Below are 72089 nucleotides of genomic sequence, written 5' to 3'. Positions count from 1 at the left end.
AGTAATGTATGTGTAGAACCTATATAAGATTGTACACTATCTCAGGGAGGGAGTGGGAAGGAATAGGGGAATAAGGGGGAGGGAGTTAAAAAAAATCTAAGATATATGGAAGTGATTGTCGAGCATTGAAAACAAATAAAATAATTCAATTAAAAAAAAAAAACATGAATCATCTCCAATCACAGGCCTCAAGATGTTTCCAGTCTGTTAGGGGGACAAGAAATACATGCAAATAATTATACAACTGAGTAGAATGGGATAAATGCCTTGGAGGAGATCAAAGAGCTCAGAGAGATGTGAGATAGCTTATTCCTGACTTTGAAGAAAAAGGGACAACTTCATCCTTTACAGAGTTTGGTTTCCGTGAATGTTCTTGGGGTTGGGTATGATTTCAAGAGGCATAAATATTGACATCAGAAGAGGAGATATTCCATGTACGTTATGAGGATTAACACGAAAGCCGTGATGAGCAGGACAAAGAAGAGGGATTGTCTTTTTTTTAATATAAAGTCATTTTGTAATTCATATATGGATTTCAAGAGGTGTAATTTCAGTCAGAGTTCTTGTACTTTTACTCCTTTTCCCATGCATTATTTTTCTTAAGCTTATTCTTTATTTTTATTTGGCTCTCCAGTTCCTGTACCACTCAACCATCTGTCTGGCAATCATTCTTGATCTGATTTTACTTTCTTCCCTTCCTATACTTAACCAATTTAGCTGGATTATTTAATTTTCCTCTTGAGTCACTTGCTGCTTGATCCTATTACAGATTATACTTCACCAAACTCCAACCCTTGGTTACTTTAGCCTTCTATCTCTTGGACAAAGTCACAAAACTCTATTGACTGGGTTCACTAATAATTTATGCCATAAAATTACATCTGGTGCTCAGTTTAGCCAGGTACTTGTTTTGTTCCTTTCATGTTGATTTTTCATCCCACTCCTTACCTTGGCTGCTCCTCATCTTATACTGTCCCCTTATATCTCATCTACCTTCTGCCCCAAATATCTGTACCAGAGAAGACTTCATATCACACTTCATTTAGAATATAGAGAAACTTTTTGGTGAGATATTTATTTCCTCTCTTTTCTCAAACCCCAACTTTTTGTCATTGTTCCCCACTCTCTTCTGCTTTATTCCAGTTTCTAATGATGTTTCAAAATGGCCCTGTTGCTGACCAAAGTGAAATCCTCCATGAATATATCTTTGATTCTATTCCCCTTTCTAAGGTTTTTCCTCTATTGTTAGCCTCTTCTCTTTCTCTAACATTCAGTCATATCTATTCAGTCTTTTTCTGCTACCTAAAATTTCCCTTATCCTTAGAAACCCCCAAACAGGTAATATACTTCCTTTCAAAGCTGTTTTTCTGTATCGTTTTCTTTTCTCAGTAAAAGTCCCAGAAAGTTATATCTTTCTGTCTTTCTATCTATTTATCTATCATCTTTTGATTTCCACTGCCTTTCCTTTCCCTCTTTATAAACCCTCTAATATCTGATCTCTGAACTCATGAATTAACTAAATTTTCCCTTTCCAAAGTAACCATTAACTTATTAATGTGCAGATCTGATTTCTTTTTTGCATGACTTATTCTTCTTTTGCCTTCTGTACAGTGTTTTACAGTTGAACACTCTCTTTACCTTTATAGTTTTTTGTCTCTAGATTTTTGTTTCTCTGCTATCTCTTGGTTGTACCAATTCCTATTTGACAACTAATTCTTAATTTCTTTTGCTAGATGATCATCATACTCTTGTGACCTCTATGAGGGTTTATGCCAAGGTTCTGTTTTAGGCTTTTTCCCATACTCTATACGTTCTCTATCTTAATGATCTTATTATTTCACGTGTCTTTGTTCATGTTCCCTATGATACTGAGTCGTACAGCTATATTACCTGCACTAGTCTCTCTGTTGCCATTTACCATTGCTTTATGTATTAGATATTTCAAAATGTATGTCCTTTATCTATTTCAAACTTAAAATATCCAAAACCCACCCCATTAATTTCCCCATTCTTGACAGACCCTGTGTTTCCTTAATTTTCTTATTTCTTTGTGAGTACCACACTCCTTTCTGTCACTAGACTCATTACTTCTTTCCTATCCTTTCCATCTCACTCTTGCCTCTGTCTCCATATCCTTTCTTCAATACCTCTGTTATGGATCTGCCAAATCAATTTTTCTATAACGCCAAATTGAGCATGTCCCTCTTCTATTCATTGAACCCCAGAGGGCTCACTGATCCTTACAGAATGAAATAGAAACTCTGTGTAGTTTTTAAATCCTTTCTGAAAGATGACCCAAACTTTATTTCCAGCTGTGTACATGCACATAACATACACATTCCAGGCATGTTAGTCCTTTCTATTTCAATTGAAATTCATGTTAACCAAATTGACCTTCTTGCTTTCCTCATATACAGCACTCCATCTCCCATCTCTTTGCCTTTGCCATGCCTGTTCAAAAGTCTAAAATCAAATCCTGTTTTCTCTTTTATCATTGAATGCCTAGCCCCTAGTACAGTGATTGACCCATATTATAACTTTAGTAAATTATAGTTGATTGATTTTACCTGGTTAGACCTTTAGTCATCACTTAGTCTATAAAGAATAAGAAGCATGGCAAAGATCATTGTACTCCCAAATATATCCTTAAATAGTCTGAAATGCTCAACTTCACTCTTTTGTGCTTCCTGAATTTTACCATTCAATATGTAGTTTTGTTGGTCCCACTCTTTTTTTTTTTTTTTAACATTTAGTTGAGATCAGGTACTGGAAAGAGTGTTTTGACCAAATGTTATGGGGAGTAGGTATGTAATTTTGGAACTGACTACAATATAAAGAAAATTAGTGATGAATGAGTAGGGTGATAATTGAGGAGGCAAGGGGAGTCTAAACTGGAAGTTCACTGGGTAGCAAGGGAGCAGTATGAGGGATCTGGGCTCCTAAAGAACAGAAAAGAGAGGGTTCTCTAAAGTTTTGTAAAAAATATAAAGATATAGAGGATTACCTAAAGCTGTTTTCACATTCCCTTTAATTTTTGTCCCACTTGGCTTTGATTTTCATAAAATTTCAGATAAACGTTGTCATACTTTGCTTTTGCCAACACATTTTTTAATATTTCCAGAAATTATGATGGGGTTTGTCATGGTTGTTTCTAAAATTGGGCACAAAATCACTGATGCATCTACATTTGGATTAAAAACAAATGGAAATTTATACCTTTTATTCTGTTCAATTCTTTAATCCCTTGCTTGAGATAAGACTATCTCTTCTCCATTCAGGCACCAAACGCTTATATAGAGATGGAGTAAGTGTTCCAAAGTGAAGAATATTCATATATCCAATGGTAAAATGTGCTGTTAACACTTTTCATTTCCTTATAATTTTTGGTACTACTAGTATCTCACCGTATTCTTAGTCATTATGGGATACTGAAGTGGGAAGCACTGATGTCCTCTTAGCTGTGCTTACCACTTTTCTTCTTCAACTGTAGCATTCAAAGTGTTCTGAAGGAATCCAGCTTCTTAGTATGTGGTTCAGTTCTTTCTCTGAGGTTGATATATTTGCTGTATTCTGAAATCATTTTATTTTTCTTCTGAGATTCAAGCTCTGTAAATTTTCTGGGATTCTCTGAGGATGATAGAACTAAAGATCTCCTGAGTGTTTGTTTAGTTACTCAGTGTTAAGGGTCCCATAGTCTTTGAGAAACTCAAAACCCAGAACCTATGTCAGCTTGTTAGCATGACCCTTGGGAGTTAGGGGCACTTGAGAACTTTTTGATACTTAGATCCTATGACTTATCTCGATGACACCTTAAACATCCCAGTAATCATTGTATCTAATATAAAATTATTTTTTCATTCAGAAAAAATTTTCATATGTCACAAAGGAATATAAAGTAATATTCTACTGCTTCCCCAAATAAGAGAGCAACTCCAAAACAAAAGATATTCTCTTTAGCTCTTAAGAAAAATAGCATACCTTAATAATCATTATCTTTCATCATTTTCATTTGTTACAAGAAGGGTTTCATTTAAAAATTTGTTGCAAATTTTGTTCCTGTTTCTAGTGCCCAGCACATTTAAGGACACATAATTGACATTTCTTTAGATTTCAAAATGTATGAGGGAGTTAATCACTTCTGCCACACACACCCTCACTCACACACACCTATAAAAAAATAAATAAACATACATATAAAGAGAAACAGAAGAGAGGGACAGAGAGAGACAGATACAGCCAGCCAGACAAATGGAGGTGGAGGGAGGGAGAAAAAATAAATCGATGAAGATGATATAAATCTGCCCAGTTATAAAAAAGTAGACTATTCTTGTTACAATCAGTCAAAGGAGGCTGCTCCCACCCATTTGGTATGAGTCAGAAGTGATCCCATATTAGACAATCTGGATAAACCCAGGTAAGCCTCGTTACATTAAACCATGGGTTCACCCCTGAAACTCCAATGGCTCCCTATAACTTCTAGGATAAAATATAAACTCTTTCTTTAGATGCACTTTAATTTGAACCCTAGTGGTCTACTTACTATTTTTATACATGACACTTCCTAATACATCTATATCTTTGCATTGGCTGTCTTCATATTTGGAGTACTCTCCCTCTCCCCTGTCCCCTTCCTTTCTTAGAATGCCTAGCTGTTTTTTGAGAGAAAGCTTAAGGGTCACATTCTATATGAGTTCTATCTGAGTCCCCCTAACTGCTAGTGCCTCCCCATCCAATGTCATCTTCTAACCGTTACATATATATCATGTTTGTACCAGTGTGTGTACACATGATGCCTCCCCAATAAGGATGTAAGCTCTTTGAGACCTCACTATTTTTGCTTTTTTCCTCATACCTTCAGTACTTTGTACTGTACTTAGAACATAGCAAGTGCTTAATAAATGCTTGTAGATTAACTGATTTCCAAAATATATACACTGATGGCCCAGTTCTAGGAATATGCACCCAAGTGAATATTTTATTTAATACTGAGGATTTAAAAAAGATGTATGTGAAGGAAGGCAGCTGGCATCATTGACCTTATACTCAAAGATGGGAGACAACAGGGAAAGAGAAGTGTGGCCATCATGAATTGTGTGTGTTCATCCTTTGTTGCAAGAGAAGACCGTGCCATCAGAGATATGATGATATGACTTGCACTTGAGTATGATGGCTAGTGAAAACTTCTCTATAACTTAAATCTGAAGTAAATCAGACTCTAGGCCTGAGTTTCAGTTTCTCAGAAATCATATGATATGGGGAAACTTGAAGTTGTGAAACTACCTGTGTCACCTCTGTCCCCAGATTTGCTTAACTCATTTCCTAATCATATTGTACAATCTCGACCTTTTGTCAAATAGGGAGATGTTTGTTCAGTCTCTTTCTCAGTTCTTTGTGTCTGGGACAAATTTCTGAAAATAAGTTGCTTGCTCAGGCCCTTGACTTCCATTTCCTTATTTCTTGTGTCTAGAGGAAATTTCTGAAAATAAGTTGCTTTCTCAGCCTCTTGACCAAAAGGGTAAGGGGAGGTGGGTTTGTGGTTTTTATCTATATAACTATGTTTCCACTTCTGTACTGTGCCTCCCTTCTCTAGAGTACCTAGAGAGGGTGATGCCCACTTCTCACGAGAACCAAATAAAGGACTTTCTGTTTGTATCTTGAGATACCTCCAAGTAGTCAATTTGAGTAGGGGTCTTGCCATCCCACACACACTTGACTTTGTTTTGAGTGAGGGAGGGCTGTGCAGGTCACCAAGCTTACTTCTCCTCCAGAGCCATCTGAATTCAGTGACCACATATTCATCAGGATGACTGGACATGACCCAGGATGGGACAATTGGTGTTAAGTGACTTGCCCAAAGTCACCCAGATAGTGAGTGTCAAGTGTCTGAGGTGAGATTTCAACTCAGATCCTTCTGACTCCTGCACTGGTGCTCTATCCACTGCACTACCTAACTGCCCCCCATCAAGAAGTATTTGTGTTTAAAAAGGCATAGGGATTGTGAGTAGAGCTATCAAGGAGTAAATTTACACTCCTTCCCCCAAAATGTAATGGAAGTTTTGATTTGATTATAATTTTAGAATTACAAACTGAGGAGGGGGTAAGAAAGGGCTACACTAAGGGTACAGGTGCATCAGCAAGACAACTGGTGAGGTGTTGTCTGGGGAGTAAAGTTAACCATAGCTAGAGTTAGTTTGTTCTGATATAGTAGGCCCTATGCCTGGCATAGAGCAGTCTTATTCGTCCTTCAACAAATAATGCAGCTATCTACCATCTGACCAGCCAGGGTATAAATCCCAGGAGACACAAATTGGATCAAAATTTCATCACACAGGTTTTGGACATCCCAGTGACTCCCCTGATGTAGATGTTGTAAAACCTGCCTCATACTGGCCTTATTGATCACCTCTCTCCCATCTGGTAGGAGCCACTTCTCTTTGGCATTTTGTATGGTTCCTAAATTCTGAGCCATTTTCTTTTCATCCTCAGATATGTTAGGTGGGCCAAGATTCAGGGGAAGGTCAGGAGTTAAAACTAATATCTAATCCTCCCTTGTTCCATACTCCCCTTCACTTGCCCTCTTTGCTTCCATATCAGCTAATTGATTCCCTCTTGCCTCAAATGAGGGCCCTGGTTCATGTCCCTTTACATGGACCATGGCTATGTTTTCAGGCAGCTGTAAATTTTCAGGAACCTGAGAGAGGAGTGTGACACGTGTCAGTTCTTTCCCCTTACTATTTATCATACCTCTTTCTTCCCAAATTTTTCCAGATATATGTACCACTCCCCAAGCATACTTGGAGTCTGTATATATGTTTCCTCTTTTTCCTCTTAAAAATTTTAAAGCTTGATTCAAGGCATGCAGTTCACAGGTCAGGGCTGACCAAGTTTTTGGCAGCTTAGCTGCCTCTACCAAGGCTGTTCTATCCTATCCACAACAGCATACCCATTCTGACTCTGTCCCTCCAGAACCCTGGAGGAATCATCAATAAATAAATTAACTGCCTCAGGGATGGGAGACTCTTGAAGGTCCTCTCTAGTTTTGGTCTGATAATCTATCATTTCCATACAACAATGTTCTGCCTCTGCCTGCTCCTGGTTAGTTAAGGCTGACAAGAAAGAGACTGGATTCAGGTTAGGGTCTTGTGCTAATAGCAATTCATCCTCGTCTAAGAGAATGGCCTTATACTTACGAATTCGTGAGTCTGTCAACCACCTGCCTGCTCTCTGATTCAGGATAGACCTGACCTGGTGAGGAACACTCACTATCAGACTCCCCTCCCCCAAATTCAACTTTCTACTTTCTTTTACCATAATTGCAATGACAGCAACTGCTTGAATACAAGTGGGCCACCCCTGGGCTACAGGATCTAGGAATTTTGATAGGAAGGCCACTGATCTCCTTTGCTCTCCTCTTACTTGAACTAAAACTCTGAGGGCCACACCCTTTTCACTGTTTACAAATAAATGGAAAGGCTAATCTAATGAAGGCAGGGCAAGCACGGGGGGAAGGGGGGGGGGGGCGCGACACCAAGACTGTCTTTAACTTCTGGAAGTTCTCTTGTCCCTCGGAATCCTATTGGATAGGATCCGGTCCCTGTTCTAATGGACGACTAATGGCTTAGTCAATACTGCATATGAATCAATCCAATTTCTATAATACCCAACCAGACCTAAAAATTTTCTAAGCTCCCTTTTTGCTTGGGGCAAAGGAGCTTGTAGGATTCCCGAGTTCCTATTGGGATCTAACTTCTTGCATCCCTTACTGATTCCATGCTCCAAGTATTTGACTTCCTTTACAACAGCCTGCAATTTACTCTTAGATACTCACAAGCCCATGCTTCTGAGATAATTCAAAAGCTCAATAGTAGCATTACTCTCTGTGCTTCTCCTTTCCCCTGCAATTAATAAATCATCTCCATATTGGAGAAAGGTAGCGAAGGGTAGGATCCTAAATTTTTCCAGGATACTCTCCAAAACTTGACCAAACAGGTTTGGTGACTCTGTGTACCCTTGCAGAAGGATGCTCCACTGGAGTTGTTGTTTTCTCCTTGTGTCTGGATCCTCCCACTCAAAAGTAAACAGATATTGGCTTGTCAAGGGGACAGGTCCAAAAGGCATCTTTCAGATCCACTATACTGGACCATTCACTATCATAATGGATTTTCCCTAGGAGGGTGTAGGGATTCGGTACCACAGGGTATGAAGGGAGAACAATCTTATTAATTTCTCTCAAATCCTGAACCAACCTGTAATAGCCATTTCTTTTCCTCACTGGTGATATTAGAGGAGATAAGGAGAACAACAAGGCTCCAGCATCCTGTCCTCTATCAATCCCTGTATTGCTGTTTTAAGTCCCTTCTTCCCTCCAGGGGTATGGGATATTGTTTGACTCAGACTACCATATTCTGGTCTTTCAGTCTAATAGGAGTCATATTAACCCTGCCCAAATTCCAGGGTTGAGCTCAGACTTGGAATTCAATCTTATTTTCCTCTTCTTTTAATACCAGTATTCTCTTGGGAATAATTTTTATCCCTTGAGGGACCAGCTGGATAGATAGCTTAGTTACAGGGTCTCTCCCTAGCAAATTAACTCCTGACTCAGGAATAGACAGAAGCTTTCCCAGTACCTTTGTTTTATCATATTCAAGTTCTAGGACTTCACTAACAGGTACAGGAAAATTTTTCTCCCTTTATTCCTGAGATCAGTAATGTTTCTACCTCCAGTTTTTTTTTTTTTTTTTTTTGCGTTGGCACTGCTGTTATTGAAGATCTTGTAGCTCCAGTATCAATTAAAAACACAACCTCGTCTTCTAAAGGTCCCACCCTCAAATTTATCAAGTGTTTAGGGTGATCTATGAACGCCTGACAACCCTAATCTTCCATTTCTATGAGGGAGAAGACTTTCTGATCCTTATGCAGTTGGGGGCAGTCTCATTTTAAATGACCCTCCTGGACACATTCCCAACCACTAAGTAGGGTCCTCAGACCAGCCCCTCTCCCTTGTCCCACTCCCAAGTGGGGCCTGGAGCACCATCCAAAAGATAGTCGCTGCCCTGTTCCTCTTCCCTGAAACCCTAAACCTTGGTTTCCTGGGTCCTTTACTGTTCCTGCCACAGCCTGAACTGTCTGTAGCATAAGTTTAGTGTGTTCCTCCTGTTGTTTCAAGGTTTGTAACACAATAAAGGAATGTCTGTCCCTCCCCTGCTTCTCTTCCCCTCCTCTTGCTACTTGACCCCATCAAATCAATCAGATCCTCTTCGTCCCTTCCTCCTGTGGGGGAAGGGGGATAAGGGGAGGGAAGTGGGGCCTGTACCAGGGCGGGGCTGGTGGAGGAAGGTAAGGAGGAGGAAGAGCAAGAAGTAAGTCCCACTGGTACGATTCCTGTCTTTCCTTATCCTCATCCTTAGACTTCTCCTGCACAACAAGTTGACTGGCCAAAGGCAGCCAAAGAGCTGCATAGGGGCTTTCTTCCTCATTAAAAGACTCCTTAGAATTAACATTGAGTTTCAATTTTTGGCAAATTCAGTCCTCAGAGGATCCATACTTTGGCCAGAAGATATTTCCTCCCAGTTGGGTGCCTGCTCAAACAAAACAACAGTACTTAATCATTTTCTTCTTATCCTTACCCCTATAATTTGGAAATTTATCCCAATTACTAAGTCTAGATCCCAAGAGATTATCAGCCTGCACATCTGGTAGCATTTCCTCGTCTCTACCTGATTTTGAATTTGATTTTCCCATCCTCTCCAATGGCTGCTTTACCAACTCAAAAGAGTCTAGGCAGGCTCATAGGGCTTCCCCTCATGAGACATCAGTTCCTTCAGACCACTTACAGACTTCTCTGCTTAGACTCTGGGGAACCTGGTCACCAAGAGGGTTGCTATTCCGGGATTGTGACACCTTATGGGCTTGTCCCACTTAGGTTCCAAGCCCTCCTGCTCTGCTTACATGGGCCTGTGCTCACAAACTTATATGACTGAAAATTTCTTTCATTTTACATGGGTGGCTGCTGTGGTCTTCTGGTATTGGTGCTTTGGAATTTCCATTTTGCTAGTCTGAGATCTTCCTTCGGGTTTTTCTCTCCTCAGAGGTGAGTTCCAAATTAGTTGAATTTGGGTTGGGGGAGTCTCCAAAAAGGGGGAACAAAATCCCAGATGAGCTCCCAAAACTGTGGAGTACAGAGACCCTTACCAATAAATCAGAGACTCAGAGATATTAACAGAAAGAATAATTCATTTATTGACTTTCTCGAGAAAGGGCTCCCTCAGAGCACCCAAAAGATGGCACTGACCAAAGAGAGCTGAGATGTGTTCAACTCAGCAGATTATATATTATATATATTATAACCTCAATCCTCTCCTCCCTAGCTCCTTCATCTGGGCTCATTGGTGCAAGCCCTGAGGGTACAATCTATTTGTGACAATCTACCCCAGCAAGAGAACAAAGACAGTTTTCACAGGCTTTTGCAAGAGTAAACAGTTTCACAAAAAACAAATAAACAAACAAAAAAAAAAAAGAGAAGGACAGGAGGTGTTATTCCTCACCTACTTGGTGCCTAAAAACAAGGGGGGTAAGTTTGGAAAAGTACAGAATATGTTGAAAATATTTCTCTACAAGGTCAATCTACTGCAAATGTTTCAACAGGACAAGAAACAATTAACTCTTTGAAGAGGCTTCACTCCTGAGAGATCCTCAGAGCTCATCTCTCACATGTTGTTCCCATATCAGATTGTAAAACCTCTTAAAAAAACTGTATAGCAAAATAGACACAGGGGAGTATTGATGCTTCACAAGAAGTTTTGGCAACCTGATTCAAATGTTTCATCTGTCTTCAATTCAGATTATGTTTTCTAGCATTCCATGTAGCCAAGTGTTCAGCAAACATTTAATGTAAGATGATAAGAGGACCTTCAAATGCATTGTTGTCAAATATATCCACCTTTATCCCCCAGAAAAGTGGTGATCTGTTGATTTTAGGACTGGAATGGTTATACATACTTTAAAAAGCATATTTTTATGATACTCCATTCCTTTTGAGAGTCACTACATTAAAACTGGTGAGGTTGACACAGGCATATAAAGAAAGAATTCAAGTCACTAAAAACATAAAGAGAAGAGACATATCAATATATAGGAAATATATATACATACATGTATATATATATGTATATCTATGCATACATATAAATATGTATACATATGAAATTGTACAATATGCATGTCTGTATGCATATATGTGTGTATACATAAGTATGACTATATCTCCACAGACATATAATCATAGAAAAAATGTTGATATTAATCCCCTTGAGAAGTATTTCCAGGTTATGAGCTTCCTCAAAGCAGTTTTCATGTCCTCATTCCTCAGGCTGTAGATGACAGGGTTCAGTGTGAGGGGTACCACTGTATAGAACATGGACAGCAAGAGGTCCAGAACTGGGTAAGCTTCCTGGGGTGGCATTAGATAAGCAATGACACATGTTGTGATAAAAAACATAAAAACAATGAGGTGGGGCAGGCAGGTGGAGAATGCTTTTGATCTACTTTCTTTGGCTGGAATCTTCAGCACAGTTGAGATGATGTAACTGTAAGAAATTGTGATGTAAATGGAGCAGAAAATTACTAAACTGAATCCCAAAACCATAATGACATCAACTGCAAGGTGTGAATCTGAGCAGGAGATCCTGAGCAAGGCAGGGACATCACAGAAGAACTGGGGGATCTCTTTGGATCCACAAAAGGGCAATGTGAATGTACTAGCTGTGAATAGGACCCCAAACAAACCTCCAGTGAGCCAGAAAGTGGCTACCATCTTCACATAAGTTTCCCTGTCCATAATGACTTCATAGTGCAGGGCTTGACAGATGGCTACATAGCGGTCATAGGACATCACTATGAGGAGAAAATGCTCTGATCCTACTAATAACATCATTAAAAAGAGCTGTGACACCCCCCCCCCCCAAAAGAGATGTTGTAGCTGTTACTCAGGGAGTTTGCAATTGATTTTGGGACTGTGACTGAAACAAGACAAATATCTAAAAAGGACAAATTCTTTAGGAAGAAGTACATGGGAGTGTAGAGTTTCCCATCCAGAGAGATGAGGGTGAAGATGAGCAGGTTTCCCATCAGAGCCACCAGATAGATCAGCAAGAAGAGGATGGCATGTAAGACTTGCAGCTCCCGGGTGTTGGAAAAGCCCATGAGGAAGAATCCTGTCACTACAGTGAGATTGGCCATGTTGTAGGGGTGGAGTACTCTCTGCACTGTCTGCATGGGGAATAAAACAGATTCCAAATGATGAGAACAGTCATTGTTTTGAGGGTCAGATTCCCTTCTTTCAAGCTTACTGTGTGACTTTAGGCAAATGACATTTCCTCTATATGCCTTAATTTTCTCATTTTTTAGATGAAGTGATGGAGCTAGTTCTGAGGATTTTAACCTAAGGTTCATGTACATAAAATATTTTGATAAATTCATTTCCATTTGAATCTGCTTTCTATATTTAAGGACATGATTCTCAGAAATGAGGCCATAGGCGTAACTAGACTGCCAAAGGGGCCCATGAAATCAAAAAGGGCCATAATACCTGAAGCAGATGACTATTAAGGCTCTTTTATATCTTAGATGATTTAGGAATTTTTGAACAAAATTCTTACCTTGAAAAAATTGATAGCAATAGCTCTAGATCTCAGTGGATAATTTTTATATTTCTGAAGTACTTTTATCATAAGGCCTTTTTGGGTAGACAATTCTAGTAACATTATTGTCAATCTGGACACAGGACATTTGAACTCAGAAAAGGTATGTGACTTTTCAATTGTAATACAAGCAGTGTCAGAACCAAGATGCCAATCCAGCTTTTCTCATTCCAAGGCAGTTTCAAAAGCTCCTCTAGGTTCCTTTGATGAAGTATGTCTTAACATGCTCTTTGTAAACAAATGATTGTCTTCCCGTTCTTCAAGACTGGCAGTGATATTGATTCTCCATTAATTTTATGTGAAATCCACTGCTCTGGATTGGTTCACCTTCCAAGACGTTTTGACACCATAATCAGCCTAATAGACTGGAATTGTCATGTAGATGAAGACAGTGTCACATCTTAGACTTCCACCTGGCCTAATTTTCAACTCTCCCTTGGTCGTCACCAACCTACACCAGTCATGCTGAAATGCAAAATCTATTCTCAAATGAAAAAAACAATAACTCACAAAGTTTCCTTTTGTGTTGGATCTCTTTGGTTTGTTTGTAAAATGCAGGATGTAGAAACTGTTTTTTCTATTCCAAATCTCACTGTGGATTTTTGATTCAACTTGTCCTACTTAAAACACTCCTGGAGCTCGTATCCAGAAACTCACATCCTCATGAATGATTTCCCAAGCTATACCTCTTGGAACCATTGTTCCCATCTGCAAGACCACACATAAACAGAAAACTGCATTTGGCCATGGGGCAAAGGAATTACAAAGGATGGATCAACCATAACATTTGCCAAAACATGTATAGAGTGTTTGCTTTATACAAGCCTCTGAACTAATTCTGGATAGTTTAGAAAACATGTATCATCTCCAGTCACAGGCCTCAAGATGTTTCCAGTCTGTTAGTTGGATAAGAAATAAATGCAAATCATTATAATACAGAGTAGATTGGATAAATGCCTAGGAGGAGATCAGAGAGCTCACAGAGATGTGAGACAAGTTATTTCTGACTGTTTTACAGCGTTTGTGTTTCATGGAAGTTGCATTTCGGTAGGATTTCAAGAGGCATAAATATTGAGGTCACAAAGGGAGATATTTCCTGTATGTTATGAATATGAATACAAAAGCCATGATGATCAGGATAAGGAAGAGGGATTGTCTTTTTTTTTTCAATATAAAGGCCTTTTTGCATTCAAATATTGATTTGGAGAGGTACAATTTCAATGTTCTTGTACTTTTTATACTTTTCCTATGCATTATTCTTCTTCGGCCAAATGTTTATTTTTGTTTGGATCTTCAGTTCCTATATCAGTCAACAATTTGCCTGGCAATCATTCTTGATCTCATTTTGCTTTCTTCCCTTCCTATAGTTATCCAGTTTAACTGGAAATTTAATTCTTCTCTTGAATCACTTGCTACTTGGACCTATTCTAGATTATACCTTATCAAACTCCAACCCTTGGTTATTTTAGCCATGTACCTCTAAAGTCACAAAACTCTGCCGACTGGGTTCAATAATAATTTATGCCATGCAATTACAACTTGTCCTTACTTTAGCTGGGCACTCATTTTATTCCTTTCGTGCGGATTCTTTATCCCATTCCATAACTTGGCTGCTCCTCATCTTCTGTTGTCCCCTTATACCTCCTCTACCTTCTTTCCCAAACATTTGTACAAAAGAAAACTTCATATCACACTTCATTTAGAATATAGAGACCCTTTTTGGTGAGATATTCATTTCCTCTTTCTTTTCAAATCAAAACTTTTTGTCACTGTCCCCCATTATCTCCTGCTTTATTCCAGTTTCTAATGATGATTCAAAGTGGCCCTGCCCCTGACAAAAGTGAAATCCTCTATGTACACCCTTGTTTCTATCCCCCTTTCTAATGTTTTTCCTCTATTGTTAGCCTCTTTTTCTCTAATATTCAGTCTTTATTTATTCAGTCCTTTTCTGCTGCCTAAAATTTCCCTTATACCTCAAAACCCCCAGAGGCCAACTAATTACCCCCAAAGCTGTCTTTCTATACTGTTTTCTTTTCTCAGTGAAAGTTCCAGAAAATATTCTCTCCCCCCTCCCTCTCTTCTTTTGTTTTCCATTGCCTCTCCTTTCCCTCTTTATAAATCCTCTAAAATCTGGTGCATGACCTCATGAATTAACCAAAACTCTCCTTTCCCAAGTAACCAATATTTTGTTAATGTGCAGCTCTGATGACTTTTTCCCAGGACTTATTCTTCTCTTGACTTTTGTGCAGTATTTGACACAGTTAAGCACTCTCTTTACCTTTATCATGTTGTTGTCCAGATTTTTGTCTCTCTGCTCTCTCTTGGTTGTCCCATTGCCTATTTGAGAACTACTTCTTAGTTTCTCTTGCTGGATCATCATCGTCTCATTCTGCCCTATATCTGGGTTGATGTCAAGCTTAGGCTTTCTTCTATACTCTATTCCCATATCTTTGTTCATGTTCCCTGTGATGCTGAGTCCTACACCTATGTTTCCTGCTCTGGTCTCTCCCTTGAGATTTAGCATTGCTTTATACGTTAGATATTTCAAAGTGGATGTCCATTATCTATGTCAAACTCAGTATATCCAAACCCTGCACATTATTTTCTCCATTCTACAAAGACCCTGTGTTTCCTTAACTTTCTTATTTCTTTTTGAGTACCATACCCCTTTCAGTCACTGAATTTATAAATTCTATCCTTTTCACTTCAGTCTTGCCCCTCTCACCACATGCAATCAATTTTCAAAGAGTTTTCTATCACTACAATGTCTTCCACAATTTCAATGAAATTTCTTCTACTTTTACTACTTTTCTCATGCATTATTCTTCTTAAGCTTACTCTTTATTTTTATTTGGATCATCTGTTCCTGTACCACTCAACAAATTGTCTGGCTAATATTCTTGATCTGATTTTACTTTCTTCCCTTCTTATACTTAGCCAGTTTAACTGGATATTTCATTCTGCTCTTACATCACTTGCTGCTTGGTCCTATTGCAGATTATACTTCACCAAACTCCAACCCCTGATTACTGTATTCATCCCTGTTTTATAATTTTATTCATATAGTCCTGAATGAAGCTGGGCAAAGTCACAAAACTCTGCTGACTGGGTTTACAACTAATTTATAGCAAACAATTACAATTGTTCCTTACTGGAGCCAAGCACTCGCTTTGTTCCTTTCATGTTGATCCTTTATACCATTCCTTAATTTGCCTGCTCCTCACCTTCTGTGGTTCCCTTATACCTCTTCTACTGCTTGTCCCAGACATTTTATACAAGAGAACACTTCATATCACATTTCATTTAGAATGAAGAGACACTTTTTGGTCAGATACTTATTTCCTCTTTCTTTTCAAATCAAAACTTTTTGTCATTGTTCTCCATTCTCTCCTGCTTTATTCTTGTTTGTATGATGATTCAAAGTGGCCCTGCTCCTGACAAAAGTGAAATCCTCTATGTATACCTTTGATTCTATCCCCCTTTCTGACATTTTTCCTCTATTATTAGCCAGTTCTCTTTCTCTAATACTTAGTCTTTATCTATTCAGTCCTTTTCTGCTGCCTAAAATTTCCCTTTTTCTTGGCAACCCACAAATAGGTCCTATACTTCCTTTCAAAGCTATCTTTCTATATTATTTTCTTTTCTCAGTGAAAGCCCCAGAAAGACTATATCTGTCTATCTATCTATCTATCATCTTTTGATTTCCACTGCCTTTCCTTTTCCTCTTTATAAATCCTCTAAAATCTGACCTATGACCTCATGTATTAATTAAATGTATCCTTTCCAAAATAACCAATAACTTATTAATGAATAGCCTTGATTTCTTTTTCCCAAGATTAATTTTTCTCCTGACTTCTGCACAGTATTTGACACTGTTAAGCAATCTCTTTACCTTTATAGTTTTTCTCTCTAGATTTTTGTTTCTATGCTCTGTCTTGGTTGTACCAATTACTATCTGACAAATAATTATTAATTTCTCTTGCCAAATCATCACCACCCCATTGTGACTTCTAAGTGGGTTTATGCCAAGGTTCTATTTTAGGCTTTCTTCCATACACTACATGTGATCTGTCTTATTGATCTTATTAGTTCATGTCTTTGTTCGTGTTCCCTATGATGCTCAGTCCTACAGCTACATTTTCTGCCCTTGAGTTTTATCATTGCTTTATGTATTGGATATTTCAAAATCAATCTCCTTTATCTATCTCAAACTCAATATATTCAAAACCCACCCCATTATTTTTCCCATTCTCCAAAGATGCTCTGTTTCCCGAACTTTCTTATTTCTTTGTGAGTACTACAGTCCTTTCAATCACTGAATTCATAACTTCTCTGCTATCTTTTTCACCACATTGTTTTCCCTCTCACAATATCCAATCAGTTTTCAAAGAGTTTTCTATCACTACAATGTCTCCCACATTTTCCCCTTTTACTTCATTTACTTAAGACACCACTGTACTTCAGACCACTGTCACTTATTATCTAGAATATTGCATTATCATTCCAATTGGTGTCTCTGTGCCATCTGTCCTCTCTTCAATACCTCCATCATGGATCTGCCAAATTAGTTTTCCTAAAACACAAATGGATCATTGTCCCTCTTTTACTCAGTAACTCCAGAGGACTCAATAGTCCTTATAGAATCAAATTTAAATTCCTCTGAGTTGTTTTTAAAGCATTTCTGAAAGATGACTCAATCTTTATTTCCAGCCATAGTGCATGGTAACCCTCTGTATCTCAATTGAACCTAATGTTCAGCCAAAGTGATCTTACTTTCCTCATTTACAGCACTCCATCTCCATGTTTTTCTGTGAGTATTCAAAGGTTAAAATGAAAGACTGTTGTCCCTTTCATCTTTGAATCCAGAGTCCCTAGTACAGTGATTGACCTACATTATCACTTTAATAAATTGTTGTCGATTATTTTTTTCTGTGGTGATCACTTAGTCTATAAACTGTAAGCACCACTGGAAAGATCATTGTACTCCCAAATATAGCCTTACATTGCCTATAATGCTCAACTTCACTCTTTTGTGGTTCTTGAATTTTACCGTTAAAGATAGTTTTATTGGTCAGGCTCTTTTTAAAACACTTAAGATCAAGTACTGGGAAGAATGTTTTTACTGAATGTTATGGGGAATAGGTACATAATTTAGAAACTGGCTATGCCATAAAGAAAATTAGTCATACATTAGTAGGGTGATAATTTTGGGGTGTGGGGGTAAGGGGAGAGTAAACTGAATATTCACTGGGTAGCAAGGGAGCAGTATGAAGGATCTGGGCTTCTAAAGGGTAGAGAAAAGGAGATTCTTAAGCTTAGTAAAGAATATAAAGAAGTAGAGGCTTACCTCAAGCAGTCTTCACATTTTCTTTAAGTTTTGCCCCACTTACCTTTGATTTTCTTAAAATTTAAGATAAAAGTTGTTACACTTTGCTTTTGCTCACATTGTTTTAAATATTTCTCTTAATTTTTGTCATGGTTATTTCTAATCTTGGGTACAAAATCACTGATGCATCTACATTTTGAGTATGAAAAAGTAGAAATTTATACCTTTTATTCTGCTCACTTCTTGAATCCCTTGCTTGAGAGACTATCTCTTCTCCATTCAAGTACCTACAAGCTTATGTATAGGTGGAGTAAGTGTTCAGAAGTGAAGGATATTCATATATCCAATTTTAAAATGTGCAGTTAAGAAGCCCTTTCAATTTCTTTCTAATTTCTGGTTCTAGTGGTATCTCACCATAGTTTTGGTCATTATAGGACACTGAAGTGGAAAGGACTGATGTCTTCTTAGCTTTGCTTTCCAGTTTTTTGCTTCAACTGTATCATTTAAAGTGTTTTGAAGGAATCAAGCTTCTTAGTGTGTGGTTCAGTTCTTTTTCTGAGGTTGATGAATTTATTGTATTCTTACATCATTTTATTTTCCTGCTGAGATTCAAGCTCTGTAAATTTGCTGGGATTCTCTGAGGATGATAGAACTACAGATCTCCTGAGTTTTTGTATAGTTATTCAGTGTTAAGGGTTCCACAGTCCTTGAGAAGCTCAAATTCCAGAACCTATAGTCAACTTGTTAGCATGGCCCTTGGCAATTAGGGGGCTGTTGAGAATTTTTTGATATCTATATCCTATGATTTATCTTGATAACACCGTAAACATCTGAGAAATATTGGATCATGTTTAAAATTATTTTTGATTCAGAAAAAGTTTCATATGCCATAAAGGAATATTAATTAATATTCTATTGCTTCCTCAAACAACAAAACTACCCCAAACAAAAAACATTTCTCTGTAGCTCTTAGGAAAAGCAGCATACCTCATATTGACCATTATCTTTTGTAATTTTCCATTTGTTATAAGAAGGGGTATCATTTAAAAATTTGTCACAAATTTTGTCTCTCTGTTTCTAGTACTGAGCACATTTCCTGATACATAATAGGTAGTTATTGAGATGTAAATAATGATGTTATTATTCCCTTCTGCCAGAGAGGGAGAAATATATATATATATATGTACATATATATATATATATATATGTATATATATATATATATATATATAAATATATATAGGGAAAGAGAGAGAAAATGAGAGAGAGAGAGAGAGAAGGAGAGAGAGCCAGGATGAAAAAGAAATAGAGGAAGGTTATGTCAAATTTTAATGATGTAGATTGTTCTTGTTACAGTCAATCAAAGGAGTCTCCTCCCATTCATTTGGTATAAGTCAAAAAGTGATTCCATATTAGACAATCTGGATATACCCAGGCAATTCCCTTTACACTAAAGCACAGGTCTAACCCTCAAAACTCTAATGGTTCTCTATTACTTCTTGATGAAATATAAAGTCTTCCTTTAGATGTACTTTACATCCTAGCCAGAGTGGTCTACTTATTGTTTTTCATATGTGACACTTCACTGATAAACCTCTATTTTTGCGTTGACTGTCCTTATGCCTGGAGTGCTCCCTCCCTCCTCCCACCCCTCCCTCTCTTAGAATGCATAGCTTCTTTCAAGAGTAAGCTTAAGGGTCACATTCTATATGAGTTCTATCTCTGTACCCCAACTGCTAGTACCTCCCCATCCAACGTTATCTTCTACCTGTTATATGTGTATCATGTTTGTACCAATGTATGTATACATGATGCCTCCCAAATAAGGAAGTAAGCTCTTTTGAGTTCTTACTATTCTTGCATTTTCCTCATAACCTCGGTGGTTTGGAATGTAATTGGAAAATAGTAAGTGCTTAATAAATGTTTGTGGATTTAATGATTTCCAAAACATACACAGTAATGGACCAGCTCTAGTAATATGCCTCTACGTAAACAGTTTATTAAATACTGGGTATGTAAAAAGGATGTATGTGGGACAATATAGCTGCCATCATTGAGCTTATAATTTAGGAAGGGAGACAACAAGGAAAGGGAAGTGTGGCCATGAAGAAGTGTTTGGGTTTAGAGAGGCACAGGGATTTGAGTAGAGCTATCAAGGAGTGACACTTATTTTCCTGCCACTAAAGTAATGGAATTTTGATTTGATTATAATTTCAGAATTATAAACTGAGGGTGAGGCAAGAAAGGGCTACATGAAGAGTACAAGTGCATCAGCAAGAAAACTGGTGAAGTGTTGTCTGGGAAGTAAAGTTAAGTATAACCAGAGTTAGTTAGTTCTGATGTAGTGGGCCATCTGACACACTCACCAACTTGTTAAATTCAGAGATGAAACGTTTAGGTCATTCAGGGCATCATCTTTGATCTGGGCAGCAAGATGACTGGCAAGTAGCTGAGAAACATATTTTTTGAAAATTTTTTTTTATTTAACTTTTAACATTCATTTTCACAAAATTTTGGGTTACAAATTTTCTCCCCTTTTATCCCCTCCCCCCCCAAACCCAAGCTTTCTAATTGCCCCTGTGACCAATCTACTCTCTCTTCTATCATCCCTCTCTGCCCTTGTCTCAGTCTTCTCTTTTGTCCTGTAGGGCCAGATAGCTTTCTTTACCCCTTTATCTGTATTTCTTATTTCCCAGTGGTAAGAACATTACAGTTGATCCTAACACTTTGAGTTCCTACTTCTTTACCTCCCTCCCTCTCCACCCCTTCCCTTTGGAAGGCAAGCAATTCAATATAGGCCAAATCTGTGTAGTTTTGCAAATGACTTCCATAATAGTTGTGTTGTATAGGACTAACTATATTTCCCTCCATCCTATCCTGTCCCCCATTACTTCTATTCTCTTTTGATCCTATCCCTCCCCATGAGTGTCGACCTTGAATTGCATTCTCCTCCCCATGCCCTCCCTTCCATCATCCCCCCCACCCTGCTTGTCCCCTTGTCCCCCACTTTCCTGTATTGTGAGATAGGTTTTCCTACCAAAATGAGTGTGCATTTTATTCTTTCCTTTAGTGGAATGTGATGAGAGTAGACTTCATGTTTTTCTCTCACCTCCCCTCTTTATCCCTCCACTAATGAATCTTTTGCTTGCCTCTTTTATGAGAGATAATTTGCCCCATTCAATTTCTCCCTTTCTCCTCCCCATATATTTCTCTCTCACTGCTTGATTTCATTTTTTTTAAAGATATGATCCCATCCTCTTCAATTCACTCTGTGCACTCTGTCTCTATGTATGTGTGCGTGTGTGCATGTGTGTGTGTGTAATCCTACCAGCTACCCAGATACTGAAAAGTTTCAAGAGTTACGAATATTGTCTTTCCATGTAGGAATGTAAACAGTTCAGCTTTAGTAAGTCCCTTATGATATCTCTTTGCTGTTTACCTTTTCATGCTTCTCTTCATTGTTGTGTTTGAAAGTCAAATTTTCTTTTCAGCTCTGGTCTTTTCATCAAGAATGCTTGAAAGTCCTTGATTTCATTGAAAGACCATTTTCCCTCTGAAGTATTATACTCAGTTTTGCTGGGTAGGTGATTCTTGGTTTTAGTCCTAGTTCCTTTGACTTCTGGAATGTCACATTCTATGCCCTTTGATCCCTTAATGTAGAGGCTGCTAGATCTTGTGTTATCCTGATTGTGTTTCCACAATACTTCAATTGTTTCTTTCTAGCTGCTTGCAATATTTTCTTCTTGACCAGAGAACTCTGGAGTTTGGCCACAATGTTCCTAGGACTTTCCCTTTTTGGATCTCTTTCAGGAGGTGATGGGTGGATTGTTTCAGTATTTACTTTGTCCCCTGATTCTAGAATATCAGGGCAGTTTTCCTTGATAATTTCATGAAAGATGATGTCTAGGCTCTTTTTTTGATCATAGCTTTCAGGTAGTCCCATAATTTTTAAATTGTTTCTCCTGGATCTGTTTTCCAGGTCAGTTGTTTTCCCAATGAGATACTTCACATTATCTTCCATTTTTTCACTCTTTTGCTTTTGTTTTGTGATTTCTTGGTTTCTCATAAAGTCATTAGCCTCCATCTGTTCCATTCTAATTTTTAAAGAACTGTTTTCTTCAGTGAGCTTTTGAACCTCCTTTTCCATTTGGCTAATTCTGCTTTTGAAAGCATTCTTCTCCTTATTGGCTTTTTGAACCTCTTTTGCCAATTGAGTTAGCCTATTTTTCAAGGTGTTATTTTCTTTAGCATTTTTTTGGGTCTCCTTTAGTAGGGTGCTGACCTGCTGTTCATGCTTTACCTGCATGTCTCTCATTTCTCTTCCCAGCTTTTCCTCCACCTCTCTTACTTGATTTTCAAAATTCTTTTTGAGCTCTTCCATGGCCTGAGCCCATTGAGTGGGCTGGGATACAGAGGCCTTGACTTCTGTGTCTTTCCCTGATGGTAAGCATTGTTCTTCCTCATCTGAAAGGATGGGAGGAGATATCTGTTCACCAAGAAAGTAACCTTGTATGGTCTTATTTTTTTTCCCTTTTTTGGGCATTTTCCCAACCAGTTACTTGACTTTTGGGTCCTTTGTCAAGAGTAGGGTATACTCTGGGGACCTGTAAGATATCAGTTTCTCCAAGGTGCCACAATCAATCATGTACTGATCTGGGCTCAGGGAAGGATTTTTGTGCCCAGAATCTTAGCAGAGTCTCCTCTCCACAGGCACCTCACCTCCAGTTCCACCTAGCCAGCGCTTGGGGACTGAGATTCAAATGAGCTGCTCCCAAGCCTTAGGGGTTTTTGGTGGGGGCAGGGCTGCTATTCAGTGTGAGGTTAAGTTTAGGTGCTCAGGTGGGGGCAGGGCCACCACATGGGGCTTAGTTCCCTCAGGGGGTTTATGAGGAGACCTTCAACAATAGATCTGAGCTCCTGCCTGCTTTGGGAGCCCCTATCTGATGCTGCCTGCACTGCTGCCTCCTGAGGGGGCCTGAGTCATGGGGACACCTTGCTCCCCTCCCAGCAAGCCAAAAAGACCCTCTCACTGACCTTTGGCACCTGTGGGTGGAGGAACCTGCGCGACTGCTGGGGATTCTGTCTCTGAAGCCTGCTAGGATCTGCTCCTCTCTGTGCCATGTGACCAAGGCAGGGCTGGGTTCTGCTCCAGGTCTGGTGCTTGAGGGACCTTTCGTGTCAGTTTTTCAGGTCTCTCTGGAACAGAAATCTCCTCCACTCCATTGTTCTGTGACTTTTGCTGTTCCAGAATTTGTTGGGAGGTATTTTATGGGATGTGGGTTAGGAGCTAGCATATGTGTATCTTTCTACTCCGCCATCTTGGCTCCTCTGCAGTGGGTCTTCTTGATCCACTTGGCAGCTAAATGGCAGTATGGTTAGAACACTGGACTTACAGTCAGGAAGACATTATTTTAACTTTTATCTCTGACTCTGCCTGTATGACCTTGGGCAAATCACTTAACATTTCTTTGCCTCAGTTTACCCAACTGAAAGTGGTGATAATAATGGCATCTACTTCTCAAAGTTGTTGTGAGTATCAAGTAATATTTATTAATAACTTAGCACAGTGCCTGGCACAGAGTGAATGCTATATGTATGCTCATTATTATTATAATTTGTTATGTGCAATCTGTTAGGCTAAATTCTCTTGCATAGCTATCTCGTTTAGCAGATTCTGAAGTATTTTTGGACTTGAGAAAATCAGTGGAACCTCATCCATGAAAAGGAGCATTAGAGGATTTCATCATTAGGAAGCCTTATTTCCTTGTGAAGCTATATTACGTATCCTCAATGACAGGAAAATGGATATATCCCCTTTTTATATTTTGTTTAATAATTGGAGGATCATTGAAAATATTCCTCAGTGCTTCCATCTCTCAAAGAAACTTGCATGATTATAACATGTATATGGAAGACAGAACAATTGGCCCTTTTGGTGTACTTTGCACCTACGTCATATTCGATGGATTGCTGGACTTGGACTCAGGAAATCTTAAGTTAAAATCCAGTCTGAAACATTTACTAAGTGTGTGATGTTGGACAAGTCACTTAACCTTTGTTTGCCTCAATTTCCACCACAGTAAAAGGCACTTTCAGGATTGTTGTGAGGATCAACTGAGTTCCAATATCTATCAAGTGCTTAACACTGTGTACCTTGGACATAGCTGTATAAATGCTTATTCTCTTCCTCATCTCCTATTTTGCCTTACTGAATTAAATGTACTCTAATCCATAAATTCTACGCAAAATTGGATGTTACGTTCTATGTAACTTTCAGTCAATTTGACTGTAAGAATATTATTAACTCTATTTTCTTATTTGTGAATGTCCATTCGTTTTTTGGGCTCTACAGTGTCACCAAAGTGATCTACCTGTTGTTTCTTAGATATGACATGCTGTCTTCTACCTGTATGTGTTCGCCCTGGTTGTTGCTCATGACTGGAATGTCTTTCCTCTTCACCTCTTATAGAATATTTAAGTCCCTTCAAGAACTCTTTTTGTTTCACTTAATTGTTACTGTGCTCTGAACTGAAAACACTTTATTTTGCATGTATCTTATTTTTATATATTTGCTTATTTGTGAAGAAGTTGCATACTTCACAGAATGTAAATTCTTTAAGAGAAAGGTTCGTTTTTTTTTGTCTTTGTATGCCCAATTCTTAGCATAATTCCTGGCACATAGCAGATATTTAATAAAGGTTTATTGATTGATTCTCATAGTTTCATGAAAGATATCCTTGATATACATGTAGTTCATTTTCAAAGAAAGTTTAGAGAAATGAAAAAGTAAGGACATAGATTAGTAGGTTTAATGCCCTTTTAATTTTTTTGTTTTTGGTACTAATATGCTTCTGGATTTTGTGTATCATTTGCCCCTCCTTCACTCCAGTGTTACAAACCCAAATAACCTACATCTCAGTGTAGTGAAAGGCCTGGTGGAAGTAGGAGCAATGGGTCAAAATTTCAGAGAGGCAGTGTTTGGTCTAAAGTGAGCAAAGTATCTGAATGGTTAGCCTTGCATGAAGATATTCCCCCTCACTGTAAATACTCACATGGTGTTTGGATGGCTAGGAACTGCAGATGTTTTATATAGAAGCCAGGTTCAAGTAGAGGTTAAACTGGAGGAATGACCTTTGGTGACCTCCCAATTCTGGATTTCTGTGCTCATGTTCTAAATTTGAAGGTAAAATTAAGAGGCCTCCCATTTTCTGAGGAAAAACAATTATTTGAAAATGATGTATTTAAATCAGGACATCTTCACCTACTGTAGACCTTGAAGGAATTTAGTTTTCTATATAAAATGGAGATAATAAGTTTCCTTACTATTCCTTACTGCTATTGTGATCAAATTTCAGATTTTGAAACCACTTAATAACTATTGCAAAATAGACATTATAAAGCCCTTGTGATGCTTCACAGTAAGTTGTGGCAACCTGATTCAAATGCTACATCTACTTTCAAGTCAGATAATGTTTTCTATCATTCCACATAGCCAAATGTTCAGCACACAGTTGACATAAGTTGATGAGAGGATCTTCAAATACATTATTTTCAAATAAATCCACCTCTTTTTCTCCAGAAAACTGGTGATCTCTTGATTTTAGGACTGGAACTGGTATATATACTTTAAAAATTATTTTTATGATGCACCAGTCCCTTTGAGAGTTAATATTTTAAAATTGGGGAGGTACAAATGGGCATATAAGCAGAGAATTCAAGTAAACATGTACATAGAAGTGATATATCAATATATATGAAATAAGTACTTACACATATATGTACATACACACATATGTACACATGTACATACACAAATGTGTACATATACATAAATACGTAGACAGAAGAAATATACACAATATGCATGTATACATATATATATGTGTGTGTGTGTATGTGTGTATAAGTAAGCATGTATATATCCGCATAGGAATATCATCATGGAAAAAACTTTGGTATTAATCCCCTTGAGAAATATTTCCAGGCTATGAGCTTCCTGAAAGCAGTCTTCATGTCCTTGTTCCTCAGGCTATAGATTACAGGGTTCAGGGTTGGGGGCACCACTGTATAGAACATGGACAACAAGAGGTCCAGAAGTGGGTAAGATTCCTGGGGTGGCATTAGATAAGCAATGACACCTGTTGTGACAAAAAACATGAAAATGATGAGATGGGGTAGGCAAGTGGAGAATGCTTTTGATCTACTTTCTCTGGTTGGAATCTTCAGTACAGTGGAGATGATACGACTGTAAGAAATTGTGATGTAAATAGAACAGAAAATCCCCAAACAGAATGTCAAAACCAGAGTGACATCAATTGCAAGGTGTGAATCAGAGCAGGAGATCCTGATCAAGGCAGGGACATCACAGAAGAACTGGGGGATCTCTTTGGAGCCACAAAAGGGCAAAGTGAATGTACTAGCTGTGTACAGGACCCCATACAAACCTCCAGCAAGCCAGGAAACAGCTGCCATCTTCACACAAGTTTCACTGTTCATAATGACTTCATAGTGCAGGGGTTGACAGATGGCCACATAACGGTCATAGGACATCATTGTGAGGAGATAAAGCTCTGATGCTGTTAATAGCATCATTATAAAGAGCTGTGACACACACCCCCAAAAAGAGATGTTGTAGGTATTACTCAAGGAGTTTTCAATTGATTTGGGAACTGTGACAGAAACAAGACAAAGATCTAAAAAGGACAGATTCTTTAGGAAAAAGTACATGGGAGTGTGGAGTTTCCCATCAAGAGAGATGAGGGTGAAGATGAGCAGGTTTCCCATCAGAGCCACCACGTAGATCAGCAAGAAGAGGATGGCATGTAAGACTTGCAGCTCCCAGGTGTTGGAAAAGCCCATGAGTAAGAACCCTGTCACCACAGTGAGATTGGCCATGTTCTAGGGGTGGAGTGCTCTTGCCATTGTCTGCGTGGAGAAAAGAAACAAATGCCAAATGATGAGAACAGTCATTGTTTTGGTGGTCAGATTCCCTTGTTTCAGGCTTACCGTGTGACCTTTGGCAAATGGAAGTTCCTCTATCTTCTTTAATTTTCTCACTTTTTAAATGAAGTGATGGAACTAGTTGTGAGCATTTTACCCTAAGGTTCATGTACCTTAAAATATTTTGATAGATTCATTTCCATTTTAATCTAATCTGTCTTATATATTTAAAGACATGATTGTCAGAAATGATGCCATACGTTTCCCCAGACTGCCAAAGCAGCCTATAAATAAAAAAAAAATGGCCAACAACCCCAAAAGCAGATGATTTTTAAGGCTCTTTCATATCTTACATCATCCTGAGATCAATATTCTTACCTTGAAAAAATCGATAATAATAGGTATATCTGTCAGTGGACAATTTTTATTGTCTGAAGTACTTTCATCATAAGACCCTTTTGGGTAGACATTACTAATAATATTATTGCCAATCTATACACAGGACACTGGACCTCAGAAAAGTTATGTGACTTTTCAATAGGTATACAAAGAATGTCAGAACCAAGATGCTAATCCAGGTTTTCTCATTCAAAGGATGTCTCAAAAGCTGCTCTTGATTCCTTTCGTGAGTTATGCTTTAACATGGTGTTCCTAAACGAATGATTGTCTTCTCATTATTTAAGACTTGCAATTATATAGAACTTCCAGTAAATTTCTGTGATATCCTCTGCTCTGAATTGGTTCATTTTCCAAGGCATTTTGATACCGTAATCAGCCTAATAGACTGGAATTGTCATGTAGAGGAACACAGTGTCACATATTAGACCTCCAAATTGCCTGTGTAATTTCAAACTCTCCTTTGTTCACCACCAACCCAGACTAATTATGCTGAAATGCAGACCTACCCTGAAATGGAAAAATTACTCCCAAGGCTTTCTCTAATATGTTGTGTCTCTTGTATTTGTTTGTAGAATGCAGCATGTGGAAACTGACAAATAATGCTGAATGGAGCTGGGCAAAATCACAAAACTCTGCTGACGGTGTTCAATAGTAATTTATGTATTGCAGTTACAACTTGTCCTTACTTTAGCCTGACACTCATTTTTTTCCTTTCATGTTGATTCTTTATCATATTCCTTACCTGACTGCTTCTCATCTTCTATTGTCCTGTTATATCTATACTTTCTGTCCCAAACATTTGTAAGAATGTAAGAAAGAAGACTTCATATCGTACTTCACTTAGAATACAGAGAAACTTTTTGGTGATATATTTATTTTCTCTTTCTTTTCAAATCACAACTCATTCTCTCCTACTTTTTTCCAATTTCTAATGGTGATCCAAAGTGGCCCTGCTCCTGACAAAAGTGAAATCTTCTATGTATACTTTTGATTCTGTCCCCCTTTCTAAGGGTTTTCCTTTATTATTAACCTCTTCTCTTTATCTAATATTTAGTCTTTATTCAGTCCTTTTCAGCTGTCTAAAATTTCCCTTATCTTTAGAAACCTTCAGATATGTCCTAACCTTCTCCTCAAACCTATCCTTACATATTGTTTTCTTTTCTAAGTGAAAGATTCTTTCTCTCCTTCCTTCCTTCCATCCATCCATCCATTCGTCCATCCATCTGTCATATTTTGATTTCCAATGCCTTTTATTTACTTCTTTATAAACCCTCCAAAATCTGACATATGACTTCATGAATTAACTAAAGCTATCCTTTCCAAAGCAACCAATAATTTATTAATGTGCAGCTCTGATGAATTTTTCCCAAGATTTATTCTTCTCATGAATTCTGTGCAGTATTTGACACTGTTGAGCACTCTCTTTACCTTTGTAGAATTTTATCTCTAGATTTTTGTTTCTCTGCTCTCTCTTGGTTGTCCCAATACCTATTTAGACAACTAATTCTCAGTTTCTCTTGCTGTATCATCATCATCCCATTGTGCCCTCTAAATGGGTTTATGCCAAGGTTTTGTTTTAGGCTTTCTTCTATACTTTAGTTCCCTCTCAGTGATCTTACTATTTGACATGTCTTTCTTCATGTTCCCTATGATGCTGAGCCCCACAGGTATATTTCTTGCCCTTAGTCTTTACCTTAAGATTCAGCATTGCTTTATGCATTAGATATTTCAAAGTGGATATCCTTTATCTATCTCAAACTCAGTATATCCAAAACCCACCCATTATTTTCCCCATTCTCCAAAGACCCTCTGTTTCCTGAAATTTATTATTTCTTTGTGAGTACCACACAGCTTACAGTCACTGGATTCATAACTTCTCTGCTACCTTTCCCCTTACTCTTGCCCCTGTTCCTACATCCAGTCAATTTTCAAAGAGTTTTCTATCTCTACAATGTGTCCAACATTTTCCCCTTTCATTTCATTTACTCAGCCAGTATTGTAGTTCAGATCACTGTCACTTCTTACCTAGAATATTACAGTATCATTCCAATTGGTATCTTTGTGCCATCTCTTCTCTCTTCAATACATCCATCATGGATCTGCCAAATTCGTTTTCCTAAAACACAAAATTGAGCATGTCCCTCTTCTACTCATTAAACCCCAGATGGGCTCACTAATCCTCATATAGTCAAATGTAAACTCCTCTGTGTGGTTTTAAAATTCTTTCTGAAAGATGACTCAGTCTTTATTTCCAGCTATACACATACACATAATGTACACATTCCAGTGCATGTTAATCCTCTCTATCTCAGTTGAAACTAATGTTCAATCAAATTGACCTTCTTGCTTTTCTCATATACAGCACTCCATCTCCCATCTCTTGCCTTTGTCCTGCCTGTTCAAAAGGGTGAAAATCAAATCTTGTTTTCACTTAGAGGCATTGGAAAGATCACTGGATTCCCTAATATAATCTTAAATTGTATGAAATACTCATATTCACTCTTTTGTACTTCCTGAATTTTACCATTAAAGGCATAGTTTTGTTGATCTGGCTCCTTTTATTTAACATTTATTTGAGATCAGGTACTGGAAAGAGTGTTTTGATAGATTATTATGGGGGATAAATATAAAATTTTGAAACTGGCTACACCATAAGGAAAATTGCTCTTGCATGGGAATGGTGATAATTGGTGCGGGGATAAAGGGAGACTAAACTGAATGTTCACTGGGTAACAAGGGAGCAGCATGAGGGAATCTGGGCTCCTAAAGAGTAGAAAAGAGGAACTTCTAAAGCTTAGTGAAGAATATAAAGAATTAGAAGCTTATCTGAATCCACCTTGACATTCTCTTTAATTTTTGTCCCACTTGCCTATGATTTTCGTAAAATTTCACATAAAATTTGTCACACTTTGCTTGTGTTAAGAGTTTTCAATATTTCTGGAAATTTAAGATGGATTTTGTCATGGTTATTTCTAATCTTGGGCACAAAATGCATCTACATTTTGATTTAAAAAAAAGTGAAAATGTATACCTTTTTTCTGTTCAGTTCTTCAGTCCATTGCCTGAGATGAGACTATCTCTTCTCCATTCAGGCACCAAAAGTTTATGTAGAGATAAATAAGTGTTCAAAAGTGAAGGATATTCATATATCCAATGGCAAAAATATGCAGTTTTCAAAAACTTTTCATTTCCCTCAAATTTCTGCTACTAATAACATCTCACCATATTCTTAGTCATTATAGAATAATGAAGTGAGATGTTTTCTTAGCTGTGCTTACCACTTTTCTACTTCAACTGTAGCATTCAAAGTGTTTTGAAGGAATCCAACTTCTTAGTATGTGGTTCAGTTCTTTCTCTGAGGGTGATATATCTGCTGTATTCTTACATCATTTTATTTTTCCTCTGATATTCAGGCACTCTAAATTTGCTGGGATTCTCTGAGGATGATAGAACTACAAGTAGATCTCCTGAGTATTTGTTTAGTTATTCAGTATTAAGGGTCCCATGGTCCTTGAGAAGCTCAAATCCCAGAACCTATGATTAGTTTGTTAGCATGGCCCTTGGGAATAAGGGAGCACTTGAGAACTTTGGATGCCTAGACTCTATGACTTATATTGATAATGCCTTAAACATCTGAGAAATATTGGATCATGTTTAAAATTATTAATTTTTGATCCAGAAAAAAGTTTCATATGCCTCCAAGAATATACATCAATATTCTAATGCTTTCACAAACAACAGAACTACCCCCAAACAAAAGACATTCCTCTGCAGCTCTTTCAAAAAGTAGCATACCTCACAACAACCATTATCTTTCATAATTTTCCACTTGTTATGAGAAAGGATATCATTTAAAATTTTGTTACAAATTTTGTTTCTCTATTTCTAGTGCATGGCACTTTTCCTGATATATAATAAGCATTTGCTATGATGTAAAAATGTGATGGAGCTATTCACTTCTGCCGTTTATATATATGTATATATATATATATATATATGCATGTATGTATATGTATATATATGTGTGTATATATATGTATATATATATATATATGAGAAAGAGAGAGGGAGAGGGAGAGGGAGGGAAGGAGGGAGGGAGGGAGGGAGGGAGAGGGAGAAAGAGGGGGAGGGAGGAAAAAATAGAGAAAGATGATATCAATCTGGTCAGTTTTACAGTCAATCAAAGGAGGCTACTCCCACTTATTAGGTATGAGCTAGAAAGTGATTTCATCCACATTAGACAATCTGGATATACCCAGGCAAGCCCTGTTACAATAAAGCATGTGTCTACTCCTCCCTCCAAACTCCAAAACTCCCTGTTACTTCTAGGATCAAATATAAGCTCATCATTTAGATGAACTTTACATTCTACCCAGAACAGTCTACTTACTATTTTTCACACATGATACTTCACTAATAAAACTCTATCTTTGCACTGGCTGTTTTCATGCCTAGAGTGCTCTTTCCCTTTCTTGGCCTCTCTATCTCTTCGAATGTCTAGCTTCTTTCAATACTGTGCTTAAGGGTCACATTCTATATGAGTCCTATCTCAGTCCCTTAATTGCTAGTGCCTCCCCATCCAATGTTATCTTCTACCTGTTACACATTTATCATGTTTGTACCAATGTGTATATACCTGATGCCTCCCCAATAAGGATGTAAGCTCTTTGAGTCCTTACTATTTTTGCTTTTTCCTCATAACCTCAGTCTTTGTACTATTCTTGTCACAGAGTAGGTGCTTAATAAATGTTTGTAGATTAATTGATTTCCAAAACATATACAGTAACGGACCAACTCTAATAATATGCATCCAGGTTTTATGGATTTTATTAAATGCTGGGGATATAAAAATGATGTATATGGGGGAAGACAGCTGCCATCATTGAGGTTATAATCTATTAAGAGAGACAACAGGGAAAGGGAAGTGTGGCCCTGAAGAAGTATTTAGGTTTAGAAAGACATAGGGATTGTGAATAGAGCTCTCAAGAAGTAGATTGACACTTTTTCCCCCCACAAAAGTAATGGAAGGTTTGATTTGATTATAATTTCAGAACTACAAACTGAAGGTGGGGTAATAAAGGGCCACATGAAGGGTACAAGTGCATCAGCAAGACAACAGATGAGGTGTTGTCTGGGAAGTAAGGTAAATCACAGCTAGAGTTAGTTTGTTGTAATGTTGTAGACCATGTGACACACTCACTAATGTGTTAATTTCAGAGATGAAAGGATTAAGTCGTCCAGGACATCATCTTTGATCTGGGCAGCAAGATGACTGGCAAGTAGATAACTGAGAAACAGATTTTCAAAAGTGGAAAGAACAATGGGTCTTCTTGATCCACTTAACAGCTAATTGTCAGAGTGCTTAGAGCACTGTACTTGGAGTCAGGAAAACTCCTCTCTCAGACTCTAGCTGTATGATCTTGGCTAAGTCACTTAATGTTTATTTGCATCAGTTTCCCCTGCTGTAAAGTAGAGATAATAATGGCATCTACTTCTTAAGGTTGTTGTGAGTATTAAATAATATTAATAAATCACTTAGCATGGTGCCTGGCACAGAGTGGGTGCTATATAATGCTAGTTATTGTTATAATTTGTTCTGTGTAATCTGTTCAGCTAAATTCTCTTGGACAGTCATCTCATTTAGGAGATTCTGAAGTATTTTTGTACTTGAGGAAATCAGTGGAACCTCATCCATTAACAGGAGCATTAGAGGATTTCATCGATAGGAATCCTTATTTCATTCTGAAGCTATATTGCATATGCTCAATGACAGGAGAATTGGATATATCACCTTTTCATGTTTTGCTTAATAGTTGGAGGATCATTGAAAATACTCCCCAGTGCTTGCATCTGTCAAAGAAACTTGCATGATTATAACACATACATGGAAGATAGAATGATGGACCTTGTTAATAATCTGCTTGGTACCTATGTCACAGTGGATAGATTGCTGGGCTTGGAGTCAGGAAAACATGAGTTAAAACCCAGCCTCAAACATTTACTATCTGTGTGATGTTGAGCAGGTCCCTTAACCTCTATTTGCCTCAGTTTCCTCCATGGTGAAATGTGGATAGTAGTGACCCCTCCAGGATTATTGTATCAATTAAGCCAATATCTATAAAGTGCTTATAACTATGTTCCTTGCATATAGTTGGAGCTATATAAATGCTTATTCTCTTCCTTTCCTCCCATTTTAATTTACTGAATTAATTGTTCTACTGTAATAAATAAATTTTATGCAAAATTTGATGTTATATTCTATGCAACTTTCAGTCAATTTGACTGTAAGTATATGATTTACTCTATAATGCTATTTGTGCAAGTCTGTTCACTCACTTACTGCAACCTACAGCATTACCAAACTGGTTTACTTGCTGTTTCTTGGTTATGACATCCTAAATTCCACCTCTCTGTCTTTGCCCTAGTTATTGCCTGTGACTGGAATGTTTTCCTCTTCACCTCTTCTACAACAAATAAGTCCCTTCAAGAATTCTTTTTGTTTCACTTCGTTGTTACTATACTCTGCATTGAAAATATTATTTTATTTTGTATGTATCTTACATTTATATATTAGCTTATTCATGAACAAGTTGCATGTAAATAAGAGAAGAGATGATTTTGTTTTCATCTTTGTATGCCCAATTCCTAGCATGGTTCCTGGCACTTAATAAAAGCTTATTGATTGATTCTCATGGTTTCCTGAGGGATTTACTTGATACATACATAACTCATTCTCATAAAAAGTTTAGAGAAATGAAAAAATAAGAATGTAGCTTAGTGTAGTTATAATGCTTTCTTAATTTTTTTGTTTTTGGTACTAATGTGCTTCTGGATTTTGTATATCTTTTCTCCCTTCTTCACTCTGATATTACAAACCCAAATAACCTGTATCTGAGTGTAGTGAAAGGAGTGGTAGAAGTAGGAGGAACTGGCAAAAATTTCAGGGTGGGCAATGTTTGGTCTAAAGTGTGAGAAAAGTACCTGAATGGTTAACCTTGCATGAAGTTACTGTCCCTTAGTGAACACACTTACATGATGTTTGGATCACTGGGAATTGCAGATGTTTTATATAGAAGCCAAATTCAAGTATAGGTTGAGCTGGAGGAATGACCTTTGGTGCCCTCCCAATTTTGGATTTCTTTGCTTATGTTCTAAATTTTATGATAAAATTAAAAGGTCATCACTTTTCTGAAATAAAATTAATTGTTTGAAAATGATGTATTTAAATCATGACATCATCACTCGTAGAACTTGAAAGAATTTAGTTTTCTTATATATACATGGTGATAATAATATTTTCCCTAGTGTTCCTTACTTCTATTATGCAGATAAAATATAAGATTGTGAAATCTCTTAAAAATGTATGGTGAAATAGAGATCTAAACAATTTTGATGTTTCACAGCAAGTTATGGCAACCTGATTCAAATGCTTCATCAGTTTTCAAGTCAGATGATAATTTCTATTACTCCATGTAGCCAAATTTTCAGCAAATAGTTGATAGAAGTTGGTAAGAGTTTCTTAGAATATGTTATTTTCACATAAATCTATCTCTTCCCCCAGAAAATTGGTGATCTCTTGATTTTAGGACTGGAATGGGTGTACATACTTTAAAAAGCATATTTTTATGGTGTTCCAGTCCCTTTGAGAGTCAATATTTTAAAATTGGTGAGACTGACATGCTCATATAAGTGAAGAATTCAAGTCAGTAAACACATAAAGAGAAGTGATATATCAGTATATATGAAATATGTACAACTATACATACACATAAATAAGTATACATAGGAAGTATATACAATACGCACGTCTGCATGTGTATTTATACACATATATGTGTGTGTATACATAGCTGTGAATATATCTACATGGGCATATCATCATGGAAAAAACTTTGGCGTTAATCCCTTTGAGAAGTGTTTCTAGGCTATGAGCTTCCTCAAAGCAGCCTTCACGTCCTTGTTCCTCAGGCTGTAGATAACAGGGTTCAGAGTTGGGGGCACCACTGTATAGAACACGGAGAACATTAAACAGGTCCAAAACTGGGTGAGATTCCTGGAGTGGCGTTAGATAAACAATGACACCTGTTGTGATAAAAAACATGAAAACAATAAGGTGGGGCAAGCAAGTGGAGAATGCTTTTGATCTACTTTCTTTGACTGGAATCTTCAGCACAGTTGAGATGATGTGACTGTAAGAAATTGTGATGTAAATAGAGCAGAAAATCCCTAAACTGAATGCCAAAACCATAATAACAATCAACTACATAGTGTGAATTAGAGCAGGACATCTTGAGCAAGGCAGGGACATCACGGAAGAACTGATGGATTTCCTTGGAGCCACAAAATGGCAATGCAAAAGTACTAACTGCATAGAGGACCACAAACAAACCTCCAGTGAGCCAAGAAGCAGCTGCCATCTTCATACAAGTTTCACTGTTTGTAATGACTTCATAGTGCAGGGGTTGACAAATGACTACATAGTGGTCATAGGACATCACTGTGAGCAGAAAAACTTTTTGATACCTAGCTCCTATGACTTATCTTGATAATACTTTAAACATCCCGGTAATCATTGGATCATATTTAAAATTATTATTTTTTGATGTAGAAAAAATTTTTCTAAGCCACAAAGGAATATAAATAAATATTCTATTGCTTTCTCAAACAACAAACAACTCTAAACAAAAGACATTTCTCTGTAGCTCTAAGTAAAAGCAGCATATCTCATAATAAACATTATCTTTTATAATTTTCATTTGTTATCTAATTGACTTCATTTCAAAATTTTGCACAAATTTTTTCCCTGTTTCTAGTGCCCAGCACATTTCTGGATATATAATAGACATTTATTGAGAGTTAAACATGAATGAGGTAGTTATTCACTTCTGCCACACACACACTCACTCATTCACACATACATATGTACATATATATGTGTATATATATGTATTTATGTGTGTGTACAGAGAGAGACAGACAGACAGTGAGGGAGGGAGGCAGGGAAGAGGGAGGAAAAAAATAGCTGAAGATGATATAAATCTGGTCGGTTTTAAAGATGGAGACTGTTCTTGTTGCAGTCAATCAAAGGAGGCTACTTCCACTCATTTGCTATGAGTCAGAAAGTGATCCCACATTAGATAATCTGGATATAGGCAGGTAAGCCTCGTTACACTAAAGCACGGATCTAACCTTCAAAACTCCTATGGCTCCCTCTTACTTCTAGGATCAAACATAAACTCTTCCTCTAGATGTACTTTACATTCTAGCCAGAGTGGTCTACTTACTATTTTTCATACATGACACTTCACTAATAAAGCTCTGTATTTGCACTGACTGTCCTTGTGCCTGGAGTGCCCTCCCCCTCCCTAGCCCTCTCCCTCTCTTAGAATTCTTAACTTCTTTCAATACTAAGCTTAGGGGTCACATTCTCTATGAGTCCTATCTGAGTCCCCCTAACTGCAAGTGCCTCCCCATCCAATGTTATCTTCTACCTGTTACATATTTATCATGTTTGTACTAATGTGTATATACATGATGCCTCCACAATAAGGATGTAAGCTCTTGGAGTACTTATTACTTTTTTCCCCCCCTAACCTTAGTCCTTTGTACTATACTTGGAACACAGTAGGTGCTTAATAAATGCCTATAGATTAACTGATTTCCAAAATATATACACTGATGGACCAGCTCTAGGAATATACATTCAAGTGAATTATTTTATTAAATACTAGGGATTTAAAAAAGATGTGTGTAGGGGAAGTTACTGGCATCACTGAGCTTATAATCAGAGATGGGAGACAACAAGGAAAAGAAAGTGTGGTCATCAAGAAGTAATTGGTTTTAGAATGGCATAGAGATTGTGAGTGTATTGAGGAGTGGATTGACACTTCCCCCAACCCCACATAAGTAATGGAAGTTTTGATTTGATCATATTTGCAGAACTACAAACTAAGCATGGGGTAAGAAAGGACTATATGAAAGGTACAGGTGCATTAACCAGACTACTGCTGAGAGGTGCTGTCTGGGGAGTAAAATTAAGTATAGCTAGAGTTAGTATGTTGTGATATAGTAGGTCATGTGGCACAATCATCAACTTGTTAATATCAGAGATGAAAGGGTTAAGTCATCCAGAGCATCATGTTTGACCTGGGCAGCAAGATGACTGGCAAATAGATAGCGACAAACCCATTTTTCAAAAGTGGAAAGTGCAGTAGTTCTTCTTGAACCACTTGGCAGCTAAATGACAGAGTGGTTAGAACACTGGACTTAAGTCAGGAAGATCTGAGTTCCATTCCTGTCTCAGACTCTAGCTGTATGACCTTGGGTAAGTCACTTAACTTTTATTTGCCTTAGTTTCCCCAACTGTAAAATGGGGATAATAATAGCACCCATTTCTCAAGTTTATTGTGATTATCAAATAATATTTATAAATCACTTAGCACAGTACCTGACACAGAATGGGTGGTATACAAATGTTACTTATTATAATTCATTCTGTGTAATGTGTTAGGCTGAATTCTCTTGAACAGGCATATAATTTAGGAGATTCTGAAGTATTTTTGGACTTGAGAAAATTAGTGGAACCTCATCCATGAACAGGAGCATTGGAGAATTTCATCATTAGGAATTCTTATTTCCTTGTGAACCTGTTTTACATATCCTCAATGACAGGATAATGGATATATCATCTTTTTATATTTTGCTTAATAATTGTAGGATCACTGAAAATAGTCCTTTGTGCTTGTGTCTTTTAAAGAAACTTGCCTGATTCTAACACATACATGGAAGACAGAACAGAGTGTTTTGATCCACTTGGCACCTAGCTCAAAATGGGTAGATTGCTGGGCTTGGAAATAGGAAAACCTGAGTTAAAATCCAGCCTCATACATTTACTAGCTTTGTGATCTTGGGCAAGCCACTTAACCTCTATTTGCCTCAGTATCCTCCACGATAAAATGTGGAAAATAATGGCACCTATAGGATGGTTGTGATGATCATAAATATAGTGTTCTTACATATCTTAAGTTTTCTTAAATATAAAATTGTGATAATACCTTTCCTTACTATTCCTTACTGATATTGTGTTGATCACATATCAGTTCGTGAAACTACTTAAAAAACTGTATAGCAAAATAGACATATAAAGCACTATCGATGCTTCCCAGTAAATTGTGGCAACCTGATTCAAATGCTTCATCTATTTTCAATTCAGTTAATGTTTTCTATCATTCCATGTAGCCAATTGTTTAGCAAACAGTTGACCTAAGATGATAAGAGATCCTTCAAATAAATTGTTTTCAAATATAACCACCTTTATCCTCCAGAAAAGTGGTGATCTTTTGATTTTAGGACTGGAATGTATATACATACTTTAAAAAGCATATTTTTATGATACTCCACTCCTTTTGAGAGTCAATATTTTAAAATTGGTGAGGCTGACATGGGCATATAAGGAAAGAATTCGTGTCAGTAAACAGGTAAAGAGAAGTGATATATCAATATATAGGAAATATGTGTATCTATGCATACACATACATATGTATATATATATGAAATTTACACAATATGCAGTCTGTATGCATATATATGTTTGTGTACATAAGTATGAATATATCTTCACAGACATATAATCATGGAAAAAACTTTGGTATTAAGCTCTTTGAGAAGTATTTCCAGGCTATGAGCTTCCTGAAAGCAGTCTTCATGTCCTTGTTCCTCAGGCTATAGATGACAGGGTTCAGGATTGGAGGCACCACCGTATAGAACATGGAGAACAACAGGTCCAGACCTGGGTAAGTTTCCTGGGGTGGCATTAAGTAAGCAATGACACATGTTGTGATAAAAAACATGAAAACAATAAGGTGGGGCAAGCAAGTGGAGAATGCTTTTGATCTACTTTCTTTGACTGGAATCTTCAGCACAGTTGAGATGATGTGACTGTAAGAAATTGTGATGTAAATGGAGCAAAAAATCCCTAAACTAAATCCCAAAACCATAGTGACATCAACTGCAAGGTGTGAATCAGAGCAGGAGATTCTGACCAAAGCAGGGACATCACAGAAGAACTGATGGATCTCTTTGGAGCCACAAAAGGGCAATGTGAATGTACTAGCTGTGTAGAGGACCCCAAACAAACCTCCAGTGAGCCAGGAAGCAGCTGCCATCTTCAAACAAATTTCACTGTTCATAATGACTTCATAGTGCAGAGGTTGACAGATAGCCACATAGCGGTCATAGGACATCACTGTGAGGAGAAAATGCTCTGACGCTGCTAGTAACATCATTAAAAAGAGCTGTGACACACACCCCCAAAAAGAGATGTTGTAGCTGTGACTCAGGGAGTTTACGATTGATTTTGGGACTGTGACAGAAATAAGACAAAGATCTAAAAGAGACAGATTCTTTAGGAAGAAGTACATGGGAGTGTGGAGTTTCTCATCAAGAGAGATGAGGGTGAAGATGAGCAGGTTTCCCATCAGAGCCACCAGGTAGATCAGCAAGAAGAGGATGGCATATAAGACCTGCAGTTCCCAGGTGTTTGAAAAGCTCATGAGGAAGAATCCTGTTAGCATAGTGACATTGGCCATCTTCTAGGGGTGGAGTGCTCTTGACACTGTCTGCATGGAGAAAAGAAACAAATTCCACATAATGGGAACAGTCATTGTTTTGAGGGTCAGATTCCCTTGGTTCAGGTTTACTTTGTGACCTTGGGCAAATGGCAGTTTCTCCATGTACCTTAATATTCTCATTTTTTTAAATGAAGTGATTGAACTAGTTCTGAGGATTTTAACCTAAGGTTCATGTACCTCAAAATATTTTGACAAAATCATTTCCATTTTAAAATGAGGCCATAGGCTTTCCTAGACTGCCAAAAGGACCCATAAAACCAAAAGAACCATAACACGTGAAACAGAAGACTTTTAAGACTTTTATATCTTAGATGATCTAGGAATTTTTGAGCAAAATTCTTACCTTGAAAAAATTGATAACAATAGTTCTATCACTCAGTTAATTTTTGTCTTCCTGATGTATTTTTTATCATAACTCTCCTTTGGGTAAACAATTCTATTAATATTATTGCCAATCTATACATAGGACATTGGAGCTCAGAAAAGTTATGTGACTTTTCAGTTGTTTTACAAGCAGTGTCAGAACCAAGATACCAATTCAGGTTTTTGATTCCAAGGCTGTCTGGAAAGCTCCTCTAGGTTCCTTTGCTGAGATATGCCTTAATATGCTTTTCCTAAACAAATGATTGTCTTCCCATTCTTCAAGACTGGCAGTGATATAGAACTTCTGCTAAATTTATATGATATCCACTGCTCTGGATTGGTTCAGTTTCCAAGACATTTAGACACCATTCTCAGCCCAATAGACTGAAATTGTCATGTAGATGAAGACAGTGTCAGTTATTAGACTTCCTCATGGCCTGTCTAATTTCCAGCTCTCCCTTGGTCACCACCAACCCACACCAGTCATGCTGAAATGTAATTCTATCATCAAATGAAAAAATAATTCCCAAATTTTTCCATATTGTGTTGGGTCTCTTCTGTTTGTTTGTAAAATGCAGGATGTAGAAACTGTTTCCTCTACTCCAAACCTCACTGTGGATTTTGTTTCAACTTGTCCTACTTAAAGTACTCCTGGAGCTCACATCCAGACACTCACATCCTCATGAATTAATTCCAAAGCTATACCTCCTGGAACCATTGTTCCTATCTACAAGATCATACCTAAACAGAAAATTGCATTTGGCCATGGGGCAAAGGAATTACCAAGGATGGATCAACCATAACATTTGACAAAACATTTATAGAGTACTTGTTCTGTATAAGCCTCTGAACTAATCCTGGATAGTTTAAAAAAAACATGTTATCATCTCCAGTCACAGGCCTCAAGATGTTTACAGTCTGTTAGTGCAATAAGAAATACATGCAAATAATTATAATGCAGAGTAGAATGGGATAAATTCCTAGGAGGAGATCAAAGAGCTCAGAGAGTTGTGAGACAGATTATGGGACAACTATATGCTTTACAGAGTTTGGGTTTCATGGAAGTTGTTGGGGTTGGGTAGGATTTCAAGAGGCATAAATAGTGAGGTCACAAGAGGAAATATTCCCTGTATGTTATGAATATGAACACAAAAGCCATGATGATCAGGATAAGGGAGAGGGATTGTCTTTTTTTTCCAATATAAAGGCCTTTTTGAATTCAAATATTGATTTGGAGAGGTATAATTTCAATATTATTGTACTTTTTTTTTTTTACTTTTCCCATACATTATTCTTCTTATGCCAAATGTTTATTTTTATTTAGATCTCCAGTTCCTAGATCACTAACAATTTGACTGACAATCATTCTTGATCTCATTTTGCCTTATTCCCTTCCTATAGTTATCATTTAACTGGATAGTTAATTCTTCTCTTGAATCACTTGCTGCTTGGACTTACTGTAGATTATACTTTATCAAACTCCAACCCTTGGTTATTTTAGCCATCCACCTCTTAGAATTTTACTCACATAGTGCTGAATGGAGCTGGGCAAAATTAAAAAACTCTGCTGACTGGATTCAGTACTAATTTATGCCATACAATTACAACTGGTCCTCACTTTAGCCAGGTATTCATTTTGTTCCTTTCATGTTGATTCTATATCCCATTCCTTACCTTGGCTGCTCTTCATCTTACATTGGCCCCTTGTACCTTCTCTACCTTCTGTCCCAAACATTTGTACAAGAGAAAACTTCATATCAAACTTCATTTAGAATATAAAGACCCTTTTTGTGAGATATTTATTTCCTCTTTCTTTTCAAATCACAACTTTTTGTCACTGTCCCCCATTCTCTCCTGCTTTATTCCAGTTTCTAATGAAGATTCAAAGTTGCCCTGCCCCTGACAAAAGTGAAATCCTTTATGTACACCCTTGTTTCTATCCCCCTTTCTAATGTTTTTCCTCTATTGTTAGCCTCTCCTCCTCTAATATCCAGTCTTTATTTATTCAGTCCTTTTCTACTGCCTAAAATTCCCCGTATACCTTGAAACTCCCAAAGAGGTTAACTAATTACCCAAAGAGCTGTCTTTCTATATTGTTTTCCTTCCTAAGTGAAAGTTTCAGAAATCTTCATTCATTCTCTCTCTCTCTTTCACTCTCTCTCTTTCACTGTCTCTCTCTCCGTTCTTTTGTTTCCCACTGCCTCTCCTTTCCCTCGGTATAAACCCTCTAAAATCTGTTGCGTGACCTCACGAATTAACTGAAACTATCCTTTGCCAAAGTAACCAATATGTGCAGCTCTCATAACTTTTTCCCAGGACTTATTCTTCTCTTGACTTTTGTGCATTTTTTAACACAGTTAAGCATTCTCTTTACCTTTATTGCATTTTGTCTCTTTGCTCTCCCTTTATTGCTTTTACCTTTATTGCATTTTGTGTCTAGTTTTTTGTCTCTTTGCTCTCTCTTGGTTGTCCTCATCCCCATTTGACAACTAATTCTTAGTTTGTCTTGTGGTATCGTCATCATCCCATTCTGCCCTCTGTATGGGTTTATGCCAAGGTTCTGTTTTAGGTTTTCTTCTACACTCTATTCACATGTCTTTGTTCATATTCCCTGTGATGCTGAGTGCCACGCCTATGTTTCCTGCTCAAGTCTCTCCCTTGAGATTTAGCTTTATGCATTGGATATTTCAAAATGGATGTCCTTTATCTATCTCAAACTCAATATATCCAAACCCCACACGTTATTTTCTCCATTCTACAAAGACTCTGTGTTTCCTTAACTTTCTTATTTCTTTTTGAGTACATACCCCTTTCAGTCACTGAATTCATAACTTCTCTGCTATCCTTTTCACCTCACTCTTGCACCTCTCAGCACACCCAATCAGTTTTCAGAGTTTTCTATCACTACAATGTCTCTCATATTTTCCCCTTTCACTTCATTTACTAAAGCACCACTGTACTGCAGACCACTGTCAGATCTTTTCTAGAATATTGCAGTATCATGCCAATTGGCATCTCTGTGCTGTCTCTCCTCTCTTCAGTGTATCCATCATGGATCTGCCAAATTAGTTTTCCTAAAATAAAAAATTGAGCATGTCCCTCTTCTACTCATTAAACGCCTTATAGAATCAAATGGAAATTCCTCTGGGTTGTTTTTAAAATCTTTCTGAAAGATGACCCAATCTTTATTTCTAGTCATAGTGCATGTCAATCCTCTCTATCTCAATTGAATCTAATGTTCAACCAAACTGATCTTGCTTTCCTCTTTTATAGCACTCCATTTCCATCTCTATGTTTTTTCACTGAGTATTCAAAAGACTAAAATCAAAGACTTGTCACTTTTGTCTTTGAATCCATAGTCCTAGTACAGTGATTGACCTATATTATTACTTTAATAAGTTATTGTTGATTGTTTTTTTTCCTTGGTTGAGCGTGATCACTTAGTCTATAAACCATAAGCGACACTGGAAAGATTATCGTACTCTCAACTAAGCCTTAAGTTGCCTGAAATGTTCAGCTTCACTCCTTTGTGCTTCCTGAATTTTACCATTATTGATATAGTTTTGTTGGTCAGGCTCTTTTTTTTTTTTTAACATTTACTTAAGATCAGGTACTGGAAAGAACGTTTTGACTGAATGTTCTGGGGAATAAGTATATAATTTTGAAACTGGCTACACCACACAGAAAATCAGTCATGCATTAGTAGGGTGATAATTTCGGGGTGTGTTAGGAAGGGGAGAGTAAAGTGAATATTTACTGGGTACCAAGGGAGCAGCACGAAGGATCTGGGCTTCTAAAGGGTAGAAAAAATTGGGTTCTAAAGCTTAGTAAAGAATATAAAGAAGTAGAGGCTTACCTAAAGCAGCCTTCACATTCTCTTTAATTTTTGCCCTACTTGGCTTTGATTTTCATAAAATTAAGATAAAAGTTGTTATACTTTGCTTTTGCTAACGTTGTTTTTAATATTTCTGTTAATTTACAATGCATTTTGTCTTGGTTATTTCTAATCTTGGGTACAAAATCACTGACGCATCTACATGTTGAGTACAAAAAAGCAGAAATTTGTACCTTTTATTCTGCTCACTTCTTCAATCTCTTGCTTGAGATCAGACCATCTCTTCTCTATTCAAGTACCTACAAGCCTATGTATAGATGGAGTAAGTGTTCAAAAGTGAAAGATATTCATATATCCAATTTTAAAATGCGCAGTTAAGAAACCCTTTTAATTTCCTTCTAATTTCTGGTACTAATAGTATTCCACTGTATTCTTAGGCATTATAGGACACTGAAGTGGAAAGCACTTCTTACCGATGCTTACTACTTTTCTGCTTCAACTGTAACATTTCAGGTATTTTGAAGGAATCAAACTTCTTAGTATGTGAATCAGTTCTTTTTCTGAGGGTGATATATTTGCTGTATTCTTACATCATTTTATTTTCCTTCTGAGATTCAAGCTCTCTAAATTTGCTGAGATTCTCTGGGGATGATAGAACTACACGTCTCCTGAGTATTTGTTTAGTTATTCAGTATTAAGGGTCCCACAGTCCTTGAGAAGCTCAAATCCCAGAACCTATAGTCAGCTTGTTAGCATGGCCCTTGGGAATAAGGGGGCACTTGAGAACTTTTTGATACCTAGATCCTATGACTTAATAACACCTTAAACATCCCAGTAATCACTGGATTATATTTAAAATGATTATTCTTTGATTCAGAAAGAAGTTTCATATGCCATAAAGGAATATTAATTAATATTCTACTGCTTCCCCAAACAACAAAACAACCAGAAGCAAAAACATTTCTCTTTAGCTCTTAGGAATACCAGTATACCTCAAAATAACCATTATCTTTTGTAATTTTCTATTTTTTATTAGAAGGGGTATCATTTATAATTGTCACAAATTTTTTCTCTCTATTTGTAGCACTCAGCACATTTTCTGATACATAATAGGCAGTTATTGAGATGTAAATATGCGTGATGTTGTTATTGCCATCTGCGAGAGAGAGAGAGAGAGAGAGAGAGAGAGAGAGAGAGAGAGAGAGAGAGAGAGAGAGAGAGAGAGAGAGAGAGAAAGAAATGAGTGAGCAGGGAGGAAAAAGAAATAGAGAAAGATTATATCAATCTGGTAAGTTTTAATTATGTAGACTGTTCTTGTTGCAGTCAATCAAAGAAGTCTACTGCCACCCATTTGATATCAGTCAGAAAGTGATTCCACGTTAGACCATCTCGATATACTCAGACAATTCCCATTACACTAAAGCACAGGTCTAACCCTCAGAACTCCAATGGCTGCCTATTACTTCTTAGATGAAATATAAACTCTTCCTTAGGTGTACTTTACATCCTAGCCAGAGTAGTCTACTTACTGCTTTTCATATGTGACACTTCACTGATAAATCTGTATCTTTGTCTCGGCTTTCCTTATGCCTGGAGTACTCTACCCCTTGCCCACCCCCTGCTTCTCTTAGAATGCCTAATTTCTTTCAAGTCTAAGCTTAAGTGTCACATTCTATATGAGTTCTATCTCAGTCCCCCTATCTGCTAGTGCCCCCCCCATTCAATGTTACCTTCTACCTGTTACATATATATCATGTTTGTACCAATGTGTATATACATGATGCCTACCCAATAAGGATTTAAGGTCTTTGAGTCCTTACTATTTTTACATTTTCTTCACAACCTCAGTGGTTTGGAATGTAACTGGAAAATAGTAGGTACTTAATAAACTCTTGCGGATTTACTGATTTCCAAAACATGTACAGTAATGGACCAGCTCTGGTAATATGCCTCTACATGAATATTTTATTAAATACTGGGGATATAAAAATGATGTATGTGGGAGAATACAGCAGGTATCATTGAGCTTATAATTTAGGAAGGGAGACAACAAGGAAAGGAAGTGTGGCCATGAAGAAGTGTTTGGGTTTAGAGAGGCACAGGGATTTGTGTAGAGCTATCAAGGAGTAGATAGACATTTTTTTCCTGCCACTAAAGTAGTGGAATTTTGATTTGATTATAATTTCAGAATTATAAACTGAGGGTGAGGCAAGAAAGGGCTACATGAGGGGCACAGGTGCAACAGCAAGACAACTAGTGAGGTGTTGTCTGGGGAGTAAAGTTAAGAACAGTTTGAGTTAGTTTGTTCTGATACAGTAGACCATGTGACACACTCACCAAATTGTTAATTTCAGAGATGAAAGGGTTAATTCATCCAGGGCATCATCTTTGATCTGGGCAGCAAGATGACTGGCAAGTAGATAGCTGAGAAACATATTTCTCAAAAGTGGAAAGAGCAATGGGTCTTCTTGATCCACTTGGCAGCTAAATGACAGAGTGGTTAGAGCACTGAACTTGGAGTCAGGAAGACCTTAGCTCAACTCCTATCTCAGACTCTAGCTCTATGACCTTGGGCAAATCACTTAACATTTATCTGCCTCAGTTTCCCCAACTGTAAAGTGGTGATAATGGCATCTACTTCTCAAAGTTGTTGTATTAAGTAATATTTATAAATCACTTAGCACAGTGTATCCTCAAATAGAGAAATAACTCGCAAGGTTTTTTCTGTTGTGTTGAATCTCTTCTGTTTATTTGTAGAGCGCAGGATGTAGAAACTGTTTCCTCTACTGCAAACCTTACTCTGGATTTTGATTCAACTTCTCCTACTAAAAACACTCCTGGAGCTCTCATCCAGACCTTGATATCATCATGAATTATTTCCCAAGCCATATCTCTTGGAAATATTGTTTATATCTACAAGACCATTCAAAAACAGAAATTTGCATTTGGCCATGGGGCAAAGGAATTACCAAGGATGTATCAACCCTAACTTTTGACAAAACATTTATAGAATGCTTGCTCTATATAAGCCTCTGTACTAAACCTGGATGGTTTTCAAAACATGAATCATCGGCTGTCACGGGCCTCAAGATGTTTCCAGTCTGTTAGGGGGACAAGAAATATATATAAATTATTTTGATACAGAGTATAATGGGATAAATTCATTGGAGGAGATCAAAGAGCTCAGAGAGATGGGACAGCTTATTTCTGACTGTGAAGTTTAAGGGACACCTTCATGCTTTGCAGAGTTTCATTTCTATGGAAGGTCTTGAGGTAGGGTAAGATTTCAAGAGGCATAAATATCACTAATAAATCTCTATCCCTGCACTGGCTATCTTTATGCCTGGAGTGCTCTCCCCCTCTCCTGCCCCCTTCCTCTCTTAGCATGCCTAGCTTCTTTTAAGATGAAGCTTAAGGGTTATGTTCTATATGAGTCCTGTCTCAGTGCCCCTAACTGCTAGTGCCTCCCCATCCAAAGTTATCTTCCACCTGTTACAGATTTATCATGTTTGTATCAATGTGTATACACATGATGCCTCCCTAATAAGAATGTAAGCTCCTTTAAGTTTTACTATTTTTATTTTTTCCTCATAATCTCAGTGCTTTGTACTGTACCTGGCACAGGGTAGGTTCTTAATAAATGCTTATAGATTTACTGATTTCCAAAATATGTGCACTTATTGTCCAGCTCTAGTAATATGCCCCTATGTGAATATTTTATTAAATGTCAGAGATATAAAAAAAAATATGTATGTGGGGAACACAGTTGCCATCATGGACCTTACAATCTACGAAAGGAGACAACAAGGAAAGGGAAGTGTGGCCATGAAGAAGTATTTGGGTTTAGAAAGGTATAGGGATTGTGAGTAGAGCTCTCAAGTTGTACATTGACATTTTCCCCCTCCACAAAATAATGGAAACTTTAACTTGATTATAATTTCAGAATTACAAACTGAGGGTGGGGGTAAGAAAGGATTATGTAAAGGGTACAGGTGCATCAGCCAGAAAATTATTGAGGGGTTGGCTGGTGAGTGATATTAAGCATAGCTAGATTTAGTTTGTTCTGATGTAGTAGGCCATGTGACCCATTCACCAACTTGTCAATTTCAAAGAGTAAGCGGTTAAGTCATCCAAGGCATCATCTTTGATCTGGGCAGCAAAATGAATGGAATGTTGATAGCTGAGAAATATATTTTTCAAAAGTGGAAAGAGCAATGGGCCTTCTTGATTCACTTGACAGGTAAATAACAGAGTGGTTAGAGCATTGAACTTGGAGTCAGGAAGACCTTAGTTCAACTTCTATTTCAAACTCTAGTTGTATGACCTTGGCAAGTCACTTACCATTTATTTGCCTCCAATTCTCCAATTGTAAAGTGGGGATAATGTTAGCATCTACTTTTCAACGTTGTTGTGCATATCAATTATATTTATAACTCACTTAGCACAGGACCTGGCACAGAATTGGGTGCTATATAAGTGCTAATTATTATTATAATTTGTTCTCTGTAATCTGTTTGATTAAATTCTCTTAGACAGCCATCTCATTTAGTAGATGCTGAAGTATATTTGGACTTGAGCAAATCTGTGGAACCTCATCCATGAGCAGGAGCATTAGAGGATTTCATCATTCAAAAACCTTATTTCCTTGTGAAGCTATATTGCATATCATCAGTGACAGGAAAATGGTTATATCCCCTTTTTATATTTTGCTTAGTAATTGGAGGATCATTGAAAATAGTCCTCAGTACCTGCATCTGTCAAAGAAACTTGCAAGAGTATAACACATACATGGAAGACTGAACAATGGTCTTTTTGATTTACTTGGAATCTAGGTCACAGTGGATAGATTGCTGGACTTGGAGTCAGGAAAACCTGAGTTAAAATCCAGCCTCATATATTAACTAGCTGTGTGATCTTGGGCAATTCACTTAACCTCTGTTTTCCTCAGTATCCTCCACAATAAAATGTGTATAATAATGGCACCTCCAGGATGGTTGGGAGGATCATAAATACAGTTTTTAAAAAATTTCTTAAGTTTTCATAAATATGAAATTGTAGTAATAATACCTTTTCTTACTATTCATTATTGCTATTGTGGTGATCAAATATCCTATTGTGAAACCACTTAAAATTGTATAGCAAAATAGAAATATAAATCACTATTGATGCTTCACAGTAAATTGTGGCAGCCTGATTCAAATGCTAAATCTGTTTTCAATTTACTTAATGTTTTTATCATTCCATGAAGGCAGTTATTCAGCTAACAGTTGGTATAAGATGATCAATAGAATTTCAAATTCATTATTTTCAAATAAATCCACCTTTTCCCCCCCAGAAAGTTGTGATATCTCCATTTTAGGACAAGAATGCATGCATCTATTTTAAAAATCATATTTTTATGATGCTGCAGTCCCTTTGAGAGTAAATATTTTAAAATTGTTGACATTGACCTGGGCATATAAGGAAAGAATTCAATTTAGTAAATAGAGAGAAGTGACATACCAGTGTGTATATATATATGTATGTATATATATGTGTGTATGAAATATGTATACTTACATGTATGTCTCATGTATGTATATATATGAAATGTACACAATATGCTTGTCTCCACCTATATATCTATCTGTGTTTACTTAGGTTTGAATATATCAGCACAGGCATAGAATAGTGGAAAAAAATTTGGTATTAATCCTCTTGAGAAGTATTTACAGGCTATGAGCTTCCTTAAAGCAGTCTTTATGTCCTTGTTCCTCAGGCTATAGATGAAAGGGTTCAGAGTTGGAGGCATCACTGTATAGAAAATGGAAAACAAGAGGTCCAGAACTGGGTAAGATTCCTGGGGTGGCATTAGATAAGCAATCATACATGTTGTGATAAAAAACATGAAAACCATGAGGTGGGGCAGGCAGGTGGAGAATGCTTTTGATCTACTTTCTTTGACTGGAATCTTCAGCACAGTTGAGATGATGTGACTGTAAGAAATTGTGATGTAAATAGAACAGAAAATCCCTAAAGTGGATGCCAAAGTCATAGTGACATCAACTGCAAGGTGTGAGTCAGAGCAAGAGATCCTGACCAAGGCAGGGACATCACAGAAGAACTGGGGGATCTCTTTGGAGCCACAAAAGGGCAATGTGAATGTACTAGCTGTGTGTAGGACCCCAAGCAAACCTCCAGTGAGCCAGCAAGCAATTGCCATCTTCAAACAAGTTTCACTCTTCATAATGACTTCATAGTGCAGGGGTTGACAGATGGCCACATAGCGGTCATAGGACATCACTGTGAGGAGAAAAATCTCTGATGCTGCAAATAACATCATTAAAAAGAGCTGTGACACACACCCCCAAAAGGAGATGTTGTAGCTGTTACTCAGGGAGTTTGCAATTGATTTGGGGACTGTGACAGAAACAAGACAAAGATCTAAAAAGGACAGATTCTTTAGGAAAAAGTACATGGGAGTATGGAGTTTCCCATCAAGAGAGATGAGGGTGAAGATGAGTAGGTTTCCCATCAGAGTCAACAGGTAGATCAGCAGAAAGAGGATGGCATGTAAGACTTGCAGCTCCCAGGTGTTGGAAAAGCCCATGAGGAAGAATCCTGTCACCACAGTGATATTGGCCATGTTGTAGTGGTGGAGTGCTCTCTGCACTGTCTGCATGGACAGAAGAAATAAATGCCAAATGATGAAAACAGTCATTGTTTTGAGGGTCAGATTCCCTTGGTTCAGATTTACTGTGTCACTTTAGGTGAATGGCAGCTCATCTATCTGCCTTAATTTTCTCAATTTTTAAATGATGTAATGGAACTAGTTCTGAGGATTTTAACCGATGACTCCTGTGCATAAAAATATTTTGATAAATTCATTTCCATTCTAATTTGTTTTATGTATTTAAAGACATGATTCTCAGAAATCAGGCTATAGGCTTCACCAGACTGCCAGAGGTGCCCATGAAACAAAAAAGGGCCTAGAACCCCTGAAGCAGATGATTTTTAAGGTTCTTTTATATCTTAGATGATCTAGGAATTTTTGAGCAATCTTTTTACCTTGAAGAAATTGATAACAATAATTGTATCTCTCAGTGGATAAATTTTTATCATCCTCAACATTTCACCATAAGACATCTTTGGGTAGATAATTCTCGTAATATTTTTGCCAATCTGTACAGAAGACACTGGAGCTCAGAAAAGTTATGTGAATTTCAGTGCTTATACAAGGAGTGTCAGAACCAAGATGTTAATCCAAGTTTTCTGATTCCAAGGCTGTCTGGAGAGTTCCTCTAGGTTGCTTTGCTGAGGTATGCCTTAACATCATCTTTCCATTCTTCAAGACTGGCAGCGATATAGATCCTTTAGTAATTTAATGTAATATCCACTGCTCTGAATTGATACACTTTCCAAGACATTTTGACACCATAATTGGCCCAAGAAAATGGAATTGTTGTGTAAATGAAGACTGTCATATATTAGACTTCCACATGGCCTGTCTAATTACAAACTCTTCCTTGGTCACTACCAACCCCTACTAGTCATGCTGAAATGCAAGTCTGTCCTCAAATTGAAAAAATAACTGTCACAGTTTTCTCTATTTTGTTGGGTCTCTTCTGTTTCTTCGTAGAATGCAGGATGTAGAAACTGTTTCCTCTACTCCAAATCTCACTTTGAATTTTGATTTACCTTGTCCTACTTTAAACACTTCTTGAACTCACATCCAGACAGTTATATCCCCATTAATTATTTCCCAAGTTGTACCTCTTGGTACCATTTTTCATATCTACAAGGCCATTCATAAACAGAAATTTGCATTTGGCCATGGAGCAAAGGAATTACAAAGGATGGATCAACCATGATATTTGAGGAAGCATTTACAGAGCGCTTGCTCTATACAGGTCTCTGTTCTAAACCTTGATAGTTTAAAAAATGAATTATCTCCAGTCACAGGCCTCAAGATGTTTCCAGTTTGTTAGGGTGACAAGAAATACGTGCAATAATTATACTACAGAATAGAATGGGAAAAATGCAAAAGAAGAGATCTAAGAGCTCAGAGAGATGTGAGACACCTTATTTCTGACTGTGAAGATTATGGGACAACTACATGCTTTACAGAGTTTGGTTTATATGGAAGTTCTTGGGGTTGGGGAGGATTTCTAGAGGTATAAATATTGAGGTTGCAAGAGAAGATATTGCATGTAAGTAATGAGCAAGAACACAAAATCTGTGATGAGCAGGATAAGGAAGAGGGATTGTCTATTTTTTTTTTTTAATATAAAGGTCTTTTGAAATTCAAATATTGATTTCAAGAGGTATAATTTCAAACAAATTCTTGTACTTTTACTACTTTTCCCATGCACGATTCTTAAGCTTATTCTTTTTTTTTATTTGGATCTCCAGTTCTCATACCACTCAACAATTTGCCTGGCAGTCATTCTTTATCTGATTTTATTTTTTTCCTTTCCTATAGTTAACTAGTTTAGCTGCATATTTAATTCTCCTCTTTTATCACTTGCTGCTTGGTTCTATTGCAGATTATATCTTACCAAACACCCACCCTTGGTTACTTAAGCCATCCACCTCTTTGAATTTTACTCACGTAGTGCAGAATGGAGCTGGGCAAATATAAAAAACTCTGCTGACTGGGTTCAGTACTAACTTGTGCCATGCAATTACAACTGATCCTCACTTTAGCCAGGCACTTGTTTTGTTCCTTTCATGTTGATCCTTTATCCCATTCCTTACCTTGACTACTCCTCATCTTCCATTATCCCCTTATACCTCCTACATTTCCTTTCCCAAACATTTCTGCAAGAGAAATCTTCATATCCCATTTCATTTAAAATACAGAGACCCTTTTTATGAGATATCTATTTCCTCTTTCTCTTCAAATCACAATTTTTTGTCATTGTCCCCCATTCTTTCCGACTTTATTTCAGTTTCTAATGATGATTCCAAGTGGCTCTCCTGATCCAAGTGAAATTCTCTGTGTATATGATTGATTTTATTCTCCTTTCTAATGTTTTTTCTCTAATATTCAACTTTTGTTCTGTCCTTTTCTGCTGCCTCAAATTTCCATTATATTTCCAAATAGTTCCTATGATTTCCCCTCAAAACTATCTTTCTGTATTGTTTTCTTTTCTCAGTGAAAGTTGTAGAAAGATTCTGTCTGTCTGTCTGCCTATCTAGCTGTCTGTCTTTCTTTCTATCATCATTTGATTTCCCCTGTCTTGCCTTTCCCTCTTTATAAACCCTCTCAAAGCTGACATATGACCCCATGAATTAACTAAAACTATCTTTTCCAAAGCAATCAAAAGTTTATTAAAGTGCAGCTGTGATGACTTTTTCCCAAGACTTATTCTTCCTTTGACTTCTTTGCAGTATTTGACACTGTTGAGCACTCTATTTACCCATTCTCCAAAGACCCTCTGTTTCCTGAACTTTTTTTTCTTTGTGAGTACCACGGTCTTTTCAGTCACTGAATTCATAACTTCTCTACTATCCTTTTCACCTCATTCTTGCCCCTGTACCCACATCCAATCAGTTTTCAAAGAGTTTTCTATCACCTACAATGTCTCACCCATTTTCCCCTTTCACTTTGTTTACTCAGCCAGTACTGTAGTTCAGACCATTGTCACTTCTTATCTAGAATATTGAAATATTATTCAAATTGGTATCTCTGTGATGTCTGTCCTTTTGTCAATACATCCATCATGGATCTGCCGAGTTAGTATTGCTAAAACAGAAAATTGAATATGCCTCTCTTCTACTCATTAAACCCTGAAGGGCTCACTAATCCTTATGGAATCAGATGTAAACTCCTCTGTGTGGATTTTAAATTTTTTCTGAAAGAGGATCCAATCTTTATTTCCAACCATAGTGCATGTTAATCCTCTATAGTTCACTTGAAATTAAAATTCAACTAAACTGATCTTCTTCCTTTTCTCTTTTATGGCACTCTGTCTCCCATCTCTATGTCTTTGCTCCCTTGCCTGTTCAAAAGGCTGAAATCATAGAATATTTTCACTTTTACCTTTTCTTCTCTAGCTCCTGCTACAATCATTGACCCACAGTATGACTTCAGTAAATTATTGTTGATTGTTTTTTTGTTGTTAAGCATTCAGTGATCACTTAAGTGTATAAACCATAAGAGGCAGTGTAAAAATCATTGTCCTCCCAAATATAGCTTTAAATTTCCTGAATCACTCAACTTCACTCTTTTGTGCTTCCTGAAATTTACCATTAAAGACGTAGTTTTGTTGGTCAGGCTCTTTTCTTTTAAACACTTAATTGAGATCAGGTACTGAAAAGAGTGTTTTGACCAAATGTTATGGGGAATAGGCATGTGATTTTACAACTTTCTACACCATCAAGAAAATTATTCCTGTATGGGAATGGTGATAATTTGTGTGGGGTCAAGAGGAGACTAAGCTGAATGTTCCCTGGGTAGCAGGGGAGCAGAATGAGTGAGCAGGACTTCTAAAAAGTAGAAAAGAGGTAGTTCTAAAGCTTAATAAAGAGTATAAAGTAGAAGCCTATGTAAAGCAGTCTTCACATTCTCTTTAATTTTTGCCCTACTTGGGTTTGATTTTCACAACAGTTCAGATAAAAGTTGTCACACTTTCACAAAATTTCACATAAAAGTTGTCACACTTTGCTTTTGTTAACATAGTTTTTTATATTTCTGGATATTTAAGATGGCTTTTGTCATGGTTATTTCTAGTCTTGGGCACAAATTCTCTGGGACATCTACTTTTTGATTCCAAAAAAAGTAGAAATTTGTACCTTTTATTCTGTTCATTTCTTCAGTCCATTGCTTGAGATAAGACTATCTCTTCTCCATTCACCTACAACCTTATGTACAGATGGAATAAGTGTTCAGAAGTGAAGGACATTCATATATCCAATGGCAAAATGTGCACTTAACGAGCACTTTTCATTTCTTTCTAATTTCTGGTAGTAGAAGTATCTCACCATATTCTTATTATAGGATTCTAAAGCCTTCTTAGCTGTGCTCGCCAGTTTTCTACTTTAACCGTAACATTTAAAGTGTTTTGAAGGAATCAAGCTGCTTAATATGTGGTTCAGTTCTTTCTCTGAGGGTGATGCATTTGCTGTATTATTGATCATATCAACAACAAAACTAATAGAAACCACATGATTGTCTCAATAGATGCATAAAAAGCTTTTGTCAAAATATAACACACATTTCTATTGAAAACACTGGAAAGCATAGGAATAAATGGAGCTTTCCATAAAATAATAGGCAGTATCTACCTAAATCCATCAGCAAGCAATATATGCCATGGGGACAAAGTAGATGCATTTCCAATAAGATCAGGGGTGAAACAAGGATGTCCATTATCACCACTGTTATTCAATATAGTATTAGAAATGCTAGTGATAGCAATAAGAGAAGAAAAAGAAATCTAAGGAATTAGAATAGACAAAGAAGAAACTGTTATCACTCTTTGCAGATGATATGATGATATACTTAGAGAATCCCAGGGAATCAAGTAAAAAACTACTTGAAATAATAAACAACTTTGGCAAAGTTACAGAATAAAACCATGTAAATCATCTGCATTTCTATATATTAGTAACAAAGCCCAGCAGCAAGAGATAGAAAGAGAAATTCCATTTAAAGTTATGATATGCACTATAAAATATCTGGTAGTCTACCTGCCAAAACAAACCCAGGGACTACATAAACACAATTACAAAACACTATTCCCACAAATAAAGTCAAATCTAAGTAACTGTAAAAGCATCAGTTGGTCGTGGGTAGGCTGAGCTAATATAATAAAAATAACAATTCTATCTAAATTAATTTACTTGTTCAGTGCCACACCAATCAAACTACCAGATAATTATTTTCTAGAGCTAGAAAAAATAACATCAGAATTCATCTGGAAGAACAAAAGGTCCAGAATATCGAGGGAGCTAATAAAAAGAAATTCTAGGGAAGGTGGCCTAGCCCTACCACATCTCAAATTGTATTATAAAGCAGCAGTCATCAAAACCAGTTATTACTGGCTAAGAAACAGAGGGGTAAACCAGTGGAATAGGTTAGGTACTCAAGACACAGTAGTTAATGAATATAGCAATCTACTCTTTGATAAACCCAAGGACACCAGCTTCTGGTATAAGAATTCACAGTTTGACAAAAATTGCAGGAAAACTGGATAACAGTGTGACAGAAACTGGGCATAGATCAATGCCTGACACCATACACAAGAATAAAATCCAAATGGATATATGACATAGGTATACAGATTGATACTCTAAACACATTAGGGGAGCAAGGAATAGTGTATTTGTCAGATTTATGGAGAATGGAGGAATTTATGACCCAACAAGAGACAGAGAAAGTTATGAAGTGCAAAATGGATAATTTTAATTACATTAAATTGAAAAGTTTTTGTGAAAACAAACCCAATGCAACCAAGATTAGGAGGGAAGCAGAGAACTGGGAAAGGATTTTTGCAAATAGTGTCTGTGATAAAGGCCTCATTTCTAAAATATATAGAGAACTGAGTCAAATGTACAAGAATGCAAATCATTTCCCAGTTGATAAATGGTCAAAGAATAAGAGCAGGGAATTTTGAGAGGAAGAAATTAAAGCTATCTAAAGTCATATGAAAAAATGCTCTAAATCATTATTGATTAGAGAGATACAAATCAAAACAATTCTGAAGGACCACATCACACCCATCAGATTGGCTAACATGACAAAACAGGAAGATGATAAATGTTGGAGAAGATGTGGGAGAGTTGGAACAGTAATTCATTGTTGGTGGAGATGTGAGCTGATCCAACTGTTCTGGAGAACAATTTGGAATTTTCCCCAAAGGGCTACAAAAATGTGCATACCCTTTGACCCAGAATATTGCTTCTGGGACTCTATCCCAAAGAGATCATAAAAATGGGAAAGTGTCTCACATGTACAAAAATATTTATAGCCTCTCTCTTTGTGGTGACCAAAAACTGGAAATCAAGGTAATGTCCATCTATTGGGAAATGGCTGAACAAATTGTGGTATGTGAATGTAATGGAATGCTATTGTGCTATAGAGAAACGATGAACAGGAAGACTTCAGAGAAACCTGGAAAGACTTGAATGAACTGATGCTGAGTGAAAGGAGAAGAACCAGGAGAACTTTGTACACAGCAACAACCACAGTGTGTGAGGAATTTTTCTGGTAGACACAGTATTTTGTTGAAATGCATGGACTTAAAAAATTTCCAATGAACTCTTCAGGCAAAACACTGTCCACATCCAGAGAAAGAACTGTGAAACTGGATCGCAGTCAGAAACGGGCCATTTTCTTTTGTATTACGTTTTGTTTTGTTTTATGATTTCCCCCATTCATTTTAATTCTTCTATGCAACCTACATTTAATAGGAATGTATGTGTAGAACCTATATAAAATTGTACAGCATCTCAGGGAGAGAGTGTGGAGGGATGGGGGAATAAGGTGGAGGGAGTGGAAAAAAATCTAAGTTATTTGGAAGTGATTGTCGAACACTGAAAACAAAATAATTCAATTAAAAAAAACCATGAATCATCTCCAATCACAGGTCTCAAGGTGTTTCCAGTCTGTTAGGAGGACAAGAAATATATGCAAATAATTATAGTATAGAGTAGAATGGGATAAATGCCTTGGAGGAGATCAAGGAGCTCAGAGAGATGTGAGACAGCTTATTCGTGACTGTGAAGAAAAAGGGAGAAATTCATCCTTTATAGAGTTTGGTTTCTAAGGAATTTCTTGGGGTTGGGTAGTATTTCAGGAGGCATAAATATTGATGTCAGAAGAGGAGATACTCCATTTATGTTATGAGCATTAACATGAAAGCCGTGATGAGCAGGACAAAAAAGAGGGATTGTCTTTTTTCTTAATATAAAGTCATTTTGTAATTCATGTATGGATTTCAAGATGTGTAATTTCAGTCAACGTTCTTGTACTTTTACTTCTTTTCCAGTGCATTATTTTTCTTAAGCTTATTCTTTATTTTTATTTGGCTCTCCAGTTCCTGTACCACTCAACCATTTGTCTGGCTATAATTCTTGATCTGATTTTACTTTCTTGCTTTCCTGTACTTAGCCAATTTAACTGAATTATTTAATTTTTCTCTTGAATCACTTACTGCTTGGTCCTATTACAGATTATACTGCACTAAACTCCAACACCTGGTTACTTTAGTTATCCATCTCTTATAATTTTACTTATATACTCTTGAATGGAGCTGGGCAAAGTCACAAAACTCTACTGACTTAGTTCACTACTAATTTATGCCATACAATTAACCTGGTGCTCACTTTAGCCAGGCACTTGTTTTGTTCCTTTCATGTTGATTTTTATCCCACTCCTTACCTTGGCTGCTCCTCATCTTACATTGCTCCCTTATACCTCCTCTACTTTCTGCCCCAAATATTTGTATCAGAGAAGACTTCATATCACATTTCAGTTAGAATACAGAGAACCTTTTTGGTGAGAAACTTATTTCCCCTTTTCAAATCACAACTTTTTGTCATTGTCCCCCATTTTCTCCTGCTTTATTCTAGTTTCCAATGATGTTTCAAGGTGTCCCTGCTGCCGACAAAAGTGAAATCGTCCATGTATATACCTTTGATTCTATTCTCCTTTCTAAAAGTTTTTCCTCTATTGTTAGTCTCTTCTCTTTCTCTAATATTCAGTCTTAATCTATGCAGTCCTTTTCTGTTACCTAAAATTTCCCTTATCCTTAGAAACCCCCAAATAGGTAATATACTTCCTTTCAAAGCTGTCTTTCAATATTGCTTTTTTTTCTCTGTGAAAATCCCATAAAGTTATGTCTGTCTGTGTGTCTGTGTATCTCTCTCTCTCTCTCATTTTTTGATTTCCGCTGCCTTTCCTTTCCATCCTTATGAACCCTCTAATATCTGACCTATGAACTCGTGAATTAACTAAATCTACCCTTTCCAAAATAACCATTAACTTATTAATGTGTAGATCTGATTTCTTTTTTTATTCTTCTCTTGCCTTCTGTGCAGTATTTGACAGTTGAGCACTCTCTTTACCTTTATAGTCTTTTGTCTCTAGATTTTTGTTTCTCTGCTATCTCTTGGTTGTACCAATTCCTATTTGACAACTAATTCTTAATTTCTTTTGCTAGATGGCAATCATCCCCTTGTGATCTCTACGAGGGTGTATGCTGAGGTTCTGTTTTAGGCTTTTTTCTATACTCTACATGTGCTCTATGTTAGTGATCTTATTATTTCACGTGTCTTTGTTCATGTTCCCTATGATACTGAGTCGTACAGCTATATTACCTGCACTAGTCTCTCTGTTGCCATTTACCATTGCTTTATGTATTAGATATTTCAAAATGTATGTCCTTTATCTCAAGCTCAATATATCCAAAACCCACCCATTAATTTCCCCATTCTCGAAAGACCCTGTGTTTCCTTAACTTTCTTATTTCTTTGTGAGTACCACACTCCTTTATATCACTGGACTCATACCTTCTTTGCTTTCCTTTCCACTTCACTCTTGTCTCTGTCTCCATATACTTCCTTCAATACCTCCATCACGGATCTGCCAAATCAATTTTCCTAAAACACCAAATAGAGCATGTCCCTCTTCTACTCATTGAATCCCAGAGTGCTCACTAATCCTTACAGAATGAAGTATAAACTCCTCTGTGTAGTTTTTAAATGCTTTATGAAAGATGACCCAAACTTTATTTCCAGAGGTACACAAACACATAACGTACACATTCCATTGCAAATTAGTCATCTCTATCTCAGTTGAAACTTATGTTTGACCAAATTGACCTTCTTTCTTTCCTCATATACAGCACTCCATTTCCCATTTCTGTGCCTTTGCCCTGCTTGTTCAAAAGGCTAAAATCAAATACTGTTTTCTCTTTTATCATTGAATGCCTAGGCCATAGTACAGTGATTGACCCATATTATAACCTTAGTAAATTATTGTTGATTGGTTTTTCATGGTTAGTCATTTAGTGATCACTTAGTCTGGAAATCACAAGAAGCATTGCAAAGATCATTGTACTTCCAAATATAAGCTAAAATAGACTGAAATGCTCAACTTCACTCTTTTGTGCTTCTGGAATTTTACCATTAGGTATGTAGTTTTGTTGGTCAGGCTCTTTTTTTTTTCTTCAAATGTTATGGAGAATAGGTATGTAATTTGGAACTGGCTACAACATAAAGAAAATTAGTCATGAATGAGTAGGGTGATAATTGGGGAGGGAAGGGGAGTCTAAGTTGGAAGTTCACTGGGTAGCAAGGGAGCAATATGAGGGATCTGGACTCCTAAAGAGTAGAGAAGAAAGAGTTCTAAAACTTTGTAAAGAATATAAAGATGTAGAGGATTACCTAAAGCAATTATCACATTCTCTTTAATTTTTGTCCACTGGGCTTTGATTTTCATAAAATTTCGGATAAATGTTGCCATATTTTGTTTTTGCGAACACAGTTTTTAATATTTCTAGAAATTTAAGATGGGTTTTGTCATGGTTGTTTCTAATCTTGGGCACAAAATCACTGATGCATCTACATTTGGATAAAAACAAGTGGAAATTTGTACCTTTTATTCTGTTCAATTCTTTAATCCCTTGCTTGAGATAAGACTATCTCTTCTCCATTCAGGCACCAAATGCTTATGTAGAGATGGAGTAAGTGTTCCAAAATGAAGAATATTCATATATCCAATGGTAAAATGTGCTGTTAACACTTTTCATTTCCTTATAATTTTTGGTACTAGTAGTATCTCACCATAATCTTAAGTCATTAAGGGACACTGAAGTGGGAAGCACTGATGTCTTCTTAGCTATGTTTACCACTTTTCTTCTTCAACTGTAATATTTAAAGTGTTTTTAAGGTATCAAGTTTCTTAGTATCTGGTTCAGTTGTTTCTCTGAGGTTGATATATTTGCTGTATTCTTACATCATTTTATTTTCCTTCTGAGATTCAAGCACTCTAAATTTGCTGGGATTCTCTGAGGATGATGGAACTGAAGATCTCCTGAGTGTTTATTTAGTTACTCAGTGTTAAGGATCCTACAGTCCTTGAGATGCTCAAATCCCAGAACCCATGTCAGCTTGTTAGCATGACCCTTGGGAATTAGAGGGTCACTTGAGAACTTTTTGATACCTAGATCCTATAACTTATCTTAATAATACCTTAAACATCCCAGTAATCATTGGATCCTATATAAAATTATTGTTTTTTTATTCAGAGACAATTTTCATATGCCACAGAGAACATAAAGTAATATTCTGCTGCTTCCCCAAACAACAGAACAAACTGAAAACAAAAGACATTTCTCTGTAGCTCTTAAGAAAAATAGCATACCTTATAAAAACCATTATCGTTTATAATTTTCATTTGTTATAAGAAGGGCCTTCATTTCAAAATTTGGCACAGATTTTGTCCCTGTTTCTAGTAGTGCCCAGCATATTTAAGGTCACGTAACTGACATTTATTGAGATTTCAAAATGTATGAGGGAGTTAATCACTTCTGCCACACACACACTCACTCACACACACACACATATATGCAAATAAATAAATAAATGTACATATAAAGAGAGACAGAGAGAGAGACAGAGACAGACAGACAGGGAGGCAGGAGGAGAGAGGAAAAATAAATAGATGAAGATGATATAAATCTGGTCATTTATAAAGATGTAGACTATTCTTGTTACAGTCAGTCAAAGGAGGCTACTCCCACCCATTTGGTATGAGTCAGAAAGTGTTCCCATATTAGATAATCTGTATATACCCAGGTAAGCCTCGTTACATTAAAGCATAGGTCTACCCCTCAAAACTCCAATGGCTCCCTATAACTTCTAGGATCAAATATAAACTCTTCCTTTAGATGTACTTTAATTTGAGCCCTAGTGGTCTGCTTACTATTTTTCATACATGACACTTCACTAATACACCTATATCTTTGCATTGGTTGTCCTCATACCTGGAGTACTCTTCCCCTCCCCTATCCCCTTCCTTTCTTAGAATGCCTAGGTACTTTTTAAAATTAAACTTAAGGGTCACATTCTATATGAGTTCTATCTGAGTCCCCCTAACTGCTAGTGCCTCCCCATCCAAAGTCATCCTCTATTTGTTACATATATATCATGTTTGTACCAGTGTGTGTACATGATGCCTCTCCAATAAGGATATAAGCTCTTTGAATCTTCACTATTTTTGCTTTTTCCTCATACTTTCAGTACTTTGTACTGTACCTAGAACATAGCAGGTGCTTAATAAATGCTTATATGTTAACTGATTTCTAAAATATATACACTGATGGCCCAGCTCTAGGAATATGCATCCAAGTCAATATTTTATTTAATACTGAGGATTTAAAAAAGATGTATATGGAGGAAGGCAGCTGGCATCATTGACCTTATACTCAAAGATGGGAGACAACAAGGAAAGAGAAGTGTGGCCATTAAGAAGTGTGTGTGTATGTGTGTGTGTGTGTGTGTATGTGTGTGTTCGTCCTTCATTGCCAAATAAGACCATGCCTCAGAGATATGATGACATGACTTGTACTTGAGTTTGTTTTGAGTGAGGGAGGGCTGTGCAGGTCACTAGCCTCACTTCTCCTCCAGAGTTATCTGAATCCAGTGACCAGATATTCATCATGATGACTGGAGATGACCCAGGATGATGCAATTGGGGTGAAGTGACTTGTCCAAGGTCACAAAGCTAGTGAGTGTCAAATGTCTGAAGTGAGATTTGAACTTAGGTCCTCCTGACTCCTGCGTTGGTGCTCTATTCACTGCACTACCTAGCTGCCCCCCATCAAGAAGTACTGTGTCTAGAAAAGCATAGGGATTGTAAATAGAGCTATCAAGGAGTATACTGACTCTTCCCCCTCAAAAAATAGTAATGGAAGTTTTGATTTGATTATAATTTCAGAACTACAAACTGAGGATGAGGGTAAGAAAGAGCTACATGAAGGATACAGGTGCATCACCAAGACAAGTGGTAAGGTGTTGTCTGGGGAGTAAAGTTAACCATAGCTAGAGTTAGTTTGTTCTGATATAGTAGGCCATTTAACATACTCACCACATTGCTAATTTCAGAGATGAAAGAGTTAAGTCATCCAGGGCATCATCTTTGATCTGTGCAGCAAGATGACTGGCAAGTAGATAGCTGAGAAACATGTTTTTCAAAAGTACAAAGAGCAATGGGTCTTCTTTATACAATCAACAGCTAAATGACAGTGGTTAGAGCACTGAGTCCAACTCCTATCTCACCCTCTAGCTGTATGATCTTGGGCAAGTCACATAAATTTTATTTGCCTCAGTTTTCCCAAGTGTAAAGTGAGGATAACAATAGCACCCACTTTTCAAGTTTGTTGAGAATATCAAATAATATTTATAAATCACTTAACACAGTGCCTGGAACACAATGGGTGCTGTATAAATGCTAGTTATTATTATAATTTATTCTGTGTAATCTGTTAGACTAAATTCTCTTGGACAAGCATCTCATTTCAGAGATTCTGAAGTATTTTTGGACTTTAGGAAATCAGTGGAACCTCATCCATGAACAGGAGAAATAGATGATTTCATTATTAGGAATTCTTGTTTCATTGTGAGCCTATATTGCATATCCTCCCAGATGGGAAAATGGATATATCTCCTTCTTATGTTTTCCTTAATAATTGTAGGTTCATTGAAAATTATATTTTGTGCTTGCATCTGTGAAAGAAACTTGCCTGATTATAACACATACCTGGAAGATAGAACAATGGGTCTTATTGATCCATTTGACATGGGCTTGGAGTCAGGAAAAACTGAAATAAAATCCAGCCTCATCCATTTACTAGCTGTGTGATCTTGGGTAAGCCACTTAACCTCTGTTTGCCTCAGTATACTCCATCGCAAAATGTGGATAATAATGGCACCTCCAGGATTGTTGTGACAATTAAATATAGTGTTCTTAAATATCTTAAAAAGTTTTCTTAAATACAAAATGGTGATAATAATCTGAGGGCTCCCTCAGAGCACCCAAAAGATGGCACTGGCAAAGAGAGCTGAGGTGTGTTCACCTATGATTATATGGATCCTAACTGTGATCCCCCCCTCACTAGCCCCCTTCTTCAGTGCTCATTGGTGCAAGCCCTGAGGGTATAATCTATTACTGGCAATCTACCCCAGCAGCAGAGAACAAAGACAGTATTCAAGGACTTTTCAAGAATAAACAGTTTTACAAAAAAAAGAGAAAGAGGTGGGGAGGTGTTATTCCTCCCCTGCTATATGTCTAAAAATAAGGGGGGAAGTCTGGGAAAGTACAGAATATGTTGAAAATATTTCTGTGCAAAGTCAACCTACTGAAAATGTTTCAACAGCACAAGAAACAATGAACTCTCTGAGGAGGCTTCTCTCCTGAAAGATCCTCAGAGATCATCTTTCACACTTCCTCCTCTTATCTTTTACCCTTTGAAGACTCCTCACACCATTCCTGATATACCTCTTCCATCAAATTATCTTCTCTGGCCTCAGGCTTATTTAGATCTTGAGCATCTACAGGGGTCCACCCCTGACTTTTCAAAATCATCAGTAGCATGGACCCCTCTGCCTTTCCTTCTAATCTGATCATTTTGGACAGGGCATCTTGAACAGTTTGAGTAATTAGCTGGATCAGACAGGAGAGACATGCAGGGAGTAATATTATACCACAAACTGCAATTAACACAAACCATATAATTTGTTTCCACCAACTTCTCCCAAACCAGGACCACCATGACATTAAGAGAGGAAGATCATATCTGGACAGGCACATGGACAATTTTCCTGGTACTTTCTGCTATATTTTTCGCAATGTGGTCATTATCATCTGTCTTCATACAACAGGTGGAGAGATTCAACTTCCCACACACTCCACCTTCTTCAGTCAGCAAGTGATCTAATACTAACCTATGTTGCATAATAGCCTCTCTGCTTTAAGTTAATTGGTCTGCCAATAAATGGAGAGCTTTGACAGGGTGTTTAGTTATTATTTCAACCACATCTTGGAGGCAGATAATCCTGTTTAGCATATTAGATAGAGGTTCTATACCCTCAACTCCCATCCTGCACCTACGTTGCTGGTCCATACTCTTTAATGATCCTTTCAGGTGGCCAAGTATCACCCCATCCATTCCTGTGGTAGCAATGAATGTGTCTATAATCCTCCTTGATTTCTCTAGATTACCATACAACTTTATTCCTAAGTGGTCTCCCTCTTGACCTAGTAGGAGGGTCTAATTTGGGTCTAATTAGGCCTATGTAGTCCCATTAGTAAGCCCACAAATCCAATAATGTCCTTTCAATGCAGAATTCCTACTTTGAAATAGCTTTTGCCCAAAAGCAGGTGGAAAATAGTGCAACTCCTCTGGACCCAGTGGTCTCCCTTTCATAAATGTTGAGTTACACCTCCACAATTGCTGCTTCTCTTTCCAAGTACAATTATATAGCTTCCCAGTTTTGTTACCTGCACTCCAGATCTCATGAAATAACATTCTTGTTCCATTCCTTTCCCACCTCCATTTCAGTCTCTTAATTTCTGTGTTATCCTTAGTACTATTAGCCTCCATACAATGCTGCATGTCTGGCTCTACACATATTGATTTTGGTCCCCTAATAGGAGCTCTGAATCTGCAACTACTGTCTGTATGAGACTGGTACATGGTATAATGAGTGCATTTTATTACAGTACCATTTGTACAAGTTACCCCAGTCAGGGTCCACCTTCCCTTATACTTAGTACAATTGAGAGTACATGGTGACAGGATATTGAGTTGACACTCTGGCCTCAGCATGAATGTCCATTCACAATTACTTTCTCCAGGACGTGTCCCTTCTCCTGTTTGGTTCAAACAATATTTTCCCCGGACTGATTTTGCCAAAGGCCAGTGATGTTCCTCACATTTGGCCCAAAAGCCAGTACCAAAATGTACCTCAAACTTGTTGCTGAGTAGCCACTCAGGTTTTCAAAGATACTGGGACCCAGGGCCAACATTCTAATTGTTGAGGCCCCCCACATATACAACAATGGATGAGGTTAAAACTGCCTGCTATTGCCTCAATCAGCTGTTCAAATTTATTCCCTTCCTCCTGCTAGGGTGCTCAGATGGGGGCAGGGGCTCCACAAGATAAGAGAGACACTACTAAGATTGATATTAAGGAAAGCCCCATGGCGTTATGCTATTATTACAAGTAAAGCGATTATGCAGAGCATTGGAGATACAAACAAAAATACTGTGATTAGAAACAGCAGCAGCAGGGTTGGGATTAATACGTTCAACAATATATAGAGTCTCATAGGTAGGGATAGATCAGGGTTCATGCGTTCAGCCTGTGGGCGGCCCCGCCTCAGGTGTATCTTTAGTCCCTCCAGCCCCTCAGTGCCTGCAGAATCAACTGTCCACTCTGCTGGAGGAGTTACCTATCCTTTGACTTGGAGATGATGAGTCCAGTAAAGCTCTTCAGTTCAGATTGTTGTGTCAGAAGTCAATAGGACTTGGAAACGATCCTCCCAGGATGGAGCAAGCTTCTCCTTCTTCCAGGTCCGAATCAATACTCAGTCACCAGAGTGGTATCAGTGAACAGGAAATCCCAGAGGTGGGGTCTGGGGCATCAGCCCCTTTTTCTGTAATGAAAGTAAAGTTCTGGCCAAAGATTATACATATTCTCTCAGAAATCTGTCCTTATTAGGATGGGAATATCAGTCGAAGTAGTAGTTGGGTAGGGGTGCCTGTATAAAAGTTCATATGGGGACAGTTCAATATTCCTTTGGGGTTTAGTTCTAATCTTTAACAAGGCTAAGGGAAGACATTTAGTCCATGGAAGCTGAGTTTCTAAGGCTAATTTGATCGGCTGCCTCTTAATTTCTTGATTCATCCTTTCCACCTTGCCTGAGGGTGGGGAATGCCAGGGAGTATGGAAGTCCCAAGATATCTCCAGGGCTGTCATAATAGATTGGAGGATCTTTGAAGTAAAGTGCATTCCCTGATCCAAATGTATCTTCTCCATCAGGCTGTATCTGGGAATGATTTGTTCTAAAATAATTTTACTTACCATCGCAGCAGTGGCCTGAGCCAAGGCATAGGCTTCGACCCAAAAGGTTAGGTGATCTACTACCACTAGGAGGTATTTGAGTCTTCCAACAGGAGGTAGCTTGGTAAAGTCCACCTGGATGTTTTGGAATGGCTGAATACCCGGAGGTCTCTCTCCTCCCTGTGCCTGGCATGGAACAGCCTTATTCATCCTTCGACAAATAGTGCAGCCATCCACCATCTGATCAACCAGGGTATAAATCCCAGGAGACACAAATTGGGTCAAAATTTCATCACACAGGTTTTGGACATCCCAGTGAGGTAGGTGTTGTAAAACCTGCCTCATACTGGCCTTATTGATCACCCCTCTCCTATCTGGTAGGAGCCACTTCCCTTTGGCATTTTGTATGGCTCCTAAATTCTGAGCCATTTTCTTTTCATCCTCAGATATGCTAGGGGGGCCAAGATTCGAGGGAAGGTCAGGAATGAAAACTAATATCTAACCCTCCACTGTTCCATACTCCCCTTCACCTGCCCTCTTTGCTTCCATATCAGCTAATTGATTCCCTCTTGCCTCAAATGAGTGCCCTAGCTGATGTCTGTTTACATGGACCAAGACAACTTTAAATTTTTAAGAACCTGAGAGAAGACATGGGTCAATTCTTTCTCCTTACTGTTTATCATACCCCTTTCTTCCCAAATATTTCCAAATCTATGTACCACTCCCCAAGAATACTTGGAATCTGTATATATGCTTCCTCTTAAAAATTTTAAAGCTTGATTCAAGGCATGCAGTTCACAGGTCAGGGTTGACCAAGTTTTTGGCAGCTTAGCTGCCTCTACCAAGGCTGTTCTATCCCATCCACAACAGCATACCCATTCTGACTCTGTCCCTCCACTACCCTGGAGGAATCATCAATAAATAAATTAACTGCCTCAGGGATGGGAGACTCTTGAAAGTCCTCTCTAGTTTTGGTCTGATAATCCATCATTTCCATACAATAATGTTCCACCTGTGCCTGCTCCTGGTTAGGCAAGCCTGACAAGAAAGAGACTGGATTCAGGTTAGGGTCTTGTAGCTCCAGTATCTATTAAAAACACAGCCTCCTCACCTAATGACCCCACCCTCAGGTTTATTAAGGGTTTGTGGTGGGTTTGATCCATGAACCCCTGACACCCCTAATCCTCCATTTCTATGAGGGAGAAGATTTTCTGATCCTTACTCAGTTGGGGGCAGTCTCATTTTAAATGACCCTCCTGGCCACATACCCAACAACTAAGTGGGGTCCTCAGACCAGCCCCTCTCCCTTGTCCCATTCCTGGGTGGGGCCTGGGGTGCCATCTGGAAGATTATCCATGCCCACTTCCTCTTCCCTGAAACCCTAAACCTTGATTCCCTGGGTTCTTCTTCTTTTTTTTTTTTTTTTAACTTTTAACATTTATTTTCACAAAATTTTGGGTTACAAATTTTCTCCCCTTTTCTCCCCTCCCCCCCCAAACCCAAGCATTCTTATTGCCCCTGTGACCAATCTGCTCTCTCCTCTATCCTCCCTCCCTGCCCTTGTCTCCATCTTCTCTTTTGTCGTGTAGGGCCCAATAGCTTTCTTGACCCCTTAACCTGTATTTCTTATTTCCCAGTGGTAAGAACATTACATTTGATCCTAACACTTTGAGTTCCAACTTCTTTAGCTCCCTCCCTCTCCACCCCTTCCCCTTGGAAGGCAAGCAATTCAATATAGGCCAAATCTGTGTAGTTTTGCAAATGATTTCCATACTAGTTGTGTTGTATAGGACTAACTATATTTCCCTCCATCCTATCCTGTCCCACATTACTTCTATTCTCTTATGATCCTTTCCCTCCCCATGAGTGTCGACCTCGGATTGCATTCTCCTCCCCATGCCCACCCCTCCATCCTCCCCCCCACCCTGCTTGTGCCCCTGTCCCCCACTCTCCTGTATTATGAGATAGGTTTTCCTATCAAAATGAGTATGCATTTTATTCTTTCCTTTAGTGGAATGTGATGAGATAGACCTCATGTTTTTCTCTTGCCTCCCCTCTTTATCTCTCCACTAATAAGTCTTTTGCTTGCCTCTTTTATGAGAGATAATTTGCCCCCTTCAATTCTCCCTTTCTCCTCCCAATATCTTTCTCTCTCACTGCTTGATTTCATTTTTTTTTAATATATGATCCCATCCTCTTCAATTCACTCTGTGCACTCTGTCTCTATGTGTGTGTGCGTGTGTGCATGTGTGTGTGTGAAATCCCACCCAGTACCCAGATACTGAAATGTTTCAAGAGTTACAAATATTGTCTTTCCATGTAGGAATGTAAACAGTTCAACTTTAGTAAGTCCCTTATGACTTCTCTTTGCTGTTCACCTTTTTATGGTTCTTTTCATTCTTGTGTTAGAAAGTCAAATTTTCTTTCCAGCTCTGGTCTTTTCATCAAGAAAATCTGAAAATCCTCTATTTCATTGAAAGACCATTTTTTCTCCTGAAATATTATACTCAGTTTTGCTGGGTAGGTGATTCTTGGTTTTAGTCCTAGTTCCTTTGACTTCTGGAATATCCTATTCCATTCCCTTCGATCCCTTAATGTAGAGGGTGCTAGATCTTGTGCTATCCTGATTGTATTTCCACAATACTTGAATTGTTTCTTTCTAGCTGCTTGCAATATTTTCTCTTTCACCTGGGAATTCTGGAATTTGGCCACAATGTTCCTAGGAGTTTCTATTTTTGGATCTCTTTCAGGCGGTGTTCTGCGGATTCCTTGAATATTTATTTTGCCCTCTGGTTCTAGAATCTCAGGGCAGTTTTCCTTGATAATTTCATGGAAGATGATGTCTAGGCTCTTTTTTTGATCATGGTTTTCAGGTAGTCCCAGAATTTTTACATTGTCTCTCCTGATTCTATTTTCCAGGTCAGTTGTTTTTCCAATAAGATATTTCACATTATCTTGCATTTTTCGAATCTTCTCGCTATGTTCTGTGATATCTGTCTTTCTCATAAAGTCCTTAGCGTCCATTTGTGCCATTCCAGTTTTGAAAGATCTATTTTCTTCAGTGAGCTTTTGAATCTCCTTTTCCATTTGGCTAATTCTGTTTTTGAAAGCATTCTTCTCCTCATTGGCCTTTTGAACCTCTTTTGCCAATTGAGTTAGGCTAGTTTTCAAGGTGTTAATTTCTTCAACATTTTTTTGGTTCTCCTTTAGCAGGGAGCTGATCTTCTTTTCATGCTTCTCTTTCATCCCTCTGATTTCTCTTCCCAGTTTTTCCTCCACCTCTCTAACTTGATTTTCAAAATTCTTTTTGAGCTCTTCCATGGCCTGAGCCCATTGGGTGGGCTGGGACACAGAATCCATGATTTCTGTGTCTTTGCCTGATGGTAAGCATTGTTCTTCCTCGTCAGAAAGGAAGGGAGGAAGTGTCTTTTCTCTGAGAAAGTACCCTTCAATAGTTTTATTTCTTTTCCCTTTTCTGGGCATTCTCCCCAGCCAGTGGCTTGACCTCTGAATATTCTCCTCACACCCACCTTGCCTCCTGGTCCTCCCAGCCAGCGTTTGGGGACTGAGATTCAAATGCTGCTTCCCACCTTAGGGCTTTTGGTGGGGGCAGGGCTGCTATTCATTGTGAGAATTAAGTGCAGATGGTCAGGTCGGGGCAGGGCTGCCTCTCAGGTACAGTTCCCTCAGGGGGTTTATGCACAGACCTTCCGCTTGGATCTTTTCCTCACGGTGTCGCGGCTGCTGCAGGGCTGCACTCAGCTCCCAGTCCCGGCACCCAGTCCACAGCGCGAAGGACCCCCCGCGAGAGGTTTGCAGGTGTCTCCAGAACAGAAATCTCCCTCACTCCAGTATTCCGTGGCCTCTGGGTGCAGAATTCACCGTGGGTTAGTCCCCTCTAGCCATTCTGTGGGTTGTGGGTTCGGAGCTACGTATATGTGCGTCTTTCTACTCCGCCATCTTGGCTCTGCCCCCCGATTCCCTGGGTTCTTCTTTACTGTTCCTGACACAGTCTGAACTGTCTGTAGCATAAGTTAATGTATTCCTCCTGTTGTTTCAAAGTTTGTAGCATAATAAGGGAATGCCTGTCCCAGCCCTTCTTCTCTTCCTCTCCTCTTGCTACATACACTTTCTGAGCCACTCCCAAAAGTTCTTCCATGGGCTTATTCTTCCATATTTTGTAGCTTTTTGCTAATATCAGGCCATGAAATAGTCACAAAATAAACCCAGAGGAGGCTTTGAGCCATAGGGTGCTCCAGATTAAGGCCCGAGAATTTTCTTATACTCTCTTTTAGTCTGTCTAAGAACACAGAAGGGGCCCCCTTTCTCTCCTGATGTACTTCTTGTATCTTGTTTAAGTTCTGGCTCTTTGGTACTGAGTTTCTAATTCTCTGAACAATGATCTCCCTGAGTTCTTTCATATTTCCCCTAAGAGCTCCATTATTATGATCCCAGTTAGGATCCTGGAGAGGAAACTTCTCTTTACCTCTGGGACCCCCTTGTGCTACTGGGGGTATGTTATCCCAAGCTTTCATCACAGCCCTCCTAATCTGCTCTTGTTCTTCCCCTGTGAACAGAATATCTAATATTGCCATTATCTCTCCCCAAGCATACACATTTGGTTCTAAAAACTGATTAACCTGATTAGCGACCCCGGAGGGGTCCTCAATTAATTTCTTCATATCCTTTTTGAAACTTCTAATTTCTGTGATACTTAGGGGAGCATTCATATAACCTATACCCCTCTGGGCTAATGGGACTTCCTTCAACAGGAATGCCTTAGCACTTTCAGGGAGAGGAAAGTTTTCTTGGTCTTTGAGCAATTGCTTCAATTCCCTCCTGAGAGG

General features: G+C 37.8%; 3 protein-coding genes across 3 annotated transcripts; all 3 read right to left on the bottom strand.

Annotated features, from left to right (window-relative positions):
* Positions 1-25962: 25962 nt before the first annotated feature.
* Positions 25963-26919, bottom strand: LOC140522856 (olfactory receptor 14A2-like). Its single transcript, XM_072638077.1, has one exon. It carries the CDS (start codon positions 26917-26919, stop codon positions 25963-25965), a length of 957 nt encoding a protein of 318 aa, XP_072494178.1.
* Positions 26920-38993: 12074 nt separating this feature from the next.
* On the bottom strand, positions 38994-39950 carry LOC140522855 (olfactory receptor 14A2-like). The gene has a single exon (XM_072638076.1). It carries the CDS (start codon positions 39948-39950, stop codon positions 38994-38996), a length of 957 nt encoding a protein of 318 aa, XP_072494177.1.
* Positions 39951-49822: 9872 nt separating this feature from the next.
* Positions 49823-51070, bottom strand: LOC140522854 (olfactory receptor 14A2-like). Its single transcript, XM_072638075.1, has one exon. It carries the CDS (start codon positions 50888-50890, stop codon positions 49823-49825), a length of 1068 nt encoding a protein of 355 aa, XP_072494176.1. The 5' UTR covers positions 50891-51070.
* Between the last annotated feature and the right edge of the window lie 21019 nt (positions 51071-72089).

This window comes from Notamacropus eugenii, chromosome 2, assembly GCF_028372415.1.
Source record: "Notamacropus eugenii isolate mMacEug1 chromosome 2, mMacEug1.pri_v2, whole genome shotgun sequence".
Taxonomy (NCBI): domain Eukaryota; kingdom Metazoa; phylum Chordata; class Mammalia; order Diprotodontia; family Macropodidae; genus Notamacropus; species Notamacropus eugenii.
This window is presented reverse-complemented; position numbering and strand designations above follow the sequence as displayed.

Excerpts from the sequence above, each read along its gene's own strand:
- LOC140522856 (XM_072638077.1), bottom strand. The coding sequence starts at position 26,919 with ATGGCCAATCTCACTGTGGTGACAGGGTTCTTACTCATGGGCTTTTCC.
- LOC140522855 (XM_072638076.1), bottom strand. The coding sequence starts at position 39,950 with ATGGCCAATGTCACTATGCTAACAGGATTCTTCCTCATGAGCTTTTCA.
- LOC140522854 (XM_072638075.1), bottom strand. The coding sequence starts at position 50,890 with ATGACTGTTTTCATCATTTGGCATTTATTTCTTCTGTCCATGCAGACA.